Genomic DNA, 72,089 nt, shown 5'->3' with positions numbered 1-72,089 from the left:
CTAACAAGGATGACACATCCCCCATTACGAGTGAATAATCTCTTGTGACGAGCAGTGAAATTCCTATCTCAACAGAAACTACACACTTCCGTGTCACCCCTCTCAGTGTCATGCTACCTTTACGCTACAAGGTTTTGAGGGATGTTATGGGTTCTAGGACCTCCCTTACGAGTTCTATGTGGTCTCATATTGTCACTCCCACTTTGGAGTCTTTTATTCCTCAAATTCACAATGTGTCTGTCACTTCAGTCCCGACTATTCCAATTGTTTGTGTGGCTTCTTCAACCCCAATTGTTGGTGCCATCACTGCATCCTCAGTTGTGACCACTATTGCTAGACCTTCCTCCAGATTGGAAAATAGTGGTCTGTCGGCATCTACACCCAAAGTTGTGGATCCTACACTAAATGCCCCACCTTCTTCTTGTTCCATTCCAGTAAGGGGGGCATACGATCAATATTTGCATGCTTTTCAGAATCTGGACCCCCAAGATCCGTTTCATTATTACGATTCTCGAGGAGCTCATATTTATTACCCCGGACCTTTGCCATCTCAACCTGTGGTTCAGGTCACAGTCCCATTATCTGTTGCTTGGGGTACCACCGGTTATCATGGTGGCCAAGTACCCCCTGCCAATTTTCAAAGACCAAATTATCAAGGTCAGTCGTCTTACACGCAACCCTCCTATGGGCAGTAGTATTATGGATAGCCTTATCCAGGACAACCTTGAGGCCCACAAGGACAACCCTTCCAGGGACAACCTTCGGCCTCTGGTGGTTCATATTTTACCTATTTCGGGCAACCTTCTGGTAATCCGAGACAACCTTACATGCAACAAGGCCAACCTGGTGTCTAGCAAGGCTACCCTTCTCGGCAAGTCGGTCAACCTTACATTGAGCAAGGCCAACCCACTGTCCAGTTTGGTCAACCATATGGACAAGTTGGTCAGCCTTGAATCCAATTAGGTCAACCAATTATCTAGTCTGCTCAGCCATCCGGTCCATCAGGACAACCCTCAGTTGTGCAAGGACAACCCAATACCCAGCAAGCTCAACCTTCTGGGCAAATGGGTCAATCTCAATCTCAACTAGGTCAACCTTCTGGCCAGATGGCTCAGCCTCAATTCTCTCAAGGACATCCATCTAGGCCTGCTCAACCGAGCACTCAAATGATTGTTGCTTCTCAAGCTCCACTCAGTTTTCAGCCCCATTCTGGGCTCCAAACCCAATCTGGTCTTCAAATGCAGGTTGGATCTCAATCTCAACCTACTTATCAAACGCAACCTGGATCCCAAGCTTAGTTTGGAGCCCAGCTGCCTTATGGTTTCCAGCAATCCCAAGGGCAAACCCAATTTGCCCCGTACCAAAATTATCAACAACTACAGGTGAATCCTTATCAGAATTACCAGCAACCATATGTTGCTCCTGCAGGCCAAGTTGGTAATCAATGGAATGTTGGGGGGAAAATCTAGGGTTAGCCATCCAGTTATAGCTATAACCCCTATGGAAAAAATCGCTACAGACAGAACCCTACTGGGCTAAATCCGTCTGGACAGAATCAATGGGGGCAACAAGCAGCTGGCTGGAACTCTGGTGCTACCTCCTACCCATGGCCTCAGATGTCCTTTAACCCTCAATTACCCTTTTTAGCAACGTTGGAATTATCGGATGTGTCCAAACTAACTAATGATCCTATTCTTCATAATCCATATTGGCCACTGGTTCCAACTAAGATTCCCGGTGATTGTCCCAAATTTGATGGTAAAGCTGGAGAAGATCCCCAAGCCCACGTTATGACTTATCATCTATGGAGTTCGTCAAATTCATGGCTTGATGATTCAATCTGCCTCTGCATTTTTCAAAGGACCCTCACTGGCTCTACTGCTAAATGGTATATTGAGTTAGCTTGCAGATCTTTTCAGGACTTTAACTCGTTGGCTATGGCATTTTTAACTCATTTTCAATTGCCAATTCGATATGAAACGGGCACACATATCCTGACATCCTTAAACCAAAAAACAGCTACACATATCTCTGATCATATCCATGAATGGAGATGGCGTCACCATTTGATTAAGTTTTGGATTCCCGATCAGCTTCTAACCGACTGGTTCACGACCTCATTTGTCGATCCGATAGCACGGGACATTGCTATGGTGGTATGTGTAACTGAAGAGCAAGCTATTGTGCATGCTCAGTACCTTGAATTGGTTTACTCCCAGTCCAGTACCCTATATGATTATTTGCCTGATGCCCCAAGGCCTAGAACTTCCAAAGCCCCGCCAACACCATCTATTGATGGCGTCATTGGTTCTGTTAATCCGCCCTCTATAAAATCTTCTGCGAACCCTAGGAAGCAAAAGTCGAATGCTCCGAATGAAAATACTTCTCAGGCTGTATCCAATTCTGGTAATACTTCTGAGGTTAACGCCGTCCAGTCCACCATGGTGGACAAAGCCTCGAAAGGAAAGAAGAAGGGAAAAGGAAAGAATAAAGCTGATGAACCCAAGCAAGATTCCCCTAAACCTCCACCTGAGGAAGGTGCCAAATGCAAGCCAAAGTATCCTTGCCTTATCTATGACGAGGATCACTATACAAAAGACTGCCCGAGGCGGTCTGAAGTTAGTCGTTTGTTGAAAGGTACTCCCAGGACTCTTGTCATGCTCAAAAAGCCTTTTCCCTCGTAGCAAACACAAATGGTGGCTAATCCATCTCAATACTCTTCTCCTTTTGGTTCCCAAGTGTTTATGATAGGGACGATTCTCGTCTACATTAGTACTTGGGCAAAAGAGTATCCGTTGCCTGCGGGGAAAGAGCCTGAGGTCCCGTCTAGAGCTCCTCCGTCCAGTTCTGGTCCACTTCATATTGAGAGACCTAGCACTGAGACACCCATCTGACCCCCTCCTAAAGGTGTACTCCAGAAATATTCTTACAATCCTAATGCTCATGTTGCTCAGCACTATAGCATCATTGAGGACTTAGCCCAGGCTCCGTCAACTATGTCCGCTTTAGAAGTTCTCCAGAGTTGCCCCTCTAAGAGGAAGTCCTTGCGATCCGCCATCAGTGGCATTGACCCGGCCCACTCAGATTTGATCACTTTTGACCTCGACAGTCATATACCGAGACTGCCTCACCAAATTTCCCTCCTTATCCAGGTCATCATCAATTCTAAAACGATTCATCGTACCGTCATTGATGAAGGCGCATCTACTTGCATCATGTCCGTTTCTTGTTGGAAGGCTATTGGTTCTCTGACTCTGAGCTAGTCTCCTACGACCTTGGAAGCCTTTGATGGGAGAGACTCTCACCCTTATGGCATACTCCAATGCTTTCCTATTACTTTAGAAGGGAAGACGGTCGAAGTGGAAGTTGAAGTCGTTGATGCCAATCTAACTTACAACCTCCTTTTGGGACGAAGTTGGACATATGTCATGCGAGCCATGGCTTCATCTCTATTTTGTGTCATTTGTTTCCATCATCAAGGGAAGATCGTCACAGTAGACCAATTGTATTTCTTCACCTCCTCCTCCGATGGCAATGTGCCTTTTGTGGAGCATACCTCCATTCCATGTGAGAGTGTGGGAGCTGGACTCTTTAAAGATCTTACCCTTATGGGTGTTTTTTCACTCCCACCTCCCAACGTCGCTCCTATTAATATGATTTATGTTCGCTCTGATCATTGGGTTCTTCCCCCTGTTGATTAGATAGAATCTTGGGGCGATGAGATGTCATTGAGTCCTGCTGAGCTCAACTATGTCGAAATTGTTTCTGCATCGGCTTCCCCCCCTGAATCTACTCCTTTGAGCAGAGCTCTCGACTCGTATGCTCATTCCCCTTAGCTTGGAGGCGATGCTTCTTCAAACCCTTTAAAGGAAATTTTTCCTTCTGATTAAGCCATTATCGAGACCATGTCTCTCGAGGAACCCCCTTGGTCTGATCATCACCATCATTCCTCGTTTCTCCCTACCCACCGGGAAATGCTTACCTGTCTCGAGCGGTTTGCTCCTTGTCTCCCATCCCAACCCCTTCAGACACCCATTCAAGTTTATCAAGTGTCTTCTAAAGGGAACATGGGAAACATCACGCAAACCCAGCCAATCGACATCTCTATCAAACAAGGGATTGTCGAGCACATCCATGTTGGAGTGACTTGTACTCCAGAGGAGATTCAGCTCTATAATGATATTTTTCATGAATTCTGTGATGTCTTTGTTTGGTCTTATGAAGAAATGCCCGGCATCGATCCTAGTATCGTGGTGCATGAGATACCTACGTATCTAGGTGCTAAGCCTGTTCGGCAGCATCTACGCCCCGTGCTCCCCCGAAAGGCTGCGGCTATTAAAGCGGAACTTGAAAAGCTTGTTATGGCTGGTTTTATTTACCCCATCCCACTCACAAATTGGGTCTCCAATATCGTCCCTGTGACTAAAAGACAGGGCACTATCAGGGTCTATGTTGATTACCGTGATATTAATCGGGCCTATCCCAAAGATAACTACCCCACACCCTTCATTGAGCAGCTCATTGATGAGTGTGCTGAGAGTGAAATGTATTCATTCATGGACAGTTTCTCTGGTTATAACTAGATTAATATCGTGTCGGCAGATCATCACAAGACCACCTTTCTCTGTCCATGGGGCACTTTCGCCTACAAAAAGCTCCCTTTCGGTTTGAAAAATGCCGATGCCACCTTCCAGCGCGCAGTTTCTTATGCATTCCATGATATTCGACACATTGTGAAACCTTACCTAGATGATCTACCAACTCATTCAGCAAAACGCCAGGACCATCCTGCTCACTTCGTGAAATATTTCTCCACTATCAACACTACCGCATCCAGCTTAATCCAAATAAGTGTGTCTTCTGCGTTGAGTCAGGAAAACTTCTCAAGTTCATCGTCTCTGAGAGGGTATCCATTTGGATCCCCTTAAAGTTGAGGCCATTCTAAATCTCCCTCCCCCTGCTTCTTTGCAGCAATTGCAGAGTTTGCAGGGCAAAGAGAATTTTTTACGATCATTCATTCTGAACTATGCCAAAGTGGCCAAAGGTTTCGTGCGGTTATTGAAGCGGGACTCCCCTTTTCTTTGGAATGTCACTGCTCAAGAGTCCTTTGAGCGCCTCAAGGTTCTCCTTATTTCTGCTCCATTGTTGCATCCTCATAATTATCATCGTGACTACACTCTGTATTTGGCCACTGTCGATACCACTATTGGCATGGTTCTTGTTCAATATGATGACAATGACACTGAGCATGTCATTTATTATCTCAACCACAATCTACTAGATACCAAAACTCGGTATGCTTACGTCGAGAAGTTGGCATTGGCCACCGTCTGTGCCATCCAATTTTCTTCCATTATATCTTATTGTACACCATGACAGTGGTTTCTGTTTGCAACCCAATGATGTACACCCTATCACGTCAATTGCTGGGGGGCAAGTACTCGAAGTGGATTGTTATCCTCCAGGAGTTCGACTTGGAATTCACCACTACCAAGTCTAAGAAATCCCTTGTCTTTGCTGAGTTGCTTTGCTCTTTGCCATATCTTACTGTGCCCTCTCGGTTAGAGGACCATATTCTAGACGAAACTATGATCTTAATTAGCACCCTCGATCCTTGGTACAGGGATATCATTGTCTATCTACAGATGTCCTCTTTTCGTCCCGATGTGTCTAAGGATGCTCGACGATGGATTTGCCATCAATCTCAGCCCTACCATATCATTGGGGACACCTTGTACCGTCTCGGCACCGACTCTGTTCTCCACCGATGCTTAACATTCGAGGAAGCTGAGCGAGTTTTAAATGACTACCATTCTGGCACCCGTGGTGGTCACATGTCCAGGTATGCTATTGCTCAAAAGATCCTCCATGCTGGTTACTTTTTTCCCTCCATTTTCAAGGATTGCATTCTTGTCATCCGCTCTTGCCACGAGTGCCAAATCTACCAATGGAAGATGTGTGCGCCTCCCGCTCCATTGCCCCCTGTTGTTAGCATCAGCCCTTTTGCCAAATGGGGCATTGATTATATGACCTGTAACCCTCACTCGATTGGGGGGCATGGGTATATCATCGTTTTCGTTGATTACTTCAAAAAATGGGCCGAGGTGATGCCCACATTATCTTAAGATGGTCACACAGCGGCGCAATTTTTGTTTAATCATGTTATCTCACGGTTCGGAGTCCCTCAGGCTATCGTCATTGATCACGGTAAGCATTTTCGTAATCATATGATGACTGAGCTAACAACCTAGCTAGGCTTGTGGCATGATAGCTCGACTCCATACAATCCTCAGGCCAATGGTCAAGTAGAATCCGTTAACAAGGTTCTAGTTATGATGCTTCAACACACCATTGGCATGCACAAGTATAACTGGCACTTGATGTTGTTCTCTGCCTTATGGGCCTACCGAACTTCTGTAAAGGATGCCACTAGTTTCACTCCATTCCAATTAGTCTACAAACTGGAGGTACCCTTCCCACTGAGTGCGAGATCCCTTCTTTGAAATTAGCCGTCTAATTACTCCCCAACACTACTCCGGTAGAATAACGCCTTCTTTACCTAGAACGGCTAGACGAGACTCGTCGACTAGCCTCTCTAGCTATTGAAGCATAGAAGAACAGAGTGAAAACTCACTTCTACCATACTATCCATCCTCGTTCTTTTGTTGAAGGAGATTTAGTCCTGCTCTACTATCAAGCAAATGATAAGTTGGGGGCAGGAAAATTCGAGCCCATGTGGCACAGGCCTTATATTGTAAAGAGAGTTTTGCAAAAAGGGGCCTATGAGCTGATTGATTGTGAAGGGAATCCTCTGGATAAGCCCCAAAATGGGCTTTACTTGAAAAAATATTATGTGTGAACTTCATGCACTTCGATTTGTACATACGTGTGTTTTTAGCAGTTGTGTTTGTGGGTTTTCATGTTTTGGCTTAGTGTGTAGGCGTATTGCCGTTTATTGTGTCTTTTGCTTCTTGTGCAGATGTCTGGTGCACCTTACGTTGGTTTCACTGATGGTGCCTGCCGTAGTACCCGCAACCTGTCTTTTGCGGCATGGGTGATCTATGATCCTCACGGTGAGTTGGTAGACCTTCAAGGTGGTTGTCTAGGTTGTACCACAAACAGTGTCGCTGAATATAGTGTTGTTATTGAGTTAATAGCCAAGGCAATCAATCTCGGTATTCGTACATTAGTTGTGAACCTAGATTCTTAGCATGTCGTCCACCAGCTCAATGGGCGATATTCCGTCAGAGACCATCGTATTTTAAGGTTGTATTTACGTGTCAAATTGTTAGAAAGGAATTTCGTTTTTATCACATATCGGCATATTCCACAAAGATTAAACATGTTAACTGATGCATTGGCAAACCATGTATTAGACAGGCATTTGTGTAACATGTAATCAAAACAACATATAATAAGCATGGAAAACACAATAATAAACCATAAGATATATATATATATATATATATATATATATATATATATATATCTCGTGTGGCGCACTGAGGCACTCAAAAAATAATTGTATATGTCCAAGTAGAGTCTGTGTTCTCCATACATCCGAGACACATGTCTCTCAAAAAATCATCAGCATGAAATAAAACCTAGGCATCTACTACGGTGGGTTATGCTCCCTATAGCACACCACCGCTCGTGCCAACCACCTCAACAGGTGGTGCACCCTGAGTACCACTCCTACTGTGTGAATCTGGAATGCTATGGGGACCTCCTCGATCCCCATGTAATCTGGGATCCCTGCTGTTAGCGCTTGAAATTTCACCTCAGGCTGAGAAAGGTAAACCTCAAGACAACATCAAACCACTTAGCCTCGTAGATAGCCCTACGGGGCAGGAGAGGGCTCTCTCTGGTCTATCTCGATAAAGATCTTCAATGGGCGATATAACCAATAGGGTAACACTGATTTTAGGCTAGTAAACTGATCAAAAGGGTTGATTTGGGACTTTTAGGGTTTTTGGTGGAAAATTGGGGAAATGGCAATTTTAGGTGCGGGGATTGGACACAGTTTTCGCAGGGGGTTATTTGGGGCGAGGTAGGAAACAATATTGATGCCTTTAATAGAGATGGATGGATAAGAATGACCAGTGAGGAGTTAAAGAGAGCAAGCAATAACCTTTAATTCCCTTTAAACAGTCGAAAACATTGATATTAAGCAAACTTAAAAGCAGAGCATGACAGTCATGAGTTCTACTTTAACACTTCATTTGCCTAATGTGCAGAAGGAAAAGTAAGGAAATGATTCACATAAAACACTTACAAGTACAAAGAGAAACACACCATCAATACATGTGACCACAAGAATCCCAAAAAGGACTACAAAACCCTGGTCTTCCTTTGACAAAAATTGCAGAGATACAGTGAATAATACAATAAAAGCTTCTCCCTCAAGAGTCCAACCATGAAAATGAGCAAGAGAGTACATAATATAGATCATCTAACATCTTTCCCTGACTCTAGGGGTCGAGCTCACTATCCTAGGAGCTGTTTCAACCAATTCTAAACTAAGCACTGAAAACTAGGCAGTCAAAACAACTTGCCTCTATAAACTAGGAAACCAATTCATTCATTTAATTCTCACCTATCTCATGAATGAATCTTCTAGAAGAGATACATAAGTGTAAAAGTGTCATAAATTTAAATCATTTACAACAAGAAGGATAAAAATCAACTCAAAAAAGTCAAACACAGTCAAAACTTCGTTTTGCTGAGCTGTAGGCTGAAATTCTGAGCAATTTGCCTGACAGGTCGCGTGCTAAATCCTAACGGGTCGCGCGCCTTTGAGAGCACTTTCGGGACACTTTAAGGTGTCAAAATGAGGCAAGCGTAGGCTTGTTGGAAAGGTCTGTGAGTCTACTTTCCAACCCAATTGGAATTTCTGAATTTGGTTGTCATTTGCCCCTCCAAAATTGCAATCTCCCACGACTGCTTTCTGTGTGTCAAAAATGTGGCAGAAAGTCATTTTTTGCCTGTTTTTTGACTTTCAGGAGGCCCAAAACTTCATAAAATATCTTGGCAATGGGTGAGCATGTGTAACTTTTCATGCCAAATCCAAAAATTCTGAGTTTTTTGCAAATAGAGTTGCCAAGTGAAAGGGTCGCGCGGGGGGTGAGACCCGTCAAGCGGAAAAACCAGTTTTTTGCCTTAAAAACCAAAAATCACCCAAAATGCTCAAAATTTCTTGGAATTTGTGCTGGGGCTGAGCTATTTAGTGCCATGCTCCTTCAAGGAAGCCTCAGCGAAGATGTGGAGGGGGTCGGACCTTTTTCTTCGTTTTTGTGCTTTGGCCAACCGCCTTGGATCTGGCGATTGCAACTTTGACATTTCTCTAAAACCATGACACCTCTGCAAAAAGTGAAGGAGATTTTTCTTCTTTGGCATGTTATGGAAAAAAACCTCTCTCAGTTTTCCAAAATTCATCTTTTATTGCTCTGGAACATCATTTGAGTGCGACTTGTCCCAATGTGTGAGTGAAACAAGGAATTTTGTCGAAATGGAGCGAAATGAAGGGGATAGGGGGCTTCTAAATTCTTGGGGAAATTTTTGGGAGTGAGGAGGGATGTTAGGAAGCAGGGGAAATTGGAACCTCAGAGATTGAGCAAGGGGAAGGGGTCCAAAAGGGAAAAACACAGGCCAAACCTAGAAAATTGCCAGGTTGTAGCTAGAAACTAGTGTTTGTGCAAAAATGAGGAATTTGGGGGATCTCAGTGATGGGAAGCATTTGATAAGGTATGTGAAGGATAGGGGAAGGTGTATGAACATCTGGATACAAGTTTTGCCGATGATTTGACCGTCCAAGAGAAATTGCCTTCAAAACCCTTGGAGAGGGAAATGACCTTACCTAGGCGCAACTGAAGCATGAACAAGGTGTAAAATGACTCATTAGAACTTGACATGATGATGAAAACCCTACGAATGATGATAAAATCAGCTGAATGGTGACATGGACCAACATTTGGACAACATTTAGAAGGAGTGAAGGCAAACCCTAGACCTAATGCCTAGTGACCAAATTTTTCTTGAAAACTCTTTGAAATGACAAAATTTGACCTTGATACTTCAAAATCACTTTGTAAGAGCATAGTTGATCACTGGAGGAAGGCTGGAAAGACTGACACTAACATTGGCTCCAATGGGTATGGTAGCTCCTTGGAGGTACCAAGAACCGCAGACCTCTGGGAGAGCAGACCAGTGTTTTCAACCATTGGGCAATGGAGTCAAAAACTCAAGCTGAAATGCATGACTAAAAACTGATGAATTGACAACACAAATTGACTCTCACTCAACTAAAAACTGACTCAACACTTAAACACAACCAAAAAACTGAAAATGATGCTCAAAGTGGAGCTTATTCATCACAACCTACTCTAACAGTTTCATTCATCACCTGATCAAGTGAAATGAAACAACCAATGCAACCAAGTAAGTATCCCGTTTGCTGTTCGAAGTCTCCGCAAGTGCTCACTTAAGAACAACAAAAGAGAACTACTGAAAGGCAACTCCCATGGCAATTTGGAAACAGATCCGTAGAATGATATGAATTCTCTATCCACCTCCAAAAACACTGCATAAGGATCTTGAAATTCAAGCACACTGGAACTTAGCTCATCCAATGGATTACTTCTCTTTTCCTCATACCATAAATGCAAACTTTGATCTAAGCCTTGTGACGAGACCTCTGCTGAAAATGAGAAAGAAATCGGCTGCCGGATCAAATTCATATCAGCACATGTTTCAAGCTCACATGTAGTAAATGGAGAAAGACTTTGACTGCAAACCTCATCCAAAACATCAGCTATTGGATCATGAAAAACTTGAAAAGACTGCTGCAATCCCATTTCTATTGGTTCCATTGTGATTACATGATTGCCTACATGCTGCTCATTCTTCACTGAAGATGGACTATGCAAATTTCCCTTCAAATACTGAAATGATTCAAAACAGAATGGTAGGGAACCTTCTTGTATCATTTGATCAAATATGTCAGCTTCCATGCCTTCATCTGCAACTTGACAACCAATGGCATTTGGGGGCTGCAAATCTGAATATGAGAAGTCTGAAACAAGGTTTTTATTGCCTTCAAGATGGTCTAGATCAAGACTTGTTGACAGCTGATTTCTAAGTTCATGGAAGTTGTCTCTAATGAACTGACATGAATCAAAACAAAAAGGTAAAGATCATTCACTTACTTCAAAATTTGATGCACTTTCCTCATCATTGTCATAGCTGATATGTGATGGCCGAACATTGTATTCAAGCTGCTGAAAATGAACTTTTTCCTCCCACAAACCAGCTGCTGATTTGTCTGCAAGATTAGCTTCTGTTTGGAGAACATAATCATCATCATACTGATCAAACTGAGGCAAATCATCAGTATAAAACACATCATCAAGCATACATGTCATATCAACAGTTCTTTCTTCTTCACAATGATCTATAAAACAATCACTATGACAACTAGGATCAGAAACAAAATGTTTTGGATCAGCAACTTTTTCCTTTTCAATCAGCGAGCCTTGAACTTGAACATCATAATCGTTCCTTGTGTTGATCTTGTCTATCATTTTTTCCACTGCACTTACCAAAATGTCGAGCTTCACCTCTAGAGATGTTGATTCGGCCGGATCTATGTTTTTCATCTCTTCTTCTTTCAACCTTGCCCTTCGGATCAGCAAATGCGCCTCTACATTTACTGCATTGTTTTGCATCTCGTGAAGTGTTGCAATATCCCTTTCTCTCAGCTGAAACTCCATCTCTGGATAAAAGGCACCCAGATAGTGCAAGAGAGCAAATCTAGGAGAAGGTCTTATATCAACTGGCATCGAATAATAAACTTGGTTAAATCTGGTTGAAAACTGTTGTACTGTCTCCCCTGGCAATCTTTTCAACTGGTTATACTCTTCTACAATCAAGAAAAGGTTCTGCCCAATCATCCACCTGTCAAGAAAAACTTTGACGAACTGCTGGAAATCTGAAATGCTTGCATCAGGCAGGGCTTTGAATCAACTCTTCACTTTGGCTTGCAAAGAAAGAGCAAAAAGCCTTATAATAACATCTTCATCATCAACTTCAAAAAGATCTAGAAAATTCTCAAAATTCTGCACATGTTGCTCAACATTGACATTCTTACTTTCACCATCAAACCTCGGCAAGTATAGATCATATTTTTTGGGGAAAGCATGGAGAACAGAAGGTAAAACAAGAGGTTTATACCAATCTGGAATTTTACAAGGTGTAGGGGTATGTACAGCAGGTATAGAATTGGTCTTGGTCTTTTGAGGCTCATCAATTTGAAGATGGTCATCACAAAATTTAGAAAAAGGATCTTGATCAAGCTCAAAGGCATGCAAATCTTTGGTATTCACAATCTTCAAAGGGAAAGAATCAACTGCAAGCCTGGGATCTTTTCTCAAGCATAGTATACTTTGCAACGCAGTCTTGACATTCTTGGGAAAAGAGAAGAAATAATTTATGACAAAGAAAAAAATGTCTTGGATGAAATTCCAACTTGAATACCTGATCTGTCCATGTTGTCCTTTCATGTTTTTGCTAGTCGGGATCATCCTCCAATAGAGTCTTTGGATCTGATCTCGAAAATGATTTAGAGTCGCCAGTGAATGATTTCAGCCTTGTCAGTGTCTGATCGTTGTTCACTATCAACAATCAGATCTAAACTTGATACATGTACTGGGGTAAAATGCAAATGAAGTGTTGTATTCACAAGCTCACGGAGATTGACTGAAGCAACGTTTATCTACTTCCGCTAATGCAAAGAAAAAGCGTTTCGAAGGCTACCTGGCATAACTTCAGGCTCCGTCTACGACTTATGAAACAAACACATCAATCCATAGACAAGTTGTTCTCCCCAGTATGGTCACCAGTATGTTAGTGCTTGAAATTTCACCTCAGGCTGAGAAAGGTAAACCTCAAGGCAACATCAAACCACTTAGCCTCGTAGATAGCCCTACGGGGCAGGAGAGGGCTCTCTCCGGTCTATCTCGATAAAGATCTTCAATGGGCGAGATAACCAATAGGGTAACACTAATTTTAGGCTAGTAAACTGATCAAAAGGGTTGATTTGTGATTTTTAGGGTTTTTGGTGGAAAATTGGGGAAATGGCAATTTTAGGTGCGGGGATTGTACACAGTTTTCGCAGGGGGTTCTTTGGGGCAAGGTAGGAAACAGTATTGATGCCTTTAATAGAGATGGATGGATAAGAATGACCGGTGAGGAGTTAAAGAGAGCAAGCAATAACCTTGAATTCCCTTTAAACAGTCGAAAACATTGATATTAAGCAAACTTAAAAGCAGAGCATGACAGTCATGAGTTCTACTTTAACACTTCATTTGCCTAATGTGCAGAAGGAAAAGTAAGGAAATGATTCACATAACACACTTACAAGTACAAAGAGAAACACACCATCAATACATGTGACCACAAGAATCCCAAAAAAGACTGCAAAACCCTGGTCTTCCTTTGCCAAAAATTGCAGAGATACAGTGAATAATACAATAAGAGCTTCTCCCTCAAGAGTCCAACCATGAAAATGAGCAAGATAGTACATAATATAGATCATCTAACATCTTTCCCTGCCTCTAGGGGTTGAGCTCACTATCCTAGGAGCTATTTCAACCAATTCTAAACTAAGCACTGAAAACTAGGCAGTCAAAACAACTTGCCTCTATAAACTAGGAAACCAATTCATTCATTTAATTTTCACCTATCTCATGAATGAATCTTCCAGAAGAGATACATAAGTTTAAAAGTGTCATAAATTTAAATCATTTACAACAATAAGGATAAAAATCAACTCCAAAAAGTCAAACACAGTCAAAACTGCGTTTTGCTGAGCTGTAGGCTGAAATCTTGAGCAATTTGCCTGACGGGTCGCGCGCCAAATCCTAATGGACCACGCACCTTTGAGAGCACTTTTGGGGCACTTTCAGGTGTCCAAATGAGGCAATAGTAGGCTTTTTGGAAATTTCTATGAGTCTACTTTCCAACCCAACTGGAATTTCTGAATTTGGTTGTCATTTGCCCCTCCAAAATTGCAATCTCCCACGACTGCTTTCTGTGTGTCAAAAATGTGGCAGAAAGTTATTTTTTGCTTTTTTTTTTACTTTCAGGAGGCCCAAAACTTCATAAAATCTCTTGGAATTGGGTGAGCATGTGTAACATTTCATGCCAAATCCAGAAATGCTGAGTTTTTTGAAAATAGAGTTGCCAAGTGAAAGGGTCGCGCGGGGGGTGAGACCCGTCAAGCGGAAAAACCTGTTTTTTGCCTTAAAAACCAAAAATCACCCAAAATGCTCAAAATTTCTTGGAATTTGTGCTGGGGCTGATCTATTTAGTGCCATGCTCCTTCAAGGAAGCCTCGACCAAGATGTGGAGGGGGTCAGACCTTTTTCTTCATTTTTGTGCTTTGGCCAACCGCCTTGGATCTCGCGATTGCAACTTTGACATTTCTCTAAAACCATGACACCTGTGCAAAACGTGAAGGAGGTTTTTCTTCTTTGGCATGTTATGGAAAAAAACCTCTCTCATTTTTCCAAAATTCATCTTTTATTGCTCTGGAACAACATTTGATTGCGACTTGTCCCGATGTGTGAAACAAGGAATTTTGTCGAAATGGAGCGAAATGAAGGGGATAGGGGGCTTATAAATTCTTGGAGAAATTTTTGGGAGTGGGGAGGGATGTTAGGAAGTAGGGGAAAGTGGAATCTCAAATATTGAGTGAGGGGAAGGGGTCAAAATGGGAAAAACACAGTCCAAACCTAGAAAATTGCCAGGTTGTAGCTAGAAACTAGGGTTTGTGCAAAAATGAGGAATTTGGGGGATCTCAGTGATGGGAAGAATTTGATAAGGTATATGAAGGATACGGGAAGGTGTACGAACATCTGGATACAAGTTTTTTCGATGATTTGACCGTCCAAGAGAAATTGCCTTCAAAACCCTAGGAGAGGGAAATGACCTTACCTAGGCGCAACTGAAGCATGAACAAGGTGTAAAATGACTCATTAGAACTTGACATGATGATGAAAACCCTATGAATGATGATAAAATCAGCTGAATGGTGACATGGACCAACATTTGGACAACTTTTAGAAGGAGTGAAGGAAAACCCTAGACCTAATGCCTAGTGACCAAATTTTGCTTGAAAACTCTTTGAAATGACAAAATTTGACCTTGATACTTCAAAATCACTTTGTAAGAGCATATTTGATCATTGGAGGAAGGCTGGAAAGACTGACACTAACACCTGCCATCAGGCCCTCCAGGTTTCAGGCTACTGTCTCCATCGGATCATCAGCTGGGTGAGCCAAGGCTAGTGCTGCAATGCCCTATGCATTCCTCCACGCCTCTAGAGCCAACCTGATGGGTCTCACTGGTCCCACATCTGCAATACCATAGAGTTCGTCATTAGGACATATACATGAAAAAATCTAAAAAACATCATAAACAATAAAATGCAAAAATAATGTGATCAAGTGTCTTAACACCATCATCCCACTACTCTCTAGCGGGTGTCTGCATGTCAATATCTCCGCGGAAATCTATGCCAGCATATGGAAAATCCTCAACGAAGATTGTCTGGTGCTTCAGCCACTCTTGAAACAGTGTCCCCCACGACACTGGTCATCTGCCACCTCCTCGTGGCATAACGTTTGCCCACCGTATGGCCTTAGTATCACGTGGTCTGGGCAAATCCAAATCCATGTCCTATAACTACAATGCCGGCACTTGCTCCAGCATGAGCGGGACTAAGATGGACCCATAGCCAAACTAATTCATCTCTCCTCGATGACAGTTAGTAAGTTTTCTCTTCATATTGGTCGTCACTACTTCTTCCCAGTTAAACATGGTTGGATTGAGACATTCAAGAGCCAACCGGAGATGGGTCTTCGAGGCCTCGTGTTGGGCTTGGGAGCCTGCTGCCCGTGTCACCATAAAAATCATAGCATGAAGAACCACGTCTTCCACTGTCGGGATTTCCACCTTACTGCTCCTCGTTTTGCATGCCTGTGGGCACACTTGAGCCATCAACATCTACAGAGAATCACCCCCAGGTCGTTGCCCCTCTAGAATGGGCCTCTCACCACAATGGGAGAGCCCGGTCATGAAGTATATGTTTGTGGCATCAAACTCAATGTCTCAGCCTCGGATTATGAATTTCCCATCTGTTGGATTCTAGGCCCGGATCAATAGCTCCAATAAATCAAGTTGAGACCGGAGATGCAGAGTGAGGAATAATTTTAGCAATCCGCATGCATGTAATGCATTTTGGCACCCAACATCGGCAAAAGCTTCCACATCATTATCATCATGCATTCGTTCTTGCTAGAAAAGCGCCATTATGGCTTGCATAACAAGAAAAAATGGATTAAAACTTCGTTTGCAAAATTCAATACATAATTTGCATGAAAACATAATTTTGCGTCGCCATCGCGTCTATTTTTAAAACAGACGCATTAACGCGAGGTTGCCAGTTCTATTTTCTCGCAGTCATCGCGGAAGTACATCGCTTTCCCGTGATGATCAGAGAACGTTATGTGTAAATATTTTTGATCATCGCGGACCCGAGTAATATACCCACGATGACCGAGCCGTGGAGCCCGACTCAAAAAATCCACCTAAACTAACACATCTAATGTCAAAATGCGTGAAAAAGACACTGAATTGAAGCACAGGAAGAAGCCTATCTAGGTGGAAGAAGTTTCAAGATGAATGGTGGATGAATGGTGGATGATTGAAGCCAAAATTAGCTCACCAACTTTGGTGCTCCAAAATTCCCCAAGGTGAAATAAACAGTCCCAATGGTAAAAATGAATGAATTACCCCCTTTTTATAGTAATTTTTAAAAATTAAAATTTTATATTTAATAAATGTGAGTTTTTTCTATTTTTTATCACATGGTTAGTTAAAATTTGGTTTTTTAACTATGTTTCCACGTATATTGTTCATTTTACGTCGCATGGGTCTACGTTTGACGTGCTTTGTGCAGAGTTACAGGTAGTGGAGCTATGTCAGCTTCGTATACACTTGATCCGTAAAGTCGTCTTTAACACTCTTTTTCGACTTGAAAAATGAAAATATAGCCGAGTCATTCCTCTTGACTCATTAAAAGAAATAAGAGGTGGTTGCCTTTAAGCTCTTTTCCGACTGTGTAAACACGAAAATATTGTCAGGCCCTTGTCGTTTCGGGTTCGTTACTGGTTACGAAACGACGTGATTTTGATCGCTTTTTCTACCTTTTCGGGTCGAAGTCACTAATCACGAAAAGTAATCCTCGGTCGTAATGGTCAGGTGGTTCTTCGAGTATCATTTTATACTTTTTCAGGCTCGATAGACACAAATATATGAAAAAGCACCCCCTTGGAGTTTTCTTTTCCATGTCTTTTTCAAACTCTCTAAATATGAAAAAGATTCTGAGTTTTACCTATGTCGGACTCGTTAAACCCTGACGACATTGGACTCATCACCATGAAGAGACTCAAGCTTCTCCTTCCTAGGGCTCGTTAAACCATTACTAGGTTGGATTCGACCAATGGTCAAACTTATATTACAAGCATATGCTATCCCCTTCAAGCTTGTTTTCAAAAATAATAGGGGTACTCGCTAGCAATGGTGGGGAAAATTTGGAAATCATCATTGGCAGCTAATCACTCTTGAACATCGACACTGTTGCTTCCTATCGGGTTGGGACATCCATAAATCGTCATTTGTTCTTCCGCAGGTTTGGGTTGCCGTTTAGCCTCATTCCATTTGATTCATGCCATCTCCATTGAGCCGTTGATCCTGAATGCTGCCACCCTCCGGATTCATGTCGCCGACATGTTCAAGAGTATAATCCTTCTACAGTTTACACCCTTGCCTTCTCTCTCATACTCAGTTTCACCATCCACCGCTTGCTTCTTATCTCATGTCATTGATGGGGGAAGCATTATGGCCCTCCCTGCGACAGGTCATCTCCTGTCGATATCAGCTCATTATCCAGGAGATTGATCTAGAGATCCCCTTTGGTACCTTAGAACTTGCATTCCCCAATGGCAAGTTCTTCGCACTTGACGGTCGACTTTCATCATTGGTCATCGATTGGGTGATTCCACGAGTGTTCGACTGCAGCTCCTTCTTCACACTTCATGGATTGTGCTGGCTAGTACCTTGAGAACCATTGCCATTATTGGTGGTTTCTCTCGCGCTTGTTAACTGTTTTCATCATTGACCGGTAATCAAGCGACTTTCTATCATGCTCGACCTCAGCACATCTATTCACATGCTAGAATTTGTACTATGATCGGATGGGTTCAAGTACCCGAACTCAGATTACCCATGTTTGGGCTGCGTGGATTGGTTCGTGATTACATGACTCGTTGATGGATGGATGCGACTATACCTGAGTCTTCATGGATGGTTGTGACCATATCTTTATCCTTATCATGGTCTCGTTAGCTGGATGGTTTCGTCCATACCACAGACCTAGTTTATATGTCTTTTGGATGGCTGCGCCTATGCCTAGACTACATGTACTTCATTATCAAAGATATCATTTGTACTTGCATGCAGGTTCTTCCAGATGGTGTTCCAGCTCAGTCAGTTTTGTAAACCATTTCACCCCTCCCACTCTCTCAGGCTTCATACTTTAGGGGGCATCTGTTACACAGTAATTTGTCACTGTGTTCACTCCAGTCCTTCTACTGTGTCATGTGTCCAAGTCAAATAGGCTCATATTGAACAAATGCTCTCTTGTGCTGCCAAATGACCCACTTTTCCTAAGTTATCTGCCTCATTGTGACTATGGACTAAATATATGCATTGAAGGGCGTTCATGAACAATCCAGATGCACTGCCAGCATGGAAGTACATATGATTCCCACGATGGTCCGATTTTATGCTCCAGCGCGAGGTTACTTATTATCTTTAGCGATGATCTGACTAGCTACATTGATCACTAGCGATGTCAGCGCTAAATCTCGGTTGTGCACTCGCGATGATCCAGATTGGGCAAATTTGTTCCAACAGTCGACCTTCCAGATGACTCCAGACCTAGTTGTTGGCATAGTTTATATCGCCCTCCTTTCTCTGGCATGGCAGTTCCATCAATTGTGCTACCTTCCTTTGGGATAAGCTCACTCTTCCACCTTTAATGGAGATTCCTTCTCCTATTCAAACTCTCACCATTGCTATGCATTACTAGTTTTTGATAGTTGGCTAGTTGAGCAATGTTGTTAGTGTTTATGAGTTTGCTAGATAGCTAGTGTGAGTGTGACAAGTGTGGGATTGTTGATAGCTTGTGGAAGGTTGTGAAGTGTCCTTAATCTTGTGTAAAACTTATGAGTGAGAGAGATCTTGTATGTTGGGAGATCCATCTTCAAAGAGTGAATGCTTGAAGAACATGCTGGCTGGATCCCTCTGAGAAGGCTTTTGACGTCAAGAATTTGGTTGTAAGGCTACTCTTATTTCATTATTAATACAATCAATGATGGTTTCCTATGTCTTGTATGTAATTTACTTGATAGCTCATGACTTCTTGACTTTGTGAGTAAATAGATAATTGTTGTTTTCTGGTTACATTCTTTGTTGTATTTCCTTTGCATTGTTTCAGGGTGATCTCTCATTAGGAGAAGGAAGTGGAAGCTGGAGCAACGCAACGGAAGTCCATCGACCACCGGTTGAGGTAGGCCTCCAACTATGACTGTTTAAGGAAAGCTATTGCTGATCTGTCCTTGTTTGTGACTAGACCCACTCTAAGGCTAGAGGGGTTGCCTCTGTCCGCAAAGGGAACACTTTCCTGCATCACAGAAACTATATGGACATGGGAAAAAATATGTTACCCATGATTTATAACTTGCAACAATCATACACAATTTAAAGTGGTGGCATTACTAGTTGGGGAGAAAGTTTATGTTGATGATAGACCATGGAGGATTGAGATACTTGTTTGACTAGCATAAGTTGAATGCTAGACAAGCCAAGTGGTTGGATCTAATCAATGAATTTGACTTTGAGATAAAACACATTAAAGACAAGGAAAGTAAGGTAGCATATGCACTTAGTAGAAGCCTACAAGTGGCTCACATATCAACAGTGAGCACTTATGAAATTGATATCAAGAAATAGATCAAAGAAGAGTTTTGGAATTATGAGAATTACTAACATGTGATTAAATATTTATTGATGGCACCATAGGGATGTGTGAGAAATAACTACTAGCTCACCAATGATGGTGTAATATTGTTTAAAAATCAGAAGTATGTGCCTAATGTAGTTGAAATAAGGAGGCTCGTCATGGATGAGTTTCATGAAAGACCTTACTCAAGTCATAATGGTTATTAGAAGATAATAACAACCATAAGGAGAATGTATTATTGCCTAGGATTGAAGAAGGAAATATTTTGAGTATATTTCCAAGTGTCTGGACTGATAGTAAGTTAAATTAAAATGTAGGCACCCAACATGGTTGTTGCAACCAATCCTAATCCTTGAGTGGAAGTGGGAAGTCATATCTATGTAATTCATCATGGTGTTACCAAAAAAACCAAACAACATGATTCCATTATGGTTGTAGTGGATAATTTGAGTAAGGAAGGTCACTTCATAACTATTAAGTCCACTCACAAGGTCATTGATATAGCTTAGATATTCATGAGAGAAATATTCATATTTTATGGTGTACCTAAGAAGATTATCTCAAACTAGGATGCCAAATTCACTTCCATTTTTTAGAAGGCATTGTTTGTTGGTTTGTGAACCTAGCTAGATATTAGTACCACCTGCCATCCTTATACAGATGGCCAAATGAAAATAGTGAACATAAGTTTGGAGGAAATTCTAAGAATGTATTTCATCCATTAGCCAAAGAAGTCAGAATCATTCCTACCATTAGTGGAGTCTGCATACAATAATGGATATCAAGAGTCACTAAGGATGAGTCCCTTTGAGGCACTGCATGACTGAAAATACAACACTCCTATCAACTAGGATGACCTAGTAAACAAAGTAGTTCTTGGAAATAAAATTTTGAAGGAAATGGAACAAGAAGTGACCAAGATCAAGTAAAAATTGAAGGTACCACATGATAGGAAAAAGAGTTATACATACCAGCAAAGGATGAAAAATGAATTCCAAATGGGAGATCATGTCTATCTCTACATTAGACCAAGGAAGATTTCACTAAAAGTGGGGACTTGTGCTAAGTTAGCACCCGTATTTTCCAGACCCTTTCATATTGTGGCAATCCTGGGACCAATGGCCTATAGATTGACCTTGCTATCCATAGTGAACATACATGATGTTTTCCACATTTATTGGATTAAGAATTATGTACATGATATTAATCATATTATTCACTAGCATTTGCACCACATGTTGCAAAGGAAACGCCATAAGGCAATGATATAAAAAACAATAGCATAGAAGAAAGAAGTCAAAATTTTATGCAAATGACATAAGAAACAACAGCATAGAAGAAAGAAGTCAAATTTTTATGCAATTTTGTTTCTTTACCGGTGTTTATTTTTTATCATCAACAAATGGCTAGATCATCTATTCATATTACCAAGAACCTTCGCGTTTGAGGGCGTTGCCACAATGCCACAAAGCTCATTCTGATGATCACCGGGAAGGGAATTGTTGTGAGAGATGCAAATTGTTTCCATTGTTTCTCGAATGGACTCTGTTCTTGCACTGATTATTGTAATGCTAATTGCAAATCATCTCATACAAAATAGTGTGACTGCAAGCATAAGCAATTACTTGCCTTTTGTGACAAACATATGTTTGATAGAGAAAAATGGAAAAATGCAAAAGCAAAGGGGATTAGTAAAATATTTGATGTCTAATCTAGGGTGCATACATAGCATCGGTGTAATCTTGGGTGCATACATAGCAAAAACATACATGGATAGTTAGTGACATTTTCATAAGACAGATTGAATTTCTACCTGATTCATTTCTTCATATCGGCCATAATTTTACAAAAAATGTGGAATAGGGGTTACATTAAGTATAGTATTGCTAGAAATTTGCATAATACAATGTTGTTGGGTGGTATGCCAATGGTGACACGTCATGTGATCATATTTCATTGATATAGATGGTATTTCAAGCATAATTATTTAAGGTTACGTGTAGAAGATTTCAAGAGAAGATATGCATGGCAGGTTCTAACTGCCCTAACATAATTCACCCAAAAGATACAAAATTTATCTGGCAAACTGATTTATCTTGGACAATGTGATTGTTACATGAGAAGGCGTCCATTGGGCTTAAGATTGTAAAATATCTCATAACCTTTTCCAATATACTATAAATCAAGGCCAAGGAACACTAATGTAGGGAATGATAAACATGCGTAGAAGCTAGGACATTCATAACATAGTAAGAAGAGCATTCCCTATGGGGTCCTCTAGGTCAAACCCATTTCTAATTACATGGACATGCACCTCGTTTCCTTGTTGCGGAGCTTCTAGGCCAACACACGCACCAAGTACACTGGAAAAGGTAACATGATCCGCCTCTATAGCTGTCCATTGCATCCAGCCATAAAGCCTTAATGCCTCCCGACAATACCCATTTTTAGTATATCCAACAATCGTAGTATTCCATGACACCACATCCCGTTCAGGAATTTTGTCAAACACTGTCCATGCATCCGCTACATATCAATATTAACTTGTTCGACTTACTCAGAACTAGTCACTGAAGCTGATCATATAGTGAAAGAACTCCAGCCCTTACTACTCTTAACATAATATTAGTTGTTACTCCTCTGAAGAGGGCATGGATGCCCTCTTGGCGCACAATCTATTGAAAAGCATGGACGGTGTTGCAATAACTTGTTTCTAGAAAAACAGCTTGACAGAAAATTTTATGTGAGATCCATCATAGTTGCTAGAAGTAACATCACAAGCTCAGAACATGAGCAAGAATGTAGATTTTATGTCATATTTCTTACTTGTATAATGTCTTCAACATGTCGTGTATAAGACAAAGAAAGAAAGTCAATGTTTTTGCGAACTCCCCAAGATGCAATAACCTTCAAAGTACAAACAACAGAAATAAATCAAATTACAGACCTTGTCATAATCAAATCACATGATGCACAATAAACTTTAGCACAAAAATAGACTAGTGCCCTACAATTTGTAAGGTTACATTTATTTCATGAGATCAAAGCTTGAACTATCTAATATTTGAAGAGTGAGGGTTACCACAATTAGCAAATGCACAGATTAATTTATTCGACACTTTGATTTCATGTTAGTTACAGACTGCATGCTTTCAGTTTATAAGGTTTATCCTAAGGTCCTTGATGGATGCCAATACTGTCTTCTGACATTGCTTGATGAACATTTGACAAAGGATGAGAACAATGATGTAATTGAAATTCAAATATTATGAATAAATAAGGAATACCTTTATATAAGGGAAATTAACTCAATATGTTCATTTTAAAGATATGCTATCACCAATATTAATATTCATTAGGTTGGGGACAAATAGAAAATTAGCATTAGGTTTCTAACATCCAAATGGTCTCACCATTGTTTGAATTAAGCACTCCTAGTGATAAAAAGAGTGAAAATATGTTAAAAATTGGATTCTATAAGCTTCTAGAGGGCATTATGTTGTCAAAGATTGCCCGAGGTGAGAATTAATCAAGTGTCGGATACCCAAAAAATCAGCCATTGGATTTAGTAAACTACAAGTAAAGCCTGTTCAAGGTGTAAGATCGAATGTACCATAATGAGCATAGACAAACTAACTAGTGGACAGGTATTCAAACAAACTATGTTCTTCTAAAGGCATTATGTCATCAAATATTGCAGATGCCCCAAGGTGAGAATTAAACAGGTGGATGATACTAGAATTTGAATGTGTAACATCAAAGTTCCAAATGGCTAGTTTATAAAGAGAAAATTAGTAAGAAAGGGGCAGGGTAATCTTATATAATTTCATTGGCTTCACATTTGAACATTATGTTGTTCTGAACCATGATACCCTAAATTCATATATTAATTCAATGGATTTCATTAAAAAATTCCCTATCCTTGAAGCAAAGTAATAGAAGAGTACTTCCATTTCTATGGAAACTATATATGTTCTGAACCTTCTTTCTTGATAAGTTAATGTCGGATATATGATCTGATGGCTATTTATTTCTGTGAATGTTGTCACAGTTTAAATCTGATATTTGCTCCAGTTGATAGACAACTTTCAAGACTTTTGCTGACTGCAAAACATAATTTCATGACCAACACACAACTAAACAAAGCAAAGAAAACTGTGTGAAAGGCAAATAATGCCGAAGGGAAAAGAATAATCTCTGAAATCAGTGAGAATCTATGCCCATGCAACCTACAAAATTTGTATGTGCTTAATATTGGCATAAATTCTACACCAATTGGGCTTCACACAGACATTTTTCTCAACCCATATTTAGGTAACTCTTACATTTCCGAAATCTTCATTGATGACTCTTCCCTGGCCAGTATTCATTAATATCTGACTTGAAAACCTAGAAAAAACAGTGAATTTTGACCCATCAATTGCAACAAAAAACTAAACCATTCGACATTACCCAATTGTAGTTCTATGTGCTAAAAATGAAATTGCAGCATTAAAAAAATTCCAGTCAGTCATGACCATGGACCCTCTGTCTAAAAAAATTATAACTATATTGGAAACTAACACAGTAATATCCATGCTTGCAATTACTTACGTGCTTATCTGTATCACTCAGTGTCAGAAGATCAACATGAACTTGAGTGGCACACATTCTAAACAATGGACCAACAAGAGTTGCATTGTTTTTGACACGACACACTATATCTTGATCCTTAATCTTTGCAACCTGCAATCAGATCAGTTAGCAGATATTTAACACTGGAACTCTATCTATATCAAGATAAGATGTGCAAATGTTCCTCTGCTAGGATATTCACAAAAACAGTGTCAGAAGAGCATAGTTATTTAAGGCTGCGTGTATAAGATTTCAAGAGAAGCTATGCATGGCAGATTCTACCTGCCCTAACATAATTCACCCAAAAGATACAAAATTTATCTGACAAACTGATTTATCTTAGACAATGTGATTGTTATATGAGAAGGCATGCATTGGGCTTAAGATTGTAAAATATCTTATAACCTTTTCCAACTCAGTCTGACCATATCCCTTTACAAGATTAGTCCATGACACCACATCTCTTTCAGGCATTTTATCGAATAATTGTTGTGCTGCAGAATTGTGCACAAAAGTGCACAAATTATTACGAATTCTAAGAATGATGTTAAAATTGAAACAAGGTAGGGTGCAACCATTTGGTTTCCATCTCTGTTACAAGTATTCCATGTCAGAGCAGCTACCCATTGAATATATGATAGGTCTTGCCTCTGTATAGAGGCCCTTTTGGGCCACGATCCATTTTCCTTTGAAAATATTACATTTTCTTGCATCTTTCTTTGGATCGATCTGAATTGTCTCTAAAACCTTACATTCATTCCTTTTAATATATTGAATTTAAGACATTTTCTCTATGCTACTTCTTGTGTTTACACTGTCGTTGTCAAAGAAAAAGTTACTGGTATGGGACCATTTTTATTGTACAGGCAAGAACAACATGAAATTCTGTTTAGGAGCTTCAAGGCCATCAAATATTGAACTGAATGATCATCATGGATCATATGTACCCACAACTCTTTCAATCAAGGAAGACTGTCAAATTGAGAGAGAAGACATTAGAACAAAAGGGAAGGAAGACAACCAGTGCCATATCAACAACGATTTCTTTATGTGAAAATAACTTTGACTTACAAATCATAAGGCCTAAATTATCCATATCTGCTAAAACGATTTGCAGAGTAATATGGCAGCTTCATTAACTTGGGAAATAAACATGCCACTGAAAAATTAAAGGAATGGACAATGCATTCATGTTGACTTCTGATTTTGAAACAAGGGAAGCTTTACACATTATTGAGCAAATACTCTGTCTACCTGAAGATAGAGGGACTCGCTTAGCATGAAACCCCCATTTTCATCAAACACATTCCTTTATCAATAAGAGAAAATAACATATCCAAGTGTTCATCAGGATCTTAACTTTCTACAAAATCATACAAAAGTCATTGTTCAAAAGTACAGAGTTCAAGCAAGTACACAGATGATCTACAAGAGTCTTAAAGTTACATAAGGGTTGCAACAAAGATTGAAAGATCTCTCGAACATGGGTAAAATTGCAGGAGAAGAAAATTTGTGCAGGGCTACCCAATTTGGGTAACACAAATATATAGAGGGAATATATGTAAACCTAGGAGGCAAAAATCATTAGAAATTGTATAGTAGGTGGTAGCTTCATAATATTAATTTTTACATGTCTCACCGTGAGCTAGAGATGAAACTGGTATACTTGAGGATTAGACATCAGTGTTTGATCGATCCAATTTCTATGAAAACTCAAGAGTCATTTTTCCAACAACATAAAATATTACATTTTCCTGCATCTTTCTTTGGATCGATCTGAATTGTCTCTAAAACCTTGCATTCATTCCTTTTAATATCTTGAATTTAAGTCATTTTCTCTATGCTACTTCTTGTGTTTACACTGCCGTTGTCAAAGAAATAATGACTAGTATGGGACCATTTTTATTGTACAGGCAAGAACAACATGAAATTGGGTTTAGGAGCTTCAAGGCCATCAAATATTGAACTAAATGATTTTCAGGGATCAGATGTACCCACAACTCTTTCAATCAAGGAAGACAGTCAAAATGAGAGAGAAGACATTAGAACAAAAGGGAAGGAAGATAACTAGTGCCATATCCACAACGATTTTTTTATGTGAAAATAACTTTGACTTACAAATCATAAGGCCTAAATTATCCATATCTGCTAAAACAATTTGCAGAGTAATATGGCAGCTTCATTAACTTGGGAAATAAACATGCCACTGAAAAATTAAAAGAACGGTGGAAAATAAGGAAGAAAGGAGCAGGGTAATCTTATATAATTTCATTGGCTTCACATTTGAACATTATGTTGTTCTGAACCATGATACCCTAAATTCATATATTAATTCAATGGATTTCATTAGGGATATTCTTTGAAACAATGCCCTATCCTTGAAGCAAAGTAATAGAAGAGTACTGCCATTTCTGTGGAAACAGTATATGTTCTGAACCTTCTTTCTTGATAAGTTAATGTCGGATATATGATCTGTTGGCTATTTATTTCTGTAAATGCTGTCACAATTTGCTTCTGATATTTTTTCCAGTTGATAGACAACTTTCAAGACTTTTGCTGACTGCAAAACACAATTTCATGAACAACACACAACCAAACAAAGCAAAGAAAACTGTGTGAATGGCAAATAATGCCAAAGGGAAAAGAATAATCTCTGAAATCAGTGAGAATCTATGCCCACACAACCTACAAGATTTGTACGTGCTTAATATTGGCATAAATTCTACACCAATTGGGCTTCACATAGACCATTTTTCTCAACCCATATTTAGGTAACTCTTACATTTCAGAAATCTTCATTGATAACTCTTCCCTGGCCAGTATTCATTAATATCTGACTTGAAAACCTAGAAAAAAACAGTGAATTTTGACCCATCAACTGCAACAAAAAGCTAAACCATTCGACATTACCCAATTGCAGTTCTATGTGCTAAAAATGAAATTGCAGCATTAAAACAATTCCAGCCAGTCATGACCATGGACCCTCTGTCTAAAAGAATTATAACTATATCGGAAACTAACACAGTAATATCCATGCTTGCAATTACTAACGTGCTTATCTGTATCACTCAGTGTCGGAAGATCAATATGAACTTGAGTGGCATGCATTCTAAACAATGGACCAACAACAGTTGCATTGTTTTTGACACAACACACTATATCTTGATCCTTAATGTCTGCAACCTACAATCAGATCAATTAGCAGATATTTAACACTGGAACTCTATCTATATCAAGATAAGATGTGCAAATGTTCCTTTGCTAGGATATTCACAAAAAACAATGTCAGAAGAGCATAGTTATTTAAGGTTGCGTGTAGAAGATTTCAATAGAAGCTATGCATGGTAGATTCTATCTGCCCTAACATAATTCACCCAAAAGATACAAAATTTATCTGACAAACTGATTTATCTTAGACAATGTGATTGTTATATGAGAAGGCATGCATTGGGCTTAAGATTGATAATCTGACCATCCATCCCACATTACAAGATTAGTCCATGACAAATACCACATCTCTTTTACTGGATTCTGTCAAATAATTGTTGTACTGTAGAATTGTATGAAAAGTGCACAACTTCTTATGAATTTAAGAATGATGTTAAAATGTGAAACAAGCTGGTGCACACCATTTGGTTTCCATCTCTGTTACAAGTATTCCATGTCATAGCAGCTATCCATTGAATATATGATAGGTCTTGTCTCTGTATAGAGGCCCTTTTGGGCCATGATCCATTTTCTTTTGAAAATATTACATTTTCCTGCATCTTTCTTTGGATCGATCTGAATTGTCTCTAAAACCTTGCATTCATTCCTTTTAATATCTTGAATTTAAGACATTTTCTCTATGCTCCTTCATGTGTTTACACTGCCGTTGTCAAAGAAATAGTGACTGGTATGGGACCATTTTTATTGTACAGGCAAGAACAACATGAAATTGGGTTTAGGAGCTTCAAGGCCATCAAATATTGAACTGAAACAAATATATAGAGGGAATATATGTAAACCTAGGAGGCCAAAATGATTAGAAATTGTATAGTAGGTGGTAACTTCATAATATTAATTTTCACATGTCTCACCGTGAGCCAAAGTGAGGAAGATTTCACTAAAAGTGGGGACTTGTGCTAAGTTAGCACCCGTATTTTCCAGACCCTTTCATATTGTGGCAATCCTAGGACCAATGGCCTATAGATTGACCTTGCTATCCATAGTGAACATACATGATGTTTTCCACATTTATTGGATTAAGATTTATGTACATGATATTAATCATATTATTCACTAGTTTGTGATATAGGTGGAACCCGAGGGAGAGCTCCAACTAGAACCACTATGTATCTTGGTTTGGAGATAAATCGTTCTCCAGAATTGAGTAATATAGTAGTTCAACGTGAAATGGAAGCACTTTGGACCAAATGAGGCCACTCAGGAGATGGAAGAACAAATGAGGGTGATATACGCTTTTTTGTTTGATGAATAAGTAGATCTAAGAGATTTTATATAAAGATCAGTTTTTGTTATTTTCCTTCTAGTCATAAAAAACACTAGGGATGATGTTCCTTTAAGGGGGTGGATTTTGTAACATGCATTACATTAATACCTTATTTTTAATAATAAATTATGTTTGTGTAATTCCAGTGTGGGAATTATGGTTAGTTGAGATTTTGTGTAATTATAAATTAAATATAAATATGAAATTTATGATTGGATGGTGTGAGGAGAACACACAAAGATACATGGTTCAAGAGAAAGTGGAGAAGGGGAAGAGAGTGGTGTGGGATGGCATAATAGAATGTTACACCACCCAACAATTGGCAAGGAAATGACTAGGAAAAAGAAGTTCCCTCATTTTTCATGTTCCCACTACATGGGTGAATGAAAATTGGACAACCCCAATAAGAGATGAGGAGTCTAAAGGAAAAAATGGGAGAAAAAGAAAATGGACAAAGAACATGACAAGAGAAGACAGTCACATGCATAAGAGCGTAGAAATAACATGAAGTCACGACTGGGATTTCTTCTCTAATATTTGGGGTGTGATCCCCACTTTTTGATATGTTGAGGGAGTTGGACTATGGCGTCAAAACTTGAATGATTAATGGGAGGATCAATGGAGGATTGGGCTATGATTTCTTTCTATAAGTGTTAATAAACCAATCTTTGTTCTTGTTGTAAGGTTGATAAATAAATAGGTAGGGTATGAATTCATTGGGGTTCTTGTTAAAAAGGGTTGATAAACCACTACGTGCTTACTAAGGAAGCTAATAAACCACTTATTGCTTACCAAGTAAGTTGATAAACCACCCAAAAAGTTATCTACAAACTCCTATAGTGCTTTCCTTGAAAATATAGCTTATAAACCATCTAGGATGTAGAACCATAATCCTGGAATTGAGCAATACCCGAATTGAGCCTTGGTTGAAATTTTCTTATGAAAGCATCCCCTTAGACTGTGGCTCTGACTCAGGGGTGGTCAACTACCAAAAAGGTTGTGGTGTAGCTAAAATATGGTTGGGTCTATAATTGAAGTCCCTCCCTAATTTACAAGCCATTTCAATTTATTCAGTTCAGTGTAATGACTTATATATATTTGAATATGAATGATTAATTTATCTGATATGTCATTAATTGATGTAATACTTAACATTACTCCTGAATGGCTATTGAAATTGTTGCATGTCCTTGAAGAAAAGTTGATCTATATGTTATTTTGGTTAAAGTTGGAGTTCCAACATTATGTGACCTCCAACTTTAACCAAAATAACATATAAATCAACTTGTATTCAAGGACATCAAATTTGATGCCCAACTAGCGACCTTAAAGGTTGGACATCAAATTTTAGTTTTCTTTTATAATTCTGGAAATTTTGGGTAAAATATTTTTATCTATATAATTGTGATGGAAATTACCTCCTCTTTAGTTATTGATGAAAATCCAGGTGCATGTGGGAGTTGGATGGCCTTAGAATGAAATATGTATTTAGGGCCAGATACTTGTTTTAAGCTTCAAGTATTTGTTTAATATAGATATTTGAGAGAGGTGGATTTCCCACAACTTGGTGGATGTATCAAGGACTTTGGGCATCCATGCCATTTATGCTTTTTCACTTTGGCAGAAGTGGAAAATTTGGATTAGTTCAGATAACTAAAGCAGAGAGCGAGTAAAAAGGGGTAAATCTGGTGTGGGCCCCATTTGGGAACATGAAGATAGAATCCCTACTTATCATGAACAAGAATTTTCATATGGAGTGGGGCCCAATGGGTGAGTATTTTTTGTGAGTGTGGATCACATCGAAAGTTGGTAGAGGTGTTTGGTAGTTTGGGCCATTTAGGGTGAGGATAAGTAGCATGTAAAACACTAGATGTAGATTAGGGTTATGTGTGGGCAAGGTCTAGAGGTGCATGGGGAAACGTAGAAATATAGGGAGTCTAAGGGTTAGAAAAGTTTTCCAAGGCATAAACATAGTTAGAACTAGATATCCTTGTGGTAAGATGCAAAGGAAATTCAAGTTTTATGTGAAGGTGATTGTTTTAATGGGATTGGAATGTTACAATGATGTGGAAAGCGCCACGAATGCATTATTGAGATTATATGGGAACCATGTAGTCATCATGAATGACATGGTACAACCACTTTTGGTACACGTGGGTGCCACATTGTAGCACTTGATGATGTGGCAAGACTTAATTGGCTAATATTTAATGGAGCATAACTTTCAATTTGGAGGTCAGATTGAGATAAAACTTATATCATCAGAAAGCTCTCGATGAGATAAACACAATGGTGGAAATAGTTTCAAGTAATGGAAAAGCTGGAAAGAGAAATATATTTTTGAAACCCTATCTTCATAATAGACCCTAGATATTGGGTTAAATTTAAAGTAACAACTCCCACAACTTGAAATTAACCCAAGGAGCTGGGAGGGTGTCTTACAATAGAGCTATGTGTATTGAACCAAGATGCAAGAAAAGGTAGTTAGGTTCATAAGAGGATCCATGCTTTGTTTTACCAGAAAGCCTAATAATAATAAATAGGGTCTCTATCATCCCTTACTAGTACCATTTTTTCCTATGAAATAATTTCCATAGACTTTGTGGGAGGTTTACTAAAAATCATGAAGGGAAATGAATAAATTCTCATGGTAGTTGATAGGTTCATCAAGCTGTGTCTTCTAATGCCCTACAAAAGACCATTAGTGGTAAAGAAGTAGTGAACTTATTCTTTGGATATGTTTAGGTGCACTTTGGGATACCTATGAGCATTATTTTACATAGGGACACAAGGTTTCACATTGAATATTAAACTGCATTATGGGAGAAGATGGACATCAAGTTAAAGAGATTTACAAAATTCCATCCATAGATAGATGGAATACATAAGTAGTCAAAATAAAATGGATGCAAATTTTGAGGGGCTACAATCAAAAGCATCTGAAAACCTGGGATGAAAATATGGTATATATACAACACTCTTATAACATAACAGTCAACACTTCTACTAGTAAGTCCTCATTTAAACTTATTTTGGATATTTTCCAACTTCACCTTTGGATATTTCATATGGGAAACAAGGAGGACTAAGAGAGTACCTTAGAGGGGATGCCTTCAAGGTTGGAGAATTTTTTGAGAAGATCCATGAAATCTAGATATAGGTATAAGAGGCACTACATAAGTCATAGGAAAAATATAAGGTCATGTATGATCAACACAAAACTGAGAAGTCGTTCAAGGTGTAAGATAGAGTATGGTTACAATTGAAAAAAGAGAGGCTATAGGGTCCTGTTATGAAAATCAAGGCTCTATGATATGGTCCTTTGAGATAATAGAAACAGTTAGAGATAATTCCTATAGACTCATTCCACCCCCATACATGCACCTTTACTCAGTGGTGAATGTGGACAATTTTAAGCTCTATGAGCCTTCAATGCTAGATTAGGAAGAGTAACAAGTTATACATTCTATAGAGGATATGGCACCAAATGCTAAACAAAAGTAGATAGAGGACACAATTTTGAAAAAGAGGTCCACACCTATGAGTCAGGATAACATGACCTTTGGCAGATTGGGTTGAAACAAAAAATTCCAGGCAAATCTAACTGGTACACACGAGAGAAGGCGGAGGAAAATTTTCCTCACCTCATTCAATAGAATATTTTGGGGACCAAAATCCTCCCAAAATAGAGATATGTGATTTATATTAGATCATTATATTGTTTGTCATCCATCTTGATGCTTTTAGAGTGGAAAAAGTGGAGGAATCAACTCAAAGCATGATTTTTACTATTGATCCTAGTTTGGAAATTTTCAGTTCAAAAACTTTAGGAGCCATTTTGAGATCTTAAATGAAAACATTTTGTGCTCTCGATTGTACTATGATATACACATTGATATATTTCCAACGATGCAAGAATCACCTCAATCAAAGCTTGCATGAAAAAGTTATGCCTCCCAGAAGTTGGCCTACCAAAATTGACCACCATAATTCAAGAGGATGCCATGTCATCCCCCATTACTCATGGAAAAGGGGCTAGCCACATGATAATGAGTAAGATGAATCTATAAGATTCCATATTGTAACTCTAGTTAAGAGTTGAAATATCCAAACCCAACCATTAGTAGACTATCAATATTTGTTATAACTGGTCCACTAAGAGGAAAAGGGGTTCCATTATTTCTGAGTGCATTTTGTTCCATATATGTAGAGTAGATAGGAGGTATCGGGAAGTGAAAACATAGAGGATTTATGCACTATACTAGTCCACAGGCCACAATCCTTACTTCCTTTTAGTTGCAACTATTTTCTATTTAGAGAAAGAGAGTAAAGCAACCTCACCTTCCAACTAGGATTTCTCTCGAAAGGGTTTTCTGGGTTATATCTTGTGTTAGACATGGTTTGTGAGTTTTTATTTATTATTATCTATTTACTGCATAATTATAACTTGCATGCATAAAAAATAAAAACTAATTTACATATATACAAATCTAAAGAGAAATAAACCCCCATATTGTAGATTTTGGTTTTTTAAGTATACTTTTATCAGATCTGTTCTGACAAACTATCTAGTGGAATATCCACCACAGTTTAGAAATCGTAACTAAAGTTACAATATTTACTTTTCTACTCTTCTTCATCATGATCACATGCCTAGCCACTTTTTGATGAATAATAGAGGATGAAGTGGCATCCTCTTGAATCATGGTAACCTGACATGTAGAGTAAACCATCCTAGAGATGGTAGTCAATTGTGTTATCACCATCATGCACATGAATTTGGCTCTGTTGTCATGCATATGAATTTTACTTGTCTCTTTATATGTAAGAGTTTGGTCATTTCATTGTCTTCTTATTATTGAAGACTACTTATATTCACCCTATTCTCTATAGATGTACAAATGATCTTCTCATCCACATCTGAGTTTCTTTCCACCTAGTTTCTCGTATTAGTGGCCCTTAAATTATTCTTCTTAGCATATTTATTTCTATTCTATGTGTGGAGTTCTGAATTTAACTTCTATCACTTATTCTCTATATTATTTTTAATGTTATAGTGGTTTTAGTGGTTGTTTGGATCCTTGCACTGGTGTGTTGTGGCTATTACCTTTTTACCTTTTCCCTAGTTCCACTTATGTTAGAACAGTGTTGTCATTAATGTTAAAGTGTGAGGTATTACATGTTCAAGTTGTCTTTAGGTCTTTAATGGAGCTTATATTTAGAGCAATTTTTGTTATAAAATATCAGCTCAAATTCCCTTACAAAATCACACAGTTGGATAGGCCTCGAAAAGACCTTTCCAATGGAAAATATAAGCTTGAAAAACTCCAAGGGATGAAGGATTTATGGCCAATCAAAGTTTAACATGTTTTAGGTTAAACAACACATGGTTTTAGGTTCCACGGGTTGGTGTGCTTTGAAATTTTTTTATGGGAATTAAGGTATAAATTACCCAGAGCCATAGATCAAGCGCCAATAAAACAAATCAACAATAATTTTGTAGGAAAAAACATGAAGGTTAATCAAGTGATTTGCACCCAATATGATCTGATGTTGCACATTACTTTCATCTAATGGTTGGGATGAAGATCGAGTGTTGAACATGCCTATGGGTTAACACCCCTCTAGAGTCCAATATGATCAAAATTTGATGGAAAAAAGTGGATGGCTAGGATTTCCATCAGGTGTTGAAAATGCCAATGAATTAACACCCTTCAAGAGCTTGATGAGGAATTCAACCATGATGTGGTGTTGACGTGGTACTAGGTGGCAGGCGAGGCAGTGTAAAGACAAGATGAAAAATGGTGCATGGTTATTGTTTGAAATTGATGAGGTGGCATGTTATAGAATTATCATGATGTCAGCATATATCATGGCACCTCTCGAGAATGATATGTGACATGAAAATTTAACATTTTTAGTTGTCCAAGTGGGCCATATTTGGATGACACATGGACCAATCGGTGAGTTACAGATGGTAGCATGGTGACACAATGATGATTTCATTCTCACCATGGAGGTCCAGTGGATGGCATATGTGATGAGGCGTTGTGAGTAGGTTGAGACTAAGATTAATAGACCAAGAGATAAAAACATTCCCATCAAACAACGTTCTGTCATGCCTCAAAGAGAGCACTAGGTTCCCATTTTGAGACGGTTTTGTGTAGTGTGTAAGATTAGATGTATAGGGAAATTACTTAGAACTTTGGACCTTCGACCTTAATAAATATTTATGGGCATATGACAAGGCCATAGACAGGTCTAGAGTCTTGATTTAAGCCCCAGTCCTGACTCCGTGTATAAATGGTGTGCCTCACCATATTTGTTATCCAACTGAATTTAGAAGTTCTGCTAAACACAATGTAAACACTAGAATTGGTTTAAATCACTAGATAAACATAGATATAACCCTAGAACAACATGCATGATACATAATAGGATTGTTTACATGCATAACTTAGATATAATTAGGTTGAACTAGTGAACATCAAGATAAAAAGGAAATTAAAGAATTTATTGAGCTGAAGTTAAACTAATGTTAAAAACTAAAATTATCAACTCTAAATTCTTTAGAAGAAGCAGAGATTAAGCAGAAGATGTATGGAATTGGAATGAGAGGTGTATTGAGATAGGTTCTTTTAGTAAACATGACAAAGAATTATTTTTGAAAAAGAGAAGTCTCCATGGTCCGAGTTTGAAAATTATATGAAAGAGGGATCAAAAGGGTTGTGCAAGTTGGTTTTTGCATAGCAAGGAGTTGAAGATTCCTTTCAGTAGGTGTTGATAAATTAGGGAATTGGAGCTTCCTTTAGGTTGGAGCCTAGGAAACTAGCAAGTTGGTGCTTGTAGCAAGAAAGTGGGTTGAATCCTTCAAGTGTGTTATTTCCTACAAGTTGATGTACTTGAAGTTGTAGCTTTGATTGAATCATAATAAGAAAAATAATTTGTGTCTTTCCTATTTGGATTTCCATGGTATATGTTGTGTCCTGATTTATGAATTCATTGTGCTATTAATTGTTATTGTTGGTGTTAAGTATTTTTTACTTTGTGAAAGATATTTTTTTTTAAATTGTCATACTATTAATTCACCCCCCTCTTAGTATTATCTTGTTTCTAACAACTTCTTATTCCCCTTCCTTGAAAGATTCATGGTGCTATTTCTACTTTGACCCACTTGATTAATATTTCTTCTGGTCTATGTTCTCAAGGCACTATGCCTGGACACAACCCACATCCATAAATTTGGGTTTGAACAACATCACTTGTTCCCATGACTGTGTAGACCCCCTAGACACTTGAGGAGCATGTCTGGGTTATGTGGGGAGATATCCAACATCCAGACACTTGAGGAGTACATCTAGGTTCTTTGGGGAGATACCCAACATTATGACCATATTTCTAAATTTTGTGGTGTACTCCCATACATTCTACCCTTGCTTCTCCCTGAAGTAGTGCACCCAAATCCACTAGTCCTCTTGATCCAAGTGGCTCCAGAAATGCTCATAAACTAAAATGTGGCTCTAGAAAGTCTCAAAGGTCGAAGGTGGTTCTAGAAAGGCTCGAAAATCAGAATATTAAAAATTTAGCCAAGCCAATACCAAGTTGAATTGCTCGTCATTACGATTTAGGTGGTACAAATGAAACTCAAATCCGAGTTCATATGACCAACTTATGGCTATTTAAAGTTTGACCCGACATGAAAAAAAGGGGCCACATTGTACCACATGGCATCTCAGTCAGCATGTGGGACCCATGGGGTACATGATAGCCCATCATCCATTGACACATGGCACTCCATCATTAGCTCTTACACCTGCAAAAAGACAAAAAAAATGATATTAAAAATCTCATATAATGACAAAAGTCATTAAAAACAAAAACAAAATCAATTTAAAAATAATATAAGGTTATTTCAAAACAAAAATTATATTAAGAAAATATATAACCATATAAAAATATGGTTTATATTAAAATGCAAACAAAATTTAAAAACCATAAAAATTCGAAATATTAAAAATGTAGTTATTCGAAATAATTAAAATAAAGTTATTCGTTAATGGGTTGTTATATGGTTTCAATTTGTTATATATAAAATGGTTTAACATAACAAACCATATAACACACAAAATATAACACGACAAGGTTAAATGAAGACCTCAGGTCTTGACCTTGGGTGGACCATGTAACAATGAGGAACAATCGCCAACGAGCCTTGCTTTGAAAAATTTGCAACCACATTTATATAAGAACCCTTTATTTCCATGTGACGGAATGGAAGACCAAGGTTGAGGGGAACCATGCCAAGAAGAGGAACCGGGTCGAAGGGGCCCACCTTGGGCATGAACTTCAAGACGAGAATATTCTGTAGAAATATTTTTAGGGAATATTTTTTGATGATGTGAAGAATCTAAAAGATTCCCTTAGAGGCTGATTTTTTATAGAGGCGGAATGATGTTTACTTTATAGTCATTTTTCTCAGAATTTCACAAGGAGCACAATGGTGAGATCAGATTTTTCATCTGAGTAGCATATCTTCACTCAACTTGCGGGGAGGAAACTTTGTGGAATCATGACGAATCTAATAGATTCCCTGGAGGGAAAATTTTCACACTGACATAATCATGCCAACTTCATACTCAAACGACCCATAATTTTTCCAGGAGTCTAATGGCATGATCAATTTTCTGATCTAATCAGTGGATCTTCAGTAAAATTGTAGATAGGAATCTTTATGGAATTGTGAGGAATCTAAAAGATTCCCTAAGGGCCAAATTTTAACAGTTTCAAAACCACACCGACTTTATACTCAAATTACCGAGTTTTTCGAAAGGAGCGTAGTGGTGAACTCAGAATTGTCATCTATGCAGCAGAACTCCATTAAACCAGCGAGAAGGAATATTTGAGATTCCCAAGGGTCCATATTTTGACGATGCGAGAAAGGGTCAAGTTTAAAGTCATTTCACACAATTTCGCACCACGAATTCAATGGTGCAGTCCATTTCTTCAATAGAGCTATGCATTTTTAGGACATCCCTAGAAGTGGAGGTATATGATGCAATGATGCCATGTCTTTCTTTTGATTTTCTGAGATGATGTTTTTGAGGTTGAGATCCTTGTTTACCACTTTGTTGGAGGATACTCGTATGCCACTTCTTGTGAGAACTAGATATCTTGTCATGCTAAAGGAGGACCCAGATGAGTGTGAGTTCATGTAGGAGAACATCTCATGGAGATACATGCCACTCTTGTTGAGGGAGTTTATCCTTGTAATGAAAAATAATATACCATGTACATCATCATCATCTTGCTACATTTAATAAAGCGAACTCCCCACTCTTGACACTAGACTTAGAGACGTAACCCACACTAGGTGAACTTCATTATCAAGTTGTGTGTGTTCTTTGATTTGATCGTTGTCATTGTGTGTCCTCCTCTTTAAAGTATGCACATGTTGTTTTTCATATTATTTCACATACAATTCTTCTAACATCACAGAAGTAAAATATCTTGGTTAATTCTGGTGGCAGAGTGAATCTGGATCAAGTTTGGTATTAGAGTGATCTTCTTGATAATGTGAATTACGAGTGTCAATGATTGAACATGTAGCTAGAAATAAAATTAAGGATGATAAATATTTCTACAAAGCCTTCTATAAGATTTCAAACATGGTATATTTAATGTATACAAATTATGAGGAGAAAATGGCAATAGAGGAATAGGAGAAAGAAAGAGTAGAGGACGATGCTCCATCTACCTCTTCGAGTGAACATTCTTCTTCTTCACCATCTTCTCATCATTCAAATGAGGAGATCAATCATATCATTCAAGAAGGGAATTTTTAATTGAGGAGACTTATACAAGAAGAAAAAGAGGAGAAGCAGAGATTGTAGCTTCAATTATGATCCACAGAAGAGGCCTTGGAAGAGTTGAAGCACAACAAAGAATTAGCGAAGCCATCATCACCTGCTTCAAAATTGAGAGTTGAGGTAAAAAATGTTGATCATTCTTTAGTTTCAATTTCAATTGATGTTATTTCTATTGGAAGCCTTGAGGTCCCCATTTCAGGAACCGACTTGAGACACCTTACCAAAACGGGGTACATAAAAGGAGGGTGCTCGATGGTAGTAGAAGCTTCCAGGGCATTGTCAAAGCCATTGGGGAAAGAGGATGATTTGAACACATCACAATCCTCCCATGACATTGCACATTGTAGAGTAAGAGCTAATGCAAGCTCTCATTGCCATGATAACACCAAAGACAACCAAGAGAGGTATAAAGAGTCTTAGTATTCTAGATTTTGTTTTGATTACAATCATATTGTTAATGATGAGAAGAAATCATGGGATAAAAAACCATGTAGATTTTGTGGCTTGCATAACCACGTAGTTTCTGAGTACTAGAAGAGAATGGAATTAAGAAATAGGATGAGACATGAAAGACCTTCTCCACATCATGGAATGAAGAAGGTTAAGCAAGGATGGAGAAAGATGACCTTTTTCAATCATTGCAATAGAGGTGGACATCAAAGAGCCACATGTTGGAGGCTCCATCCAGAGTAGCATCTCAAGGAAAAAGTGCCCATGCAGGTACCAATTGGTGAATATGTTAAACAAGTGAATCTACCACAGGGAGATGACCCATTAACTTTGATGACTGAGATATGGTTTTACTAGCTATAGTATCTTGTCATGGCCATATTTTGTGAATCATGTGTTGTGATATAATTGTAAGAGTGATGATGTGTGTTCCATCGCTTATTAAAGCAATGATGATGTTTTGACCTTTTATTGGTTGCCAGGGTATTGGCTTCTATTATGATGTACACTTGACCAAAGAGTATGTGTTATAAACTCTTGGGAAGTACGAGGATTTTTTGGGTAATGATAGGCCTTGAATTTGAACATATATTTTGCAATATGTACTATAGGTTTGCATATGATGCAGGTGTCAGTTCATCACTTATGGCCTTGAAGTACAAAGGTGAAGGAGAAGGAAGTGTGGCCTCGTAGGGAACTTGTTGTGCGAACAAGGGAGTAAAGTAGATTGTAGATAGTGTTCATGCTTTTGAAGGACCAAAAGCTCCTCAGTGGGGAGGAATGATACAGGTGGCTCCAGAAATGCTTAGAAATTAAAAGGTGGCTCCATAAAAGCTTAGAAGTTGAAGTTATCTCCATAAAGACTTGAAAATAAAAGTCTTAAAAATGTATCCAAACCAATACTAAGTTTTAGTGCTCGTCATTACGATTCTGGTGGAGTAGACGACACTCAAATCTAAGTTCGTATGACCAACTAATAGCTCTTTAAAGTTTGACATGACAGAGGAAAAAAGGGGCCCACACTGTGCCACATGGCATCCCAATTAGTAGGTAAAACCCACAGGGTACATGGCAGCCCATCAACCATTGAAACATGGCACTCCATCCTTGGCTCTTGCACCTACAAAAAGACAAAAAAAAAATGATATTAAAAATATCATATAATGACAAAAGTCATTAAAAACAAAAACAAAATCAATTTAAAGATCATATCAAATTATTTCAAAACAAAAATTATATTTTAAATATATATAACCATATAAAAAAATATGGTTTACATGATAATACAAACAAAAATTTAAAAACCATAAAAATTTGAAATATTAAAAATAAAGTTATTCGTTGATGGGTTGTTATATGGTTTGAATTTGTTATATATAAAATGGTTTGACATAAAAAACCATACACCACACAAAATACAACACGCCAAGGTTGAATGGAGGCCATAGGTCTTGACCCTAGGCAGACCACATAACAATTGGGAACAATTGCCAATGACCCTTGCTTTGAAAAACCTGTCATCAAGTTTATATAAGAACCTTTTATTTCCATGTGACAGAATAGAAGACCAACGCTGATAGGAATCATGCCAAGCAGAAGAGCTAGGTCACAGGGGCCCACCTTGGGCAAAAATTTTGAGACAGGAATATTCTACAGAAAGATTTTTAGGGAATATTCTTTGATGATGTGAGGAATCTAAAAGATTTCCTTTGAGGCTGATTTTTGACAAAGGTAGAATGGTGTTGACTTTATAGTCATTTTATCAGTTTTTCACAAGGAGTGTGATGGTGAGATCAGATTTTTCATCTGAGTAGTAGATCTTCATTCAACTTGTGCAGAGGAATCTTTGTGGAATCATGAGGAATCTAAAAGATACCCTATAAGGAAAATTTTCACATTGACAGAATCATGCCAACTTTATACTCAAACGAACCAGAATTTCCCCAGGAGTTTGATGGCATGATCAGTTTTCTGATTTGAGAAATGGAACTTCAGTCAATTTGTAGAGAGGAATCTTTGTGGAATCATGATGAATCTAGAAGATTCCCTAAGGCACAATTTTTGACAATTTTAGAAACAGGCCGACTTTATACTCAAATTACTTAGTTTTTCTTAAGGAGCGCAGTGGTGAAATCAGAATTTTCATTTGAGTAGCAAAACTCTAGTCAAATAGTGAGAATGAACCTTCGGGGAATCTTCGAGATTCCCGAGGGTCCAAATTTTGATGGTGTCAGAAAGGCGTCAATTTTATAGTCATTTGACACAATTTCACACCACAAATTCAACGGTGCAATTTGTTTCTTCAGAAAATATGTGCATTTTTAGGACATCCCCGGAAGTGGAGGTATATGATGCAATGATGCCATGTCTTTCTTTTGATTTGTTGAGATGATTTTAGTGATGTTGAGATCCTTGTTTACTATTTTGTTGGAGGATAATCGTATGCCACTTGTTTTGAGAACTAGATATCTTGTCATGCTAAAGGAGGAACCATATGAGTGAGAGTTCCTATAGGAGAATGTCTCGTGGAGTTTATCCTTGTAATGAAAAAGAATATACCATGTACATCATCATCATCTTACAACATTTAATGAAGGGACCTCCCCACTCTTGACACCGATCCCGGAGACGTAACCCACACAGGTGAATTCCATTATCAAGTTGTGTGTGTTATTTGATTTGATGGTTTTCATTATGTTTCCTCCTATTTAAAGTGTGCACATGTGATTTTTCATACACTTTCACATGCAATTATGCTAACATCACAAAAGTAAAAGGTCTTGGTTAATTCCGGTAGTGGAGGGAATTCAATTCACCTCTACATACCTGATAGGGTTAAAATATGAATTTATGATAGTTTTGAAATCCTACCACTTAGTCACAGGAGGATTTCCCTCTAACCTAATGGTCTTCTATGGATTTCCCATTACATTAGGACATGGCCCTCTAATTTTAGTCGAGCAAATGATTTTTTTTTTTTCCTCCATACAATGAACACTACAATAAACTTTTATTTACTACAACCGATGATTTAACTTAAAAGTGTCAATCTCACATTTTTATGGATTGATGTTGGCCTTTTCTTCCATTTTGAATAGGGGTTGTGAATGGTTCATAGCACTTAAACATGATCATTCTTTATTCAGTTTTTTCTTTGATCCCCTCTCTAGTTCTTCATGATGTACTAATTTCTCCTCTAATCTAACCTCCATATTCTCTAAATATTTGAGCTTATTAGTTAGGGCCACCATGAGAAGGCTCACATTATAGTTTACATTTGTGACTTGTGCTTCCGACTATGCAAACCTCTCCATTGTGGGATCTTGAGGGTTATTGATATATTTTTCAACCATGGATAGGATTTTATGACTTTTGGCTAAGATAATTTATATTCCCTACAACTCTGAAGAAAATACCTAAAGAAACCTATTCTGATAGAAATATTATCCATAAATTGTTGTGGATATTCCACTGGATTGTTTGCCACAACAACTCTAATGAAATTATACTTAAAATATGAAGTCTACATTATAAGGGTTAATATCTCCTTACATTTTTAAATTCATTAATTTTTATGTTATTCTTATGCATGCAATATATAAAATATGTAAAAAATAGTGAACAATGAAATAAAACTCACAAACCAAAATTGACACAAGATATAACCTGGGATACCCTTTCAGGAGAAAATTCAGTTGGAAGGCAAGTTTTCTCTGCTCTCTTTCTCTAAATGGAAAATGGATGCTAGTATAAATAAGTGAAACCTATGTTCCATGGAATACTAAAATGAACAAACCATCTCAATTTTCTCTCTCTCTCTATCTACTATCATCTACTCTGCTCATCTATGGAATAAAATGCACTTGAATAGAATGACACCCCTTTTCCTCGTAACGGCCAAGTTATAACACAATTTGATATCCTTTTAGTGGTTAATTTTGACTCCTTAAACTCTTAAATATAGTTACTATATTGACTCTTTTATAGTCTTCTTCATCATTATCATGTGGCTAGCTTATTTTCCGTGAATAATGTGTGTTGATGTGGCATCATCTCAAATCGTGGTGGTCAAAATAGGAAGGCAAAGTTCCCAGTGTCATAGCTTTTGTATACAAACTCTAATTGAGGAGATTATTAAATTGTTGGAAATGTTTATGTGTGTAGAATACCACAAGGGGGTGCATGCTTACATGAAAAGGTTTTACCCCAAAAAAATTTGATTTGGTGCCTCAAACTCTTCCAAAAGGTTTTAAAGCCCAATTTTCCAAACTAGGAACCACTAGTAAAAATGGCCATGAGAACTAATTCCTCCTCTTTTCCACTCTAAAATAATTAATATATATTTAAAATAATATAGTGATCCAATCGAGGCCAAGGGATATGAAAAAAATTGATATATGAAATTGTCATAGATATTCCACTGGTAAGTTCATCACAACATATATGATAAAATTATACTTAAAAATCCAAAAATCCTACATTATGAGATTTTATTTCTCCTTATATTTCTAGATTTGTAAATTAAAATGATTATGTAGAAAATTTACAAAATAGAAATTAAAAAATCACAAACCACAATTCGCACAAGATATATCATGGGAAACACTTTCGGGAGAAAACCTTGTTGGGAGGTGAGGTCACTCTACTCTCTTTCTTTGAATATTAAAAGGATGCAAGTACAAAGAAGTAAGGCCTATGTCCCATAGGCTAATATAGTGAAAAAATAAATTTTTCTTTCTCCTTCCCTATCCCTCTCAGCTACTCTTCTCATTTGTGGAACAAAATTCACTTGAAAAGAACAAAACCCCTTTTCCTTGTAATGACCCGATTATAATACAACCCAATAGGTTACCATTGGTTAGGTTTGATTCCTTCAAGTATTAAATAGTGTTACAATATTTACTCTTATAGAGTATTCCTCATCAATATCACATGGCTAGCCTATTTTCCATCAATAATGGGGGTTTACATGGCATCCTCTCATACTTGGTTGTCAAAACAAGAATTCCAACTTCTAAGTGGCATAAATTTTGCATACAAACTCCAATTGAGGTGGTTCTTGCACTATTACAAAGGTATCTATCTATTCAATAGGAAAAGAATATGGGCCAATGTGGCAAAGGTTTATCCCAAAAAATTTTGTTTAATGCCTCAAACTGCTCTTGGAAGGTATCATAACATGATTTTCCAAAATAAGTCTCGCTAGTAAAAATGGTTGTGTGATATGATTCCTCCACTTGTGCCACCCTAAAATAATTGAAATGGATGAAAACAATATAATGATACAATTTGGATCACACCTAGACATTTTTGGAGGCATTTCATCTCAAAAATGTTATATTGCATGAGGTGAGGAAATATTTCGTACACATTCTCTTAGGTGTACCGTTTAGCTTTTCCTAGAAGTTGTCCTTTTATCAAAATCTTCCAAAGGTCATGCTTCCCCTATTTTGTAGTTATAGACCTCTTCTTCAAAATTGCTTGCTCTGTCAAATTTGCATGAGAGTGTGGTGCCAAATCCTCTATAGAAGGTGGGACTTTTTCCTCTTTCTGATCTAGCATGGAGGGCTCGTAGAGTTTCATATTCTCTAAATTCACCACTGAGTAAATGCACATGTATGGGGGTATACTGAGTCTATATACATTATCTCCCCCTTTTTAGTATCACAAAGCATTGATTTTTTTATCAGGACCCTGTAGCCTCTCTTTGTTCAACTATAACCATAATTTGTCTCCCACCTTGAATGTATTCTTTATTTGTGCCACTAATGCTCAATCTTATATTTTTCTTGTGACTTATGCAGCTTCTCCTATACCTTTATATGAACTTTTTGGATCTTCTTACCAATTTTTTTTGCCCTTAAGGCATCCTTGTAAGATCCTCCCTCACTCCTCCTTGTTTCCCATATGAAATATCCAAAGGTGAAGGTGGAAAATATAAAAAAAAAAAAGTTTCAAATGGGGACTTACTACTAGAAGCGTGGACTGATCTGTTATAAGAGTGTTGTATATATACCATATTTTTGTCCCAATCTTTAGATTCTTTTGATTGTAACACCTAAAAATCTACACTAAAGTCCTATTAACTACTTCTATTTGCCCATTTTTCCATGTATGGAATATTGTAGACCTCTTTAACTTCATGTCCATCTTCTCCCACAATTTAGTCCAAAATTCAAATTCACTGAGAAATATTGTGTTCTTATTTGAAATTATGCTCCTTAGTGTCCCAAAGTGCACCTTGACCTATCTGAGGAACAATTTCACTACTTCTTTACTGCTAATAGTATTTTTACAGGGCATCAAAACACACATCTTGTTGAATTAGTCAACTATCATGAATAGGTATTCATGTCCCTTCCTAGTTTTTGGTAGCCCTCCCACATATTTTATGGAAATTCTTTCCCAAGGATGAATGGGTTCATTCAGGGATGATATAGACCCTATTTCTTGTTACTATGCTTGTTGGTTCAACAAATCATGCATCATATTATGAACCTAGCTACCTATTATTGCATCTTAGGCTAATACACATACCGCTACAAGTTGGCCATTGTTTTCCCTACACCAAAGTACTCTGCAACCTTGGAGGTGTGAGCCTCTCTAATAAATTGTAATTTCTCACCTTTACGAACACATACCTTATCCAAAATCTAGAGTAACCCGTCCTCAAGATGGTAATAAACTATATTGTCATCATCATCCATATGAATCTAGCTCTATAATTTCTAAAACACCTCCTTGAAGTCTTCATCCTATGAATATGCCTCTTTGTATGAAGCATGGTGAATGGTTCCATGTGAACCAAAGTTGTGATCTTTTATCTTGGTGGCCTTGAAATCATGTTGGCCAAATTGTTAGTGCTACCCTTGATAAACTTGATCACTAAATGAAACTATTATAGAAACCCCATCCACTTGTAATGCTTAGTTTGTTGTAGCTTACTCTAGGCCTATAGGTGCAATAGTGGCTGGTGATTTGTGTGGATTACTATCTCCTTTCCCATGAGATAATTTTTCCACTTCTTCATTGATTGCAAAAAGGCATAGATCTCCTTATCATATTTAGGGTAGTTGATAATCTCCCCATGAAATACTTCGGAATGGTAGCATACAAGCCTTCATTCCTTCTTCGAGACAACTCCCATAACATATCCACTCAAATATTTCTCCACTCCAAAGGGTTGTTGCAAATTTTATAGTTCCCTTGGATCATTAAACTCCAATTTGATATCCTTTAGAGTCTATTTCAACCAAATAAGTTGAGTACAATAAGTGGTTGCAACAATGTACTCAACTTTTGTTGTAGATAAAGAGATTGAATTTTTCTTCTTGCATACCCAAGACACCAAGTAGTTTCCCAAAACAATGTTGTACCACTTGTTATTTCCTATCATTAATGTTGTCAGCCCAATCAATGTCAGTTTAATATGTTAAATTGGACTTTTGATCTCTTTCATACGAAAAACCAAATTCTATTATGCCTTGGAGATATTTACATACCCTTTTTACTACATTGATATGGATTTTTTGGGATTTGATTGAAATATGGCTACTAGACCTACTGCTTGCATTATATCAAGTCTTGAAGTAGTTAAATACAACAAACCTCCAGTCATTGACCTATAAGTTGTTTGATTTACAGTTGGGGACTCATATTATTTTCTTAGTTTGCAACCAATCATCATAGGTGTGATCATATGTTTGCATCATCCATTCCAAAAATTTCATGGTTTATTTTAAGTATTTGGATTGGGAGATAAAAATACCTTTTTCTGACTATGTAATTTGCAATCCAAGAAAGAATGACAACTCTCCTAGTATGTGCATTTCAAAATCCTTTTTCATTACTTCAATAAATTGATGTCTCACTTGATCTAGATCACTTCCAAAGGTAATTTCATCTACTTACACAACAAAGATCAGTAAATTATCAATTTTAAATTTAATGTATAACTTCTTGTCTGTTGTTCCTCTCTTAAGTCCTTGTTTTTGTAGATAATTATCTAGCCTAAAATACCAAGATCTTGGAGCTTGCTTTAGCCCCTATAGTGTTTTTCTTAATCTGTAAACATTATCCCCATCTGTTAAGAGCTTAAATCCTTCTAGTTGTTCAATGTATACTTCTTCTTCCATATCAACATTAAGGAATGTCAACTTGACCTCCATCTAATAAAATTTAAGTTTCATGTGGCTTACAAATTCCTGGAACATCCTTATGGCTTCTAGTTTTCCTTCAAGAGTAAAGGTTTCTTCAAAGTCTATACATTCTACATGAGCATAGCCTTTGTAGACTAGCTTGGCTTTGTTCCTTATTACCTGTCCATTTTCATTCAGGTTGTTCATGAATACTCACTTGGTGCCAATGATGCTTTTATCTTTTGGTATAGGAACTAGTTCCCAAGTATTTTTCTTCCCGATTTGGTTCAATTCTTCATCCATTTCCTTAACTCACAATTTATCTTTTCTTGATTAACTAAAATTCTTGGGTTTTATTTTAGACAACATGGAAATAATTGCATGTCTAGGGCTATCAATGAATCTTCATCTTGTGTAAAACCCAATATATCTATCTCTGATTATTTGAATTTTAGGGTGTTTCCTTTTCACATACTTTGATGGAGTTTTGTGCCTCTGAGGTGTCCCTTATTCTTCCTCCTCATATTCATCTTCTTTAATTTCTTCTGGTTCTAGGTATTTAAAAATAGGTCCATCATCTTCTTATGATTTACCGTACTCCTAATATTTTTCAAAATGAGGTATAACTTCATCCACTATGACAGCGATGCACTTCTCAATTTTCTTAGTCCTCTTGTTAGCATTTGGAGCCCTTTCTCTTAACCAAATATCCGAGGAAAATTCCCTCATTTTCTCTAGAGTCAAACTTACCCATATTTTGATCATTCCTTTTTAAATAAAATTTGTTGCCAAAATCCTTAAGATGTTTACTGAGGTAGACCTTCCCTTCCATAAATCATAAGGGGTTTTGTCATTGTTAAATCTAATTTGAGTTCTATTGGATAAATAAAAAACATCTTGATCTACTTCTTCCTAGAAGGTATTAGTAACATTTCCTTCATCCATCATTGCTTCAGCCATTTCTTGAATGAATTTGTTCTTTCTTTCCACTATCCCATTCTGCTAAGGGGTTATGGAAATTGGCTATTGACTTCTAATCCCATGTTCTTTATAGGACTCTTCAAACTCCTTTGAAGTGTACTCTCCTCCTCTATTTGATTTCAAGCACTTGACTTTCAAGTCTTTCTCAATTTCCACTTGATCCTTTAACACCTTTAATTTACCTAGAGATTTTGATTTTTATTTGAGCAACATGATCCTGGTAGCTCTAGTAAATTTGTCAATGAAGAAAATGAACTACCTCTCCCCTCTGAGAATTTTTGTTCTTATAGGACCACTCATATTTGTGTGGACCATCTCTATAGGTCTAGAGGATGAGTACTCCCTTATTTTTAAATGCACCCTTCTCCGTTTACCAAATTGACAGGACTTACATATGGTGTTGTCTAGTTTCAACAGTTTTGTCATTCCTCTTACTGCCTTTTTCTTGTTGACCCTTACTATATTATCAAATTTTACATGGCCCATCCTCCTATGCTATAACCATGTTTCATCTGTCTTGCTTAAGTAGCATTTTACTCTAGAACCATCAAAGACATACACATTACTCGGTGACCTAATTTATTTTCCTATCAACTTACCATTTTCTATTTTTCTTGTTTCACAATCCTTTTACCAAAAGATAACATAATAGCCATTATCAAACATTTTTCTAACACTTAAGAGATTATATTTAAGGCCATCCATATAGATGACAGTTTGGTCTATGGTCTTTTCATCCAAGTTGATTGTTTCTCTTCCTTTTATTCTGACTAGTTATTATTCAAAGTTTGACACTTCCTTTCCCATTCTCTCTTAGATATTGGAATTTATTCATATCTCCAATCATGTTTTTGGAGCATCCAATATCAACGTACATTTTTTTCCTTGGTCATGTGCATAGAGGAGAACACCACATTCTTCAATCCTCTCTATCTTATGTTTCCACTTCTTCATATTCCTTTGAGGTGTTGAGTATTCATAAGTTTGTTGTCTAGTAATATTAAACAATTTACTTCAACATTAAATAGACTTGTGACCAAATTTGTTGCAATTGTAACACTACATCTCATTCATAAGAGGAAATAATGACTTCTCTTTTCAGGAAAAATAAAAAAATAAAAAATAAAATAAAATTAAAATTAAAAATTAAAAAAAAATAATAATGAAAAATAAATAATAATAAAAAAAATTATATATATATATATATATATATATATATATATATATATATATATATATATATATATATATATATATATCGATATATATATATATATATATCTATATATATATATATATATATATATATATATATATATATATGGGTCTAACATTTTCAAGTCTTTCAAATTTATCAGCTGCAATTAATGGCTGTATGCCAAAAATTATGGAACACAAAACAATTTCCATAGAACAATTTTGGGTACCTTGCATTTGAAGATAGTTGTGCGTGGATAGATCTATTAAAATTCAATTATCTCGCTTGTTGGTACACTAGTATGCATTGAGTATTATTTATAGTTTTGACAAATTTGATTCCTTTCTAATTTATTCTTTGATCTATATTTCATTTATGTCCACTTCCTATCCCTTTAAGTTCCTTTGCATAACTATGATGACATTCATTTCCTAAGGACCTAGTTGTGGACTCAATTTTTGAGGTTTGTTGTGAATATTTGTATCCCAATTTTTTTCTAATAACATGGGATAATTTAGCATTGAGAAGGTTGTTCAGGGCCTTTGAACCTTTAACATATTTGAGATTCAAATTTATTTTGGCTTTGGATTTCTCTAGGTCCATTCTCAAAGATACCACTTCTGCTTATAGCTTCTAGAAATTTTTCTCCCCTTTCGCCACATGATTCACGAGAACCTCCTCTTTTATTCTTGCCTCTTCAAGCTGAATTTTCATAGATATGGTATCTTCGTCATATGCATTACAATCTATCTTTTCCTGCTTCTTGGATAGTTCTATCTTTAGAACCTCATTTTCATCTTCTAACTTATCATGACCCTTTTTGTTTATTCTAATTATTGTACTAGGATATCATTAAGATTAACGTCATCTTCTAGTTTCACTTTTAGAAGATTAAAGTATTCATTATTATAATTATACATTCCTTCTTCAACTCTCAAAAGTTATTCCTTCAACTCCTTGTTCTTATTTCTAATCTTCTTTAGTTCTTTTAGTGTATTGATTAGTTTTTCTTCATGATCCACCACTCCTTCTCCTGAGTCTTCTTTGTCATCAAATGTTGATTCATATTCAAATTCAAAATGAAGGCACTCATCACGCTCTCCTTCAAATGATTCTTTACTGTAGGATTTTGATGATTAGTTGTCTTGTTTAGAGTAGAATCTCTTTTTATTTTGAGTCTTTCTTTTTGGGTATTTCTATGGTTTGTCTCTGGTCTTTTTCTCTTTCTATTTTTCTTGCTTATTTTCTTTAGTACAAGGGAAATTTGAGGCAAAATTACCAACTCTAACACAATCAAAACATTTAAATGGTAGCTTACCTTTATACTTTCCAGAGCCTATTTTTATTTTTCTTACAAATTGGGCCATTTCCTGATATGATTTACACCTAAAATAGTTGTGATGTTCTTTAGACTTCTTTGAGACTTCGACTTTTGCCTCCTTTGGCTCTACCTTCTCTTTTCCAATTATCATATCATAGGTAGTGAGAGTTCAATGAAGTTGTTCCATTGTGAGAGACTTCAAATATGGCATATCTTCTATAGCTGATATCTTAGAATCAAATCTAATTGGAAGAAATCTTAATAATTTCTAGACAATTGATTCTTCATTAAGTTACTGATTAAGTCATCCAATCATATTTGCAACTTCATAAAATCTAAGGAAATATTCAACAATGCTTTCATCTTCATTCATTTGTAAACGTTCAGATTTCATTTTATAAGTCTAAAGTTTAGCTTGCTTTACCTTCTCATCTCCTTCATAACTTTTCTTTAGTTTTTCCTAGAGTTGCGTAGCTATATGGAGATGCATAAATTTGACTAGTTGAAATTCATTAAGACCAAATAGGTATTAAAAGTAGCAAAAAGAAATTCCAATTTAACTTGTCCTTGAATTAAATTGTGAATTAAATCGAAATTATATTCTCATAGGAACTTGTAATAGTTAATTAAGTTAAATTGACTTAATGGACTTAGGAAAGTCGAGTTGGTATTCTATCTATAGTCATGTAGAGTGATCCCTAAATTTTAGGGGCCCAGGTTGAGTTCTTTTGAGTTGTAATTAGATAGCTCAGTCTAAATGAGTAATAGTTAGTTAAACTAGTTCTAACTGTTGGAGGAACTAATAGGGGGTCTAGTAGTGGGGACTGGCACCCGCGCATCCTCAGTATCACTCCAGTTAACTAAAGATTCACTCATAAATAACTCATGCATGTTAGTTTAGAGGAAGACCCATTTGAGATTAGAGTTCACGGACAATGTACTATCAGTTGTATAATTTTCCAAGTTGTATAGATGGTGCATGCAATCAGTTGAGGGCCTATGGATGGATTGCACAGTCATGGAGAGCGGACTTCCCAATTAAATATGGTATAATTCTCTCAGGAATTGCGCAAGAAAGTAGGGGCTTGGCAGGCAGTAGATTTGGCTAAGTGTTGGCTTGAGCTGGCTTGTGAGGCAGAGAGTTAAATTGTACTAGTGCAGGAATTGTTTGGGTTGAAGAAGCATTGTAATTTCTTCTCAGATCTTTTGGTTAATGTAATATATATAGTCGAGGTTTCTAGCAGTTTCTTTCCCTAGAGAAATATTGTGTTATGTGTGTTGATATTCTTCATTTTCTACTTATTGTTTTCATCAATCGATTTTGGTTTTCGCTGAAGAGTAGAGTGGATTCTTGTGTTGTTTTTTAGCATATCACATAAGTTTTTGAATCTACATGGCATCAGAGCTGAAGATAATATAGAAGAGGAGAATTTGATTTTGTTGTGTAGGTGAAATCGAATTTGCAAGTTCATACTTTAGAGTCAACAATATGTCATTCTACAGTTTGCGACTTGAGTATGTCCTGCAGGGAAACTCAAATTACATCACTTGGAATCACAAGAAGGAGGTAGTGCTAAAAGAAAATGGCCCCAATGAATTCATAGATCATGACATTCATAAGCCTCCAACATTTGATGCTAAATATTTGGCTGAATGGAGAAAGTGTGTGGAAAAAGCGAAAAGGATTGTCCTAGAAGGAGTTCAAGATTACATTGTCTCGAGTCTCCACGGTAAGGACACTCCATATGCAAAGTGGAAGGTATTAATAGACCTGTTTCAAAATAGAAATGACCATAGGAAGTTGGAACTAAAGGGAAAACTCGTAAAGATCAAGATGGAGAAGGGTGACTCGATTCTAAATTACTTGACCAAGTTCACTCATTGTCAGGATGAGATTGGAAGTGTCAGGATTACTGTTGCCGAAGACGATATTGTGAGCCTAACACTTCTAAGACTTCCAAAGAGCTGGCATAGTTACCAGGACTCAGTTAATGGGAGGGAGAAGCTATACGATTGGGAGCAATTCTAGTTCAATTTGGTACATGAAGCGATTCGGTGGAACACCAGAGACACATCCCCATCAAAGCATGATTATGAGGAGAATTGTGTTGTAGCAAGTAAGGAAAATAAAGGGAAAGGGAAGTCATCCCATTCAAATTAGATTATTGAGAGGCCAGAAAGAAGAAGGACATGTTGAAAGTCAAGTTCTTTCATTGTCACGAGCTAGGACATTGTTCCACAAAGTGTCTGCTCAAGAAGGTCGATAAGAATCCCTTAGGGGGAGCAACAGGTGAGGATCTTCCATCACAATTCGAATTGGACTTTACCCTCATCGCTTGTATGGTGTCATTGATGATGGGTAGTGTGTGGTACCTAGACAATGGAGCTTTTTTCCACATGACTAGTAACAAAGATCTCTTCAATAACTTGGAGGAGAAGGATCTCCATATGCATATCGAGATGGGTGATGACAGGAGGTATAGTGCTACTGGGATTGGTACAATTATCTTTCAAAGGGAGTTGGGTTATCCCCTCACTTTGGAAGATGTTATGTATGTTCCTAGTTTGAAGAAGAACTTCGTATTTATTGCCATGTTGGAGGATAGAGGCTATGATGTGATATTTAATAAGGGAAAAGTGTTCCTTCATCACATAGCCACAAGGCAAGTAAAGAGGATAGGGGTTCGAGTGAAGAATCTCTACAAGTTAGAGGTAAAATATTTTTCTGCCTTTAGCATGAAAGCAGAGAATGTGCAGAGCTGAGACATCGGTGAGTTGTGGCACAAGAGGTTGGGTCACTTGCACCATAGCGCTTTGAAGATCATGCAACAAATTTCTATCAATCTTCCCAAGGGTACACTTGAGCAGGTAGACACATGAAAACGGTGTATACTGGGAAAGTACACCAAAGCTTCCTTTCATGAAAAAGACAGTCGAGCACAAGCGATCCTCAATTGAGTACACTAAGATGTGTGTGGATAGTTCTCGATAGCATCCATGGCCAAGCACAAGTATTATGTTATATTTGTTGATGATTTTTCTCATAGGTGTTGGATCTTCTTCATGCAGAAGAAAGATCATACTTTTGCAAATTTTGGTGAATTTAAAGCACTAGTCGAGAAAGATATTGGCGGGAAATTTAAAGCTCTCGAGAGTGATAACAGTATAGAGTATGTGTAGAATGAGTTCAAAACTTTATGTGCATGAGTAAGCATTCGATGGGAGTTGATACCACCTCATAACCCACATTAGAATGGGGTAGCTGAAAGGAAAAACAAAAGCATAGTAGGAGCAGTACAAGAAATGTTGCATGATTAGGGCCTACCACTACGCCTGTGGGCTAAGGCATCCAACACAATTGTTTAAAATACAATATAAACAAACTCAATAATTATTAATAAGAACTAGGATATACTAATTTAATTATTAGAAAAACAATACTATGCACGATAAGACATCTACAATAGCAAATTTAATATAATATAATTAAGACAATGAAACATAATTAAAACAATTTGAAAAACAAAAGAAAATTAGAATAAAAATATATTAATTTATGATTTAAAATATAATATCAACAAACTTATACATTATTAATATAACTAGGATATACCAACTTAATTATTAGAAAAACAAAACTATGCACAATGAAAAGATAACTGTAGTAAAAACATAATAAAATTAAATTAGGATATAAATCTGAAACAATGTAGCCTATTAAAATTATATTTTAATAAAAAATCTAAATTAATATAATTAAGGCAATAAAACATAATTTAAACAAATAAAATAGCAAAAGACAATTAGAAAAATAACATATTAGTTTATGATTGAAATATATGTCGGCAAAGCATCTCATAACTATTTATTACAAGAAATAAAGATTAGTTTTCATCATTCTTTCACATCCTGAAGATGAACCACCGTTGCTGGTTCGAAAAGTCGATCTAAAGAAAACTAATGCGATGAATCCGGAAGATGATCTACACAATTGTTTAGTTTCATGAAAGGAGCCCTCATTGAATTCTTGGGATGAGTACATCGGAAGAGGATTTTTCAGGGAAGAAAACAAATGTGGGACACTTTAGGATTTTTGGTTCTACTACCATGTGACCAAATATGCACGGAAGAATCTTGAGCTAATAATAGCATTAGGGATATTTATGGGGTATATTGATACACCTCACAACTATCAGGTGTACCTGCCAACCAACGGGATGATAGTAGTTCACACAGATGTAAAATTTGATGAAGAGAAGGCCATGAAATGTTCCCTTGAGAGGGAGCTTCAACTACATGCGGTTGAGGAGCTTCTATCTCCAAAGGAGGAACCTCAGAATGATGTGGACCAGCCACATGTAGAGGATCAAGGAGTGGAGACACCCACTCATGAAGTCTTCCAGAGATGGGAAAAAGCACACCAGAGAGGCTAACAAGTCATTACATGATGCTAGAGAGAATGTGGGAGCACCCATATCACAACGAAGATAAGGAGGTCACCGGAGTGATACACTAGCTACATGGCTCTGATGAGAGGATGTGTAAATACTGAGCCATACTCTTTTGAGGAAGTAGTGCAGCAACCAATTTAGGTTGATGCCATGGTTAAGGAGTATGACTCCATTGTTAGGGACAGTGTTTGGGATGTGTTCCCAAGACCTATGGACAAGTTAGTGGTGAGTTCTAGATGGATTTACAAGGTAAAGAAAGCAACGGGTGGTAGTGTGGAGAAACACAAGGCTAGGTTTGTGGCCAGATGGTTTTCTTAGGTGGAAGGGATTGATTACGATGAGAATTTTTCTCTTGTTGCAAGGTACTCTTCAACTAGATCCATTATATCACTCTCAGCGCAGATGGGATGGAAGATACATCAGATGGATGTAAAGACAACATTCCTCAATGACATGATTGAGGAATATGTGTATATTAAGAAGCCTGAAGGTTTTAAGACCTTCCACAGAGAGTCACATGTGTGCCGACTCAAATGAGCGTTGTATGGACTGAAACAAGTACCCCATTCTTGGTACACCAGGATCGATAGCTATTTCACTGGGTTGGGATTCACTAAAATTGAAGCAGATGCGAACCTTTACCATACTATGGTTGAAGGTAAATTATTGATCATTGTTTTATCTCGACAATTTGATCCTGATAGGTGATGATAAACTGATCAAGTATTGCAAAGAGGATCTTGTAAGAGAGTTCGAAATTAAGGACTTGGGGCTCATGCACTACTTTCTAGGTATGGTAGTATGGAAAGGTGATGAGGAACTTTTTATATCTTAGGGAAAGTATGCCAATGAGATACTCATAAGGTTTCAAATGGAGAGTAATAAACCCATGGAGACTCCTCTAGCAGGTAACTGGAGGAAGGAGGATGCTACATCCAGTGAAGTAGTGGAGGCTACTATTTACAGGCAACTTGTGGGTTCAGTCATATATTTGGTGAACACACGACTGAACATGTGTTATGCAAATAACAAACTTAGTCAAGCAATCATTACTCCTACCAAACTGTATTGGAAGGAAACCAAACATGTGTTGAGATACCTTAGAGGAACAACTCAATATGGTTTGTAGTACAGACGAACAAAGGGAGTGAAGCCTTAAGGCTTCACTGATGTAGATTTGGCAGGAAGTCCATCCGATAGGAACAACACATCAAGTGGGATCTTCAGTATTGGGTTAGCAGCAGTTCCTTGGTACAAGAGGAAACATAGATCAGTTGAACTTAGTTTAGCAGAAGTAGAGTACATGGTTTCTAGTCAAGCAACTTGTGAGGTTATCTGGATGAGGAAGATTCTTGTTGGTTTGTTTGGTCAACAGATGGATCCAACTGTGATTTACTCAGATAATCAGAGGTGTATCAAGCTCTCTGGGAATCCAATTTTTCATGATCATTTCAAGAATATTGAGAGCCAATATCATCATCTTTGAGATTGTGTGCAAAGGAGAATTATGTTGTTGGAGTACATTCTCATAAAGGAGTAGAATGCAGATATTTTGACAAAGGATTTGTCAATATGAAAATTTGAGTTTCACAGAGTCAGGATCGGGGTAGAAAATAATCCATTTCTTGTTGAGAGAGAGTGTTAAAAATAGAAACAAGAAATTCCAATTTAATTTTTCCTTGAAATAAATTGTGAATTAAATCAAATTTTTATTCTCATAACAACTTGCAATAGTTAATTAAGTTAAATTGACTTAATTGACTTAGGAAATTTGAGTTGGAAGTCCATCTAGAGTCATGTAGAGTGATCCCTAAATTTTAGGGGGCAAGGTTGAGTTCTTTTTAGTTGTAATTAGATAACTCAGTCTAACAAAGTTATCGTCAGTTAAACTAGTTCTAATTGTTGGAGGAATTAGTAGGAAGCCTACTAGTGGGTACGGGAACAAGTGCATCCTCAGTACCACTCTAGTTAACTGAATATTCACTCATAAATAAGTCATACATGTCAGTTCATAGGAAGACCTAGTTGAGATTAGAGTTCAGGGATAATGTACTATCAGTTGTATAATTTTCCAATTTGTACAGATGGTGCATGCAATTAGTTAAGGGCCTATGAATGGATTGTGTAGTTATGGAGAGTGGATTTCCCAATTAAATACGAGCTAATTATCTCTGGAACTGCACAAGGAAGTAGGGCCTTGTTAGGCAGTAGATTTGGCTAAGTGTTGGCTTGAGATGGCTTGTCAGACAGAGAGTTAGATTGTACTAGTGCAGGAATTTCTCGGGTTGAACAAGCATTGTATTTTCTTATCAAATATTATGGTTAATGCAATATATATAGTGAGGGTTTTTAGAAGTTTCTTTCCCCAAATAAATATTGTGTTATGTGCAATTGATATTCTTCCTTTTCTGCTTATTATTTTCATCGATCAATTTTGGTTTCTGCTAAAGAATAGAGTAGATTCTTGTCTTGTGTTTTAGCATATCACATACGTTGTTGAATTTATAGTAAAAATATACAATAGGATTGAATTTCTAGCCTTTGCATTACTGTTGTAGCATCTTCTTTCAATAATATTTGTGAGACTAATTGTTGGAACTATTTATCCAAATTTTATTGAGGCCCATACATCCACACCAAGAGACATGAGGTAGGCTTCCATCCTAAATTTCTAGAACACATAGTTTGTTCCACCAAATGTTGGTGCTTTGTTTGAGTAAGTATACTGCCTTGCTATGATTCCCTGTTGATCTACCTTCCAGCCGTTAAAGTATTTCTAAAGGAACCCTGCATTGACACTAACTGTTGGGATTCAAGGAATGTTGAGAGGGGCGGGGAGGATTGTGGGGGTGGCGGTGAATTAATATTCCATAATTTTTTACTTATTCAAACAATTATACAATCATATGCATTGAACAACCAACAAGACACCATACACATATCAATTGTACACAGATATTTTAACGTGGAAACCCTTCCAGGAGAAAAACCACAAAAGCTTTTTTTATTATGATCTAAATCAAAAGAACCAACATTGGTTACATCAATTTTTATGAGAAACCACTCAAAAGATGCCCTAACCCCTTCAAATCAATAAGCACCAACTTGCTAGAGGCACCAACCATTGGTTTGTGCATGCTTCTACAACTATCCTTTACCTTTGCATGATCTCTCTACTTCTATATGCACTTTCTCATATTATTTATGCAACACCACACTTCTACAACAATGTGACTTACTCACTCTTAGGAACAACTATGATCAACACACACTCAAAATCACAACATATGTTCAGCCTATTGCAAAACACCTTTCTTTTTCTTTGAATCTAGTACACTATTTGTTTTAGCACATAATCAACAACTACTTTTCACGCTCTCCCCACACTCAAAGAGAAAGCTCCATTCGATGTCACATGGCTAGAGGAGATTCTATATTGAAACATAAGAAACTCAAGGAATACCTTCAATACACACACATAGCTAAAAAATGATCTTCATTAACATCTTTCACATATTGAGAAGTATCTTCATAAATTCCTTCACTACTTGAGGAGAATTTTTTGTCAACAAGTGAAATCAATGCCTACATATCTACCCTTGATTTCTCAACATTACGTTTGATGGTTTGATTCAATTGTTTTTGGTCCTCTACAGAAAAACACATGGTTTTTCCCAACTTCCATTTAATATAAATTTGGTGATTACAACACCAAATTCAAAGCCTCTACGTGCCCTTTAGTTTTCATCTCTTGGCACATAGGACTTGGTGTCAAGATGAACAATTGAGTCATGGAAGGGACTTAGTATAATTCTCTTCTAAATTAGTGCTAATCCTTTCACTTTTTGGCACTTGGATGTTATAAGCATGAGGGCCGTAACTTTTCTCTACCATGTCACACCTAATCTCCAAGTCCTTATCAGTTATTGATTGTCATGGTGCTTAGGTTGTTAACTCATGAAATAATTCTCATAAACAAGCATCTTTCTAGTTGTTGGCTTGAGGGGCTCAGACCCAGATTCAGAGTTAGTTGCACTAACCAACAAAACCCTTTATCAGTGTCGCTTTCGGCAATGATTTGCTCGCGCAGATCGCAGTCTCACCCGGTGCGATATTGGGGGATGCTAGAACTAGGTTTCCGCATCTAGAAGGAATATGGAATGTGGCTCTTGACTTATTCCAACTCACCTACAACTCTATTATGTACTACACGATCTTACTTAATACTATATCGAATCCAATCTATGCATACAAAAATACTACTTTGCAGATCTAAAATTTTATCTATTGTGCATAAATCAATAGACGTTCATTGTAATTAACTGTAGCAACATTCATATATTAATTCTAATCTTATCCTTTACAGCAAAAAAGTAAACAATAATTGCATAAAGTAAAGTACAAAATGTAAATACACAGGTCTACCTTCAAAATCTTCTTTATTTCCTTCAAATCATCATAACTACAATCTTTATTACCTTGCACACATAATTGTAGGGTCTTGCGCACACAACTGTAGACTTACCAAGGTTTTCGCGCACATAGCTGCAGGAGCCTTCCCCTTCGCTCTAACATAGAAATATATGACAATTACAAACTCAAAACCTTAGAAAATATCCATCATTCGTTCTAATTGATTGATTACTTTGACTTACTAACACAACCCTTTATATATGTTTTTCCCTTACAATACCATGGTCCGCAAACCATGGGCAAAGCTCAAAACATACAAATTGATCCCATCCTTTTACAAATTAAGGGGCTTTTACCAATCCTAAAGCCCCTATGACTCCTAAAACACTGTGCAAGTGCACTTCACTCCTCAAAATGCGGGCTCTTTACAAAACTTTGACCTAGGGGTGCCCTAACCAATAGGCCCCCAACAAAAAGATGTCACTTGTCCCAAGTCACTTAACCGGTATGTCCTAAATATTTGCTTTGAGGTCATTGTATACATCCTTCAAACATTGAAGTGTCTCTGTGCACTGCATCACGACCTGTCACACTTCTTCTACCAACTTCTACCAGGTTCTTTGTGTCTGCCTTATGATATTCATCTTGCTCTCCACTGACTATGAGATCTAAATAACTTCATCAACCCATGGCTGCATCCATGCTGAAATGATCTACTCCTTTTTCCAGAGCTCATCAATTTATCCCGGAAAAAACTTTCCCTCTTGAAGACATGCACATCATTACACATGTGCTAGGGTCTGTACCATCACTTTGATTTCATTAAACTGTTGTTGATTGTCACAGATCTCTTCCTAGATCTTCTGTACATTTGGGTCCTCCTATAACAAGGCCCATATCTCCATAGTGTCTTTGAAGATCTGGCTATAGTCCTTGACTGTAGTAGCTATATTTTCTATAGCAGCCTAGATATCTGCTTCACGCTACTCACAAACTTCTAGTGGAGTTGTCGGTTGCGGCCTCATCTACAACTCTGCTATCTACATTTTCAGTTTGAATTTTACTTTTTGACTTCCTCCTTTGATTCTTTTACTTCTACTGCAAGATTCTGAATCTTCTCTTCAAGTTCTGCCTCTGTCTGGGTCTGGAGCTCCAATATCTCACTACAAGATTTGGTGATGGTGTCTTCTAGCTATTGCCTATGCACAATTGCCTCATCATGATCTTTGATGGCCTTATTTGTGTCCTGAAACATCTGTCAGTTGTCATTTTTAACTTATTTGCTTACCAACATAGCACGCTACTCCCACACCTTTATTTCATTGGTGACTCCCTAATGTAACTTGTGCAAGATATGAATGGGGAATGCCGCAAGATTGATACTCATATTTTTCGAGTGCTGCGCGCACTCTCGATCTTCGGCAGTCTCAAAATGTAGAGCATCACCTGAGAGTGGCACAGCCTGTAGCTCAGATGTGATTAATATCTGTGCGTTGCCTGTAGCTAATCTTGATGGTACTATGCTCACTTAAACCATGCTCACCTGAGCCACGCTCACTTGAACCACACTCACCTAAACCTTCATCTCCTTGAGGCCCTATTGGACCTCTATCAAAACTGCTTTATATTAGTCTTCAATTTCCCCCCATATGTCCTCCATCACAGCTCAGACTCTATCTCCAATCTCATCGATGTCCCCCTCAGTGAGGACCATCGATTCAGCACCAACGGATTTTTCTAACTTGTGCTTCTTTCGTGCACCTCCAGCACTTGATTTTCGCCTTTTAACTATGAACATGGAATCTACCTCCTCAATTTCAATAAAAGGGTCTTCACCACCCTGATCGCTACCTCCGGTGGCCTGTTCCTCCTACTTCAATTCATTCTCTATCTCCAGCGCAGTGTCCTTCTCTAGCTTGATTGCGATTGTCTTAGTCACCATATTTTTGCCTTTCTTGGTTGGCTGCTTCTCGGTTCACGCACCTGAAATATGTTCCATTGCTCAATTAGTGCCTGCTTGTTCTTTCTTTGCTCCTTCTGTGGGTGGATTTAGCCAATCACTTCACCAGTTTCTCACCACTTGTGTGATGTCATCATCAGTGACTAAGAATGGCATCTCGTACCATACCTCCTCCAGGTCCTTCTTGGCGCAGATGTGTACATGGTGAAATTCCACCTTGAAGTCTACAATCTCTTTGTATTGTTCAAATAAAACTGGTGATAACCTCGGCTTCTAGCTTATCACGAAGCACAAATCTATTTCAAGAAAGAGCTAGAAAATTTTGTTCTTGGTAACATGAGTTGGATCCTTGGAAGCCCACAACGAGGCATACCTCATAGCCTCACAGACATCAAGTTCCACAATGAGAAACTGTGACTCCTCTGGAATTCTCCATGTCATCAACGCTATTAAGATAAATAAGCACACGTAGTGGAATTTCTTTCCCTCTTCTTGTGCCTCCCAACAGTCATCCAAAAATTCTTGGCACAAAGAGCTTGCCTAATTAAAATGGGAGCCCTTGCTGCACTGCACATTCAATGATACGACCAATTCGGGTACCTCATCTGCTTGCCACTTCCTCATTAGTTTCCTAGCCAAGATGTGTGCGGTAAATCACACATCATGATCATTAATGGAGTTGATGAGAAATCCTTGAGACTTCCTGACCAGATCATAATCCTTCTTCATCATCTCTACCAACTATAGACTTACCAAGGTCTCTGCACATACAAATGTAGGAGCCTTCCCCTACAGCTATGTGTGCAGGGTAAGAAGGATTGTAACTGTGAAGATCTGAAGATAATAAGGAAGATTTTGAAGGCAAACCTGTGTACTTACATTTTGTACTTTACTTTATGTAATTATTGTTACTTTTATGTTTTGCAGTAAAATATAAGATCAAAATTAGTATAGGAATGTTGTTACAATTAATTATAGCTAAGGTCCATTGATTCATGCATAATAGATAGAGTTTTAGATCTACAAAGTAGTATTTTTGTATGAATAAATCAGATTTGGTATAATATTAAGTAAGATCGTATAGCGCAATAATAAATTTATAAGTAAGTCAACTAAGTCTAGATCCACACTCCATATTCCTTTTGGATGTGAAAACCTGGTTCCAACATCCCCTAATATCGCGTCAAGTGAGACTAAAGTCTACCCGAGCATATCATTGCCAAAAGGGCTAGTGATAAAGGGTGTTGTTGGTTAGCACAACTAACTCTGAACATGGGTTTGAGCCCCTCAAGCCAAGAAATGGTTCCGTTGTCGGGACCATGAAGAACCATTTGTTGTCTTGATGGGCTCAAACCCAGGTTCAGAGTTAGCTATGCTAACCAAAAAAATCCTTTATCATCGGCCCTTTCAGCAACGATCTGTTCGTGCAGAATAGTTCATCAATAAAGTTATACGATTGGTGTGCATTTATCAAATGGGCAGCGACAAAGCATCAATATTCATGCTAAATGTTCTAGTACGAGTTATCTAATAATCTAAATCAAATCATAAAGTTATACGTTTGGTGTTCATTTATCAAATTGGCAGTGATAAAGTCTCAATATTCATGCTAAATGTTCTAGTAGGAGTTATATAATAATCTAAGTCGAACACCAATATAAGTGGTTATATTTCTCTTGAAAACATCAACACTATCTTGTTATTCCAAGAGCATTTATTTTTATCAAATAAATACATATAGCCATGTTCTTTGGTAGAGAAGATAGGTTTTAATGATTGAGTTATTGAGAAGGATATTTTGAATGTGATTGCAAATATGTTCTAGTTTTAGATCATCATTCATGTTATATGATAACATCATCAAATGTTTTTCCTTACTCAAAATGAAAATAAAAAATAAATTTCTAATATGATAATCCAACTCAGATATAACATCCAAAGTGGGGCCACTGAAAATGGTTTGCTTATTATTATTATGATTCTACCATACATGTGTGCAACATAATTATTGAATTTATAAGAACCCAAAAAAAATCGTTTCTTAGGTGAGTAAAAATTCAAATCAAAAGTGGTGCTAGCAATATCAATAATTTCTCTACAATTTATTTTTTGAGTTGTTAAATGTTGATGTAAAATGTTTTTACAGAGGATTTGTTTTTAAGTTTTTTGTTCTTTTTTTTAAAATAGTAATATTAGTACGACATATTTTTAGGAGCTACTTTTGAAATATTTTTAGAGCTAATATCATAACATTTTTATATTTAACTACATTCAAAAGTAGTAACATTTTATGTCCCTCCCCTATTCCTCTTATCCTCCTTTAATATGTCCTCCCTACTTTGTCTCCTCTCATGCTTCATTGGTATCATCCCTTTACGTTTACCTCTCCCATGCTATGGTTAATTATTTCTACCAGTCCCCCTATCTCTATCTCCCCACTTAGTTATAAAGGTTCTGCTTCCATTTTCCCTTCATCAATTTTTCGTTTTTTCCCCCTCCCTCATTCCAATCACTATGGCTAGGCGTTGACTATTCACTCCTTGGTGCAATGGTAGATGAGGAAGTCGTGGTCTCTCCCCTCCCTCAAAATATAGTCCCTCTTCGCCCCCCCAAACTCAGCCCCAAGAAGCAGTTTGAGTTGAAGTGGAACACTAAAACACCATAATCCATGCAGTTGTTCAATGAGTCATCTCATATGTGGAAGATCAGTCTCAACAATCAAGAAACTACATTCTTGATAGGCATGTGGAGTAAGAAATGTGGGACTTAATTCTTGATGTAGGGAATTCCACTATAGCCAGGACTGCCTCTTAGACATAAATTTTTAATCTATATTAGCATATAATGACCCTAATGGGAAAAGTCCTAACTGACATAGAAGATATACAATAAGAAATGATCATATGCATGATGAAATGATTAGACAAAGTTGATAGGCTCAAAATAAAATTCATAATCCTTGCTAAGAATTTGGAAAATATCGACTTTTCCTCATCTGACAATGATAGTGGGCCACAACCACCATTTCAAGTGGATGCCCCTATAGGATGAAGCCTAGGTGAGCCAAGCACTTGCAACATAATATTTTTTGTGTTAGTGTTATCAGGATATCCATTAGTATAGAGTTAATTTTCTTTGTTATAAAACCATTTCAGTTTATCAACCTCTCAAGTAGTGAACAATATTAGAAATCTTGAAATTTTGAACCTATGCTATTAGTATGGTTTCCCAAGTGGCAGAATAGTGGCTAGTGACAACCGTGTGTATCAATTTTTTTAATGTAATATGAATGGACTATAGATATAAAAAATAAATAAAAAAAATCCAAGGGTTTTATTATTATTTTCATTTCTTTTAAATATAATGAGCTCCATATTTTTTAAATCATGTATTTTTCTCTTAATGTTTTATTAATGATTCAAGTATCATCAATTTTTTCTTTGGTTATATTTTTGTTTAAAAAACAAATAAGCATTTGTTAAATCCCTAACTAATTTCCTTAATTCTCCATAAATTAATTGAAAATTTGTATTGATTTCATAAATTAAATGATAAATTTTACAAAAAAAATAAAAAATGAATATAGATGTTGTTAATTTAACAAAATTTTACTAAAAATCTAAAGAAAATTTGGGAAATTTTTCCCAATTTGCCTAAAATTTTCTTGAAGTCACCAAATTTCATTAAATTTATTGCATAAAGAGAGGGGGCCTAGAGTCTCCTTCTACCCTAAGAGAGATTCCTAGCATTGCCCCTACTCCCTTTATGTGTAAAATTGCTCAAATTAGATAATTAGCTAAATCATGAAATTTATCACCTTGATTTTTCACCATGGATATTGACTATAAGTATGACCTTCCTATAGATATATTTAATATATTTTATGAAACTTGTTGACACTCGTAATTTTTTTATGAAATTAATTAAATTAGGTAAAGTTCACTAAAATTTCATCAAATTTGCTAAATTAAAAAAAATACATAGTATTTAATGTTTATGTAAAATTCCTTTAAGAATATGGAATTGTCCCTCTCTTTCATGCTTGAAATTTAAAGAAACTTGGTGGGTATGGGTGAAAATATATCATATTTCATCGTATTTCGCCAAACTTTTCTAAATTTTGAATATTTGTAGGAAAAATGACAATAAAGGATGATGAGTTATGATGGACATTTCGTCCCTCCATTTATGCAAGGAATATGACAAAATTTACTAAAATTTTAGATAAATTTATTCAAATTTAAATCTTGAAGGTTTAGGGAGAGGAATTCTCACGGTCCCTTCTCTCCATTCCCTCCCTAATTAGGTTTAGAAAGAGAGAGAGAATTATAAATTTATTAATTTTTTCCAAACTTAATAAAATTGAATCCCATTTTAGACAATTTTGACCAATTTTTCACATGAAAAAAGGAAATTTATGCTACAAATTGTTAGGCATTGAATAAACCAACACTCCTCATGTGTTACGCGACCTGGGCTGTTGGAAACGAGTTTCCCCAAGAGGCAGTTTTGGGGCTAAAATCCCATGTTTTGGGGTAGAAGACCCAAATTTTGTAATAAAGATGTAAAGTCTCTGCAATTTGTGGTCGTGAAGTGCGAAGATGTCAAACGGTTGTCCCCCCTTGTTTTGTCAAATCTCATGTCGACTGTAAAGATCTACCCATGGTCCACGGACCATGGGATTGTATAAAAAGGGAATCTTACAAGAGTCTAAGGGAAGAAGGAGTAGTGGTAAGAAGAGTTTTGGGTAAGAAGTTCTAAGTGTTGTTAGGTCTTAGCATAAGTAGAGGCTCTGCAACTAAGTTTGCAGAGGCCTAGGGTGGAAGTCTATAGCTGAGTGCACGAACCCCTGCAGCTATGTGCGCAGTGCGGATAGAGTCTGTAATAAACTTGAGATATCAATAAAGAGAAGTATTTTGCAAATCACTGTGTAATTTGTCTCTGTTTAATGCATCTGATTATATTATGATACGATCTGGGTTTACATTATAATGCTTATTTATTGTGCGAATGAATTTGATTATATCTGTTAATTGAACACGAGAAAGAATATAGGATTACATGAAGATAAGTGTAAAAGCATGGTATATTAAGTAACACTTAAGATAACTTGGGAACTTATACAGTAACATAGCCACAAAGGCGCGTAAGTGCCTAGACCTCAGATTAGGGCTGCGTGAAGATCAATTGGGTATCTTCGTGGAGGTACTAAAGGACGGAAGAGAAGGAACATCGATAAGCCCTAAAATATTATCGATATGCATGAAGGCAAGATCAGGAAGTATAGATCGACATCACGACCATCTCAGGGTGCGGAAACTTGGTTCTTGCATCCCCCTATACTGCTTTGGGTGAGACTTCGGTCCACACTACGTGGGCTGATGCCAAAGGGGCCAGTAGTGTAGGGATTTGCTTGGCTGACTAACGCTGAACCTGTGTCAGGGCCCATCAAGCCAACAAATGGTTCTGTTGCTAGGACTGGGATCTGCATGAGAGATGTGTGATGTCGTATAATTGGAATCCAACTAAGAAAGAAATTGAAACGTAGTTGGATAGAAAGATCCACGAATTCACGGCGCAAGAAAACAAGAATCTACGATTAATGAAGAACAATGGTTGGATAGATACTTGTACACAGAAATACACGAAATCATCTTATGTTCCTTCCCGGTTGAGTTATACAAGTCGATCGCGAAGTTGGCAGACGGCCAAGGAAGGTGGAGGCTTGACAAGCCGATTTTTCGGACACCGAAGCTAGTAAGGAGGTTGGAAGCTTCTAAAGATAAGATCGCGCACGATGTCGACCATTGGCTCGACCACATCATAAGAGGATTTGTGACAAAGTTTGCGGTTGATACCTCTATCAGTTACATCGAATTAAAGCACCACTTCTTCAAGGGACCATGAGGTAAATATTTAAAATCATTGAATACTTGGATTAAGATTCTCTTGTGTGAACAGTAGGTTATGCGGTTACCTTGATGTTTGGAGCTATGTGAAGAGAAAAATTTTCAGGGACAGAGGAAGAAAAGGTCCTAAGTATAGCCCACTGATCAAACCTCCTTTAAGTGACGACGAAGGAACACCGCATATTTGTCTCCTGAGCGCTAGTCAGATGATAAGACAAGGATTCCCGTGAATACCTACACCGCCTCCACCCTCATCACATCCATCCACGCCACCTCCATCCTCGCCTCCACCGCTCACCCCATCACCCACACCACCTCCACCTCCACTGTTCAATATGGTGAACTCCATAAAACTACTTGTATTCAAGGGCATAGGGAATGAGGACCTAGACCAATTTTGGTTCATCATAAAGGCTATATGGGAAGCTCAGGGCATCATGGATGATCACATGAAGAAGGCAACATTGGTTAGTGCTTTGCAGGATCACGCGCTAACCCAGTACATCAAGTACTCTAATTATAACCAGGCAACTATGCTAGCAAAGATCCAAACCGCACTGAATAAATAATTCAGTAGGCCTAAGTCTTAAGCGTAGTTGATTGTGGGATTCAAGGAAATTGCGATGAAACCAGGTGATACCCCTTCGAAGTTAGATCAGAGAATAAAGTGTAAAATTTGTGAAGCTAATATGAATTTGACAGATGGGCAGCACCGCGAATGGTTCGTGGCGTCGCTCCTACCTCACCTAAGGGTTGCGTTGTCACAACAGAAGATTACAATTGCGGCAGAAGCCTTGGAGATTGCAATGAGACTACATGAAACACGAATGCAAGATCTGAATCTAGGGGTTCAGTAGATTCATGTACATTTGGAAAACCTTTGTCTTGAAATGCAAAGTTTGAAGCAGGACAGAACTGCTTGGCTAGAGGTGTGCGAAGAAGTTTGGTGCATAAAATACAAGGTTCAGGGGCATAAAAAGGATCACTACCCAGTTTTTGCGAACTATGTTGCAGTAGGAGGACCAATGCCTCTACGACCAGAGGTCGCGGCAGGGCCAAGTGCAGGGCCTACGCTATGGTGTGCTATATGTCAGGTAGCAGGGAAACATACGACTGATAATTGCCATTTGCTACAGAAATTTGTACAAACACCACAACAACTATTCTGCAATTTCTGTCAATCAGTAGGCCATGACGAGCGCAATTGTTGAAGTTACGAATTGATGATGGATAGGACACCTGCAGACAAAGTGTACACAAAAACGCGGCCTCCAAACCAAGGCATTGGGGGAACACGAGGTGAGTATCACAGGAACAACCGAGGCTGAGGTGGAGGAGGGCCTGGGAGAGGCTGAGGACAGCTGATTTGTTACAATTGCAGAGGCCTAGGACACTACGTGAGGGACTATCTGAAACTGACGCGATTTCCATGCCGCTATTGTTCTCAGTATGACCATGCAATTGAGGATTGCCCAATATTATTAGCTAAGACTCATGAAAAGGTGGCATAGCCTTCGCAGTCGACACAGAACCTCCAAATGATAAGGACAAAGCCCCTTGAGGAAGACCCTAAGGTAAATATTATTTTGCGGAGTGAAACCACGACTGAGGAGGATAAAGGGAAGCAGCCTACAGAAGGTGAATGGGTCTGCAAAGCACCAAAAAAGGAGAATGGGTTTAATTTGGAGAGTGCAAAGAAACATTTATGGAAGAAAAGAAAAGCTTCACCAAGGCCTCTACCTCCGGAAGTCAGGAGAAACCAATTGAAGAAATGGACCCATCCATGATTACTGTGTTCTTGGAGACCTACATGAAGCTGCTCCATGACAATAGGGTTGTAAAGGGCCTGCAAGAATTGATCAATTGGTGTGCTGGTAAGGATAGTGCTACTGGTGAACCACACGTAGTCAGGAAGCTTGGCAAGCACAAGCCAAGGACCAGGCTGGAGATGAGACTCACTGCACAGTTAGGGGAATACGAGATGGACCAAGTTATCCCGGATCTGGCGTCCGATGCGAATGTTTTTCCAAAACAGACCTAGGAAAGAATGGAGAGACCTGCGCTCCAATGGTCTTTAAAACAGTTAAGAATGGCGAATCAACAGAAAATTATCCTAATGGGGAGGCTGTGAGGGGTCACAGTTAACATCGAGGGTGCAAGCGCATTGGAAGATTTTGAGGTAATAGAGATTGTGGATGATAGCAATCCCTACCCTATGCTCCTTGGAATCGATTGGGCCACTGACATGAATGGGGTAATTAACCTAAAGAAGCAGAAAATAATATTTGAAAACAAGTCGCTCCACGTAGTGGTGCCACTGGATCCCACAAAGGGACCGCACTATGAAGAACCAATCCAATATTATGAAAGCGATGACAATCTGGACTAGATTTACAAGATAACAGCGTGAGACCAGGATTGGGTGAATCTGATAGCAAACGGACGCATTCCATGGGATCGCGAAAGCTCATGCACGTCAAATTTGGATGAAGAATTAGATCATTGGCAGAACCAGCTGCGTGAAGTTTCAATGTTGTGTTGTAATATGATGACCAAGTCGTTGCACTGTGTGTCATCCAAATTCAGGGAGCTACCTCATTATGATGGAGTAACTGATGTTGATTTCTTTTTGGATGCATTTGAAATAGAAGTACCAGAGAAACATCGCTTCTAGGCCTTGGACTGGGTACTGCATGCTATGCCTGAAAGATGATGGGGTACACACAAGGATAGTTTCAGTGATTGGCATGACTATAGGAGAATGATGAGAATATGTTTTGGGTAGCCAAAAGTGTGGATGATAGATAAGTATGATGGAAGAGATGACCCGTGGGATCACCTAGCTAAATGGAATAAGGCTTATAGCATGGAGCCCCAGCCTGAATGGGTGCATCTGTTTTTTCATACCCTGGGCATCATACCAATGAATTGGTATTTGGAAACCAAGCTCTGCCATGGCACTAAAGAATGGGACATCTTGTGCCAAGGATTTTTAATGATGTTCAGCTTTGAGGATGGGTTTTACTATATTGACGCGGTGCTACAGGAGGTTAAAGCAACGATCTTTAAAATATTGCAAGTTCCTTTGGACCTGATCCAACCTGATTAGACTATCCAGCAGAGCCATGCACTGGAATGCTATAATGTGACCGTTGAAGAAGAAGACGAGGATCCCTGGAAAGTTAATATTCCGGAACCCGCGAGGTTTAAGGTCCACATATAGAGGATCCTGACATAACCACACCGCTGAAAACCAGGTAGGTCAACATTGGCACAAAGGAAGAACCAAAATTTGCAAGATTGGGGATTATTAGGATGATGCGGCAATAGACAAGGTCACTGAGCTCCTCCGCGAATATCAGGATTTTTCCCCACAAAGTTTTATGATCTAAAAGGGATAATAGGAGACCTGGGTGTCATGAAGATCACCCTAAAACTGGATGCAAAACCTGTAAAACAAATATGTTACCGCCTTAATCCTAAGTATAAGGAAAGGGTTCACGCTGAGTTCGATAAGATGCTCGTGGCAAGAATTATTGAACCAATAGAAGAATCTGATTGGGTAAGCCTGATAGTGGTTCAGGAAAAGAAACAGAAAGAAGAAATATGGATTTGCGTGGATCTATGGAAGCTGAATGATGCTTACGTGCATGACCCCTTCTCGACCCCGTTCACTAATGAAGTCCTAGATAATGTAGGCAGACAAGAAGCATACTCTTTCACTGATGGGTTCTTTGGGTATCATCAGATCAAAATCATGCCTGAAGATAGAAGCAAGACAACCTTTGCGATGGAATGGGGATGTTTTCAATATAATGTAATGCCTTTTGCACTGAAGAATGCACCAGCAATCATTTCGCGCATAGTCATTACGACATTCAAAGACTTCATTCATAAGTTCCTGGAGGTGTACTTTGACAATTGGATAGTGTTTGGATTAGTCAAGCGTCATGTGGAAATTCTGCACTTAATGTTAGATACGTGTTAAAGATACTAGATCGTGCTCAATATGAAGAAGTGTATGTTTTTTGTCCCTTTTGGGATCTTGCTAGGCATGTGGTGCGCAAACAGGGATTGATGGTAGACCCCACAAAGATCGTGATGATAATCAACTTAGAGGTGCCAAGGAATGTGAAACAGCTGCACGCAACCC

Source organism: Pinus tabuliformis, chromosome 7 (assembly GCF_031772625.1).
Source record: "Pinus tabuliformis cultivar Carrire ecotype Pingquan chromosome 7, CPIR1, whole genome shotgun sequence".
NCBI classification, from domain to species: domain Eukaryota; kingdom Viridiplantae; phylum Streptophyta; class Pinopsida; order Pinales; family Pinaceae; genus Pinus; species Pinus tabuliformis.
Note: the sequence above shows the minus strand (reverse complement) of the source record.